Raw genomic sequence first — 60,948 nt, forward strand, 5'->3', positions numbered from 1 at the left:
GCCAGGCACAAAGGGACAAACACTGTGTGATCCCACTCAGATGAGGTCCCTGGAGGAGTCAGATCCACAGAGACAGGAAGTAGATGGTGGGAGCCAGGGGCTGGGGGAGGGGAAAGGGGAGTTAGTGTTTAATGGGGGCAGAGGTTTGGTTTGGTAAGAAATGAGTCCTAGAGACCTACTACATAGCATAATGCACATAGTTAATGAAACTGTATTGTATACTTAAACATTTTTTAAGAGGGCCAATCTTAGGCTAAATGTTCTTATTACACACAAAAAGGAAGGAAGAAGGAAAATTCTAGTGGTGATAGCCAAGCTCATAGCATTGATTATGATGACAGTTTTACAGGTCTTTGCTTATCTTCAAACTCATTGAGATATATACATTGAATATGTTCAGTTTTTTAAATTTACAATTACAGTTGACATTTCATTTTATTTTATATTAGTTTTATGTGTGCAGCACAGTTGTTAGACACTTAAATAATTTAAAAAGTGATCCCCCAATAATGCTAGTACCCACTTTGCACCACACATAATGATTACGATATTATTGACTGTATTCCCTATGCTGTTATGGATAGTTTTCTTGCCTGTCAAGCATACCTCAATAAAAACTAAATGTAGGATGTTTTAATCACTAAAAATAAAATGAATCCAATAAAATGAAAAGTTTGAACAAGTCCTTTCAAACTTTTTGCTTCTCACGATACTTCAGTTGTTTTTGTTCCTTTTGATTAGCAATTTTCATTTTTGAAAGAGTGTGAAAAGATATTTGATTCTAAAATTTCCTTTGGTCAAACAAATGTCTGTGTAAGATAATATATGCTCTTACATAAACGTAACAGGTTAAAAAAAATGTGTACCAAAATCTTGCTTTGACAACTGGTAGAACAGCCTGTAGGGGGCGAGAGTGGATACATGAAGACAGTTGGGGAGGCTTTGGAAACGGAAAAGATGTACAGCGTTGGACTTCGACAGATTAAGTTTATAAACTAAAGCATCTCCAGAAGTGTCCAAAAGGATTGGAATAAAGTGGGGTCATTTTGGAATTGAGTAGAAGACACTAGAATGAGAAAAAAATAATCCAAAACAAGGCAAAGAAGGAGAGACCAAGCAATGTGAAAAAGGAGAAACAGAAAGCACAAGAATAAATTCATACGGATCAGTAACTGAAATTAATGTAGATGGTCTAAACCCACGCTGTTCCATGCCGCGGCCACGGCCCTACATCTCCACGGAGTACCTGGAATGTGGATGCTCTGAACTGATATCTTACTAAAATTTTTATTTTGACTGAATTTTGAAGAGATAACATTTTGGGATATATTGTTAGATAAAATATATTGCAAATGTTACTTTTACCATTAAAAAAACTTGATTGTGGTGGCTAGAAAATTTCAGATTACAGAGCTGTCTCACACTGTAGACTGCGTTGGTCTGAATACTCAAATGAAAAGACAAATATTATTGGAGAGGATAAGAAAAAAATCCAGCAATATGTTTACATTTAAATGTAAACCATATAACAAGTTGCCCATTGAAGGATGTAAATAGCCACACACAAAAAAGTTGGCTTAACCTTGTTATTATCAGAACACATAGACTTTAATATAGAAAGCGTTACTAGAGATAACTCTTTGTCATAAGAATATAAAATTCTAAATGTGTATTTCAAACAGTCTCACAATCAATAAAGCAAAAAAAATGACAGAACTACTCAAACATGCAAATGGTAAGATACACTATTAGCATAAAATGCTGTGCAGAATTTGAAGAACTGGAATGGCAAAAAAAAAAGAATGTAAAATACCTTCCATTAGATAACTACGCTGCCAAAGATGGAGATTTATAAAGCACCTCTGCTCGAGCTTGGTATCTTAAGCAGACAAAAAGTAAAGATACAGATTTCAACAATACAATGAACAAGCCTGATCTCCTGGCCACACACACAGAGCACGTACAGAGCCACTGCAAAACACACAGTAAAAAAGGCTTGGGGGGTGGTTAGAAATGTAAAATGGTGTGGCGACAATGGAAAACAGCATGGTGAGTCCTCGAAAAATTAAAAAATAGAATTATTATATGATCCAGAAATTCCACCTCTGGGCCTATACCCAAGAGAATTAAAAGCAGGGACTCAAAGTGATATTTGTTCATCAATGTCCAGAGCAGAGTTATTCACAGCCGCCAAAAGCTAGAAGCAACTCAAGTGTCCATTGACAGATGAATGAATAAGTGAACTATGATATATAACTATGATGGACTATTACTCAGCCTTAAAAAGGAAGGAAATTTTCTGATACCAGTTACAACATGGAAAAACCTTAAAGACATTGTGCTTAGTGAAATAAGCCAGGCACAAAAGGACAGATGCTATGTGGTTCCACTCGTAGGAGGTCCCTAGAGGAGTCCCCAGATTTAAGGAGACAGAAAGTGAATGGTGGGAGCCTGGGGTTAAGTAGAGGTCCGGGATGGAAAACTGGTGTTTAATGGGGACAGAGTTTCAGTTTGGGAAGATGGAAAGTTCTGGAGGTGGATGGTGGGGATGGCTGTACAACAGTGTAACCATCCAACCAACAGTGTGAATGCACCTAGTGCCAGTGCTGTGCACTTAAAAACGGTTGAAATGGTAAACGTTGGTATGTATGATTAACCAAAATTTTAAAAAAGTAATATTAAAAATACTTGGAGAATCAATTTTCTTTTTTCCTTCCTTCCTTCCTTCCTTCCTTCCTCCTTCCTTCCTTTTCCTCTTTATTTTTATTGTTAACCTATCTTTTATTGATTATGCTATTATAGTTGTCCCACTTTTTCCCCCTTTGCCTCCCTCCACCCAGCACCCCCCACGCCCTCACCCAATTCCCCCACCATTGTTCATGTCCATGGGTCATGTGAATCAGTTCCTTGGCACTGCATTTCCTGGGGATGTACTTTACATCCCCATGGCTATTCTGTAACTACCTACTTGTACTTCTTAATCCCCTCACTTCTTCACCCATTCCCCACACCTCCTTTCCCATCTGGCAACCATCAAACACTCTCTGTATCCATGATCCTGTCTTTGTTCTGTTTGTTTACTTAGTTTATTTTTTAGATTCAATTGTTGATAGATATGTATTTATTGCCATTTTTAATATATTTTATTGATTATACCATTACAGTTGTTCTATTCCCCCCCTTCATTCCCCTCCACCCGCACACTCCCTCCCCCACCATTCTCCCCCCCTTAGTTTATAACCACGTGTCTCAAGTTCTTTAGATTCTATATTTCCCCCACTATTCTCGCCCTCCCCCTATCTGTTTTCTACCTACCATCTATGCTATTTTCTGTGCCTTCTCCCCCTCCCACCCCCCTGTTGCTAACCCTCCATGTGTTCTTCATTTCTATGGTTCCACTCCTGATCTAGCTGTCCTCTTGGTTTGCTTTTGTTTTAGGTGTGGTTGTCAATAACTGTGAGTTTGCTGTCCTTTCACTGTTCATATTTTTCATCTTCTTTTTCTTATATAAGTCCCTTTAGCATTTCATATAATAAGGGCTTGGTGATTATGAACTCCTTGAACTTGACCCTATCTGAGAAGCACTTTATCTGTCCTTCCATTCTAAATGAAAGTTTTGCTGGATAAAGCAATCTTGGATATAGGTCTTTGGATTTCATGCCTTGGAATACTTCTTTCCAGCCCCTTCTTGCCTGTAAGGTCTCTTTTGAAAAATCAGCTGACAATCTGATGGGAACTCCTTTGTAGGTGACTGTCCCCTTATCCCTTGATGCTTCTAGGATTCTCTCCTTCATTTTCTTCTTGGCTAATGTAATTATGATGTGCCTTGGTGTGTTCCTTCTTGGGTCCAACTTCTTTGGGACTCTCTGAGCTGCCTGGATTTCCTGGAAGTCTATTTCCTTTGCCAGACAGGGGAAGTTCTCCTTTATTATTTGTTCAAATACGTTTTCCACTCGTGGCTGTTTCTTTCCCCCTTCTGGTACCCCTATAATCCGGATGCTGGAACATTTAAAGATGTCCTGGATGTTCCTAAGCCCTCCTCATTTTTTTGGATTCTCATTTCTTCATTCCTTTCTGGTGGGATGTTTTGTTCTTCCTTCTGGTCCATTCCATTGATTTGAGTCCCAGTTTCCTTTCCATCACTATTGGTTTCCTGTGCATTTCCCTTCATTTCAATTAGTTTAGCCTTCATATGTTCCTCTAATTTGTGACTATGTTCCTCTAATTTGTGGCTATAATCTACCAGTTCTGTGAGCATCCTGATAAATAGTGTCTTGAATTGTGCTTCTGAGAGGCTGGCAATTTCTCGGTCGCTTAGAGTTATTGGCTCTGGGACTTTGAGTTCTTCTTGCACCATCTTTTGGGCTGTTCGTGCCTGTTACGTAGCAGAATCGGAGCCCCAGGTGTTCACCAGAGCAGGGCAACTCAGTCGCTGGGTTGTGATGTTGTATGTGGGGGCGGGGTCAAAGAGGGACAATGGCTTCCTGTCTGCCGCCTGCCCCCGCGGCCTGGCGCCGCAGCCACCACCGTCACCAGGCCCATGTGTTTCGTTCCACTGCACGCGAGTGTGCCACCGCCGTCAGCCCTCCACCACTGGGTTCGCCCCCTGGGGCCTGTGTGGTCCGTCTCACTATGCGTAAATGTGCGACCGCGGTCAGTCTGCCCCACACCCCGACTGGTTCCGGGCTGCCTGTGTGCCTGGGTTGGGGGATCTGCCCTGCCCAACCCAGCTCCGCTGCTGGCTCTGCCTCTCTTACCGTCCCCGTTGAACGGTTCGTAGTTGTCGGACTTCTGTATAATTCCGTTTTCTGGTCTTTGGGTGTGTCCTAGTTCTCTAAACCTTTGTTGTGTTCAAACTTGGTTGTGGGAGAAGGCACAGTGTTTCCACCTATGCCTCCATCTTGGCGGAAGTCTCTATTTATTGCCATTTTATTATTCATAGTTTTGATCTTTTTCTTAAATAAATTCCTTGAATATTTTATATAATAATGGTTTGGTGATGACGAACTTCTTTAGTTTTTTCTTTTCTGGGAAACTCTGTATCTGTCCTTCAATTCTAAATAATATCTTTGCTGAGTAGAGCAACTTGGCTGTAGGTCCCTGCTTTTCATGATATTGAGTATTTCTTACCAATCCCTTCTAGCTTACAGAGTTTCTTTTGAGAGATCAGCTGACATTCTTATTGGTACTCTTCTGTGGATAACTAACTGCCTTTTCCTATTTGCTTTTAAGATTCTCTCTTCATCTTTAACTTTTAGCATTTTAATTATGACGTGTCTTGGTGTGGGCCTCTTTGCATCCATCTTGTTTGGGACTCTCTATGCTTCCTGGACTTCCATGTCTATTTCCTTCACCAAACTAAGGAAGTGTTCTTTCATTATTTTTTCAAATAAATTTCCAATTTCTTGCTCTCTTTCTTCTTCTTCTGGCACCCCTATGATGCAAATGTTGAAATGCTTGAAGTTGTCCCAGAGGCTTCTTATACTATCCTTTTAGGGAGGGGTTCTTTTTTTTTTGGATTATTCTGATTTGCTTCCTTATGTTCCAAATTATTGATTTGATTCTCAGTTTCATTCACTCGACTGCTATTTCTCTGTAAATTGTTTTTTATTATTGAAATAAAGACCCTCCTTTATTCCTGACTGGATCTTTTTTTATGCTATCGAGGTCCTCATTAAGTTCCTTGAGCATTCTTATAGGCAGTGTTTTGAACTCTGCATCTGACAGATTGCTGATCTCCATTTTGTTTAGCTCCTTTTCTGGAGTTTTGATGTGTCCTTTCATTTTGGCCACGTTTCTTTGTCACTTCATTTAGCCTCCTGTGTTTGTTTCTATGTATTAGGTAGAATTGTCTTGGTATTGTGACCTAATGTAGTAGGTGTTCTGTAGGGTCCAGTAGCATAGCCTCCCCTGTCCCCGACCTGGGTACTTGAGGTGCACTCTCCATGTGGGCTGAGTATACCCTTCTCTTGTAGTTTAGCCTTGGTTGCTGTTGTCAGATCAATGGGAGGGATTTACCCAGGCAAGTCAGTTGCAAGGATTGGCTGTGCTCACTGACCACAAACCTCCACCCTCCATGGAGGACCACCTGTGCATGGGCAGGGTGGTGGTGCTCTGATGTGGTTTGTAGATGTCTTCTGGGTGCCCAGGCCCTGGGGTTTCCAGCCCTGGGTGGGGTTTCACAGGCTAAGGTCATCTCCCTCCTGTGGTTTATCCAGGCCCGCCCTTCTGAGCTACAAAGCAACCTGTGATGGCTGCTACTTGTGTTGGGTTTGGAGACTCCCAAGTGAAGTCAGGTTGTGCATGTAGGCTGGTTGCTGGTATGGGGGGACTGGAGGCAGGAGGCTCACTTAGGTCAGCTGTTACTTGTTCGAAAGAATTTAGGAAGTTATGAAGCATGAGCCAAGACAAGCATTCATATGGACAAGTTACTGTTAACAGCTGTAAGTTGAGTGGGATGGAGCCTTAGGGGATCTTCAGGGCAGCCAGTTAACCAGGTTGATGGAATCTCAAATATGGCATCCACCTGCTGGCTGTGTGGCTCTGCCCACCTTTCTGTCTGGGAGGAAGCCATCTCCCAGCTGTTGCCTTGATGGCCAGCCACTTCAGTTCCTCCCCATATGACACTGGTGCCTTTCACGCTGCCCCCCTGGTGCTGGAGTTCCTCACTCCCGAGATATTCCTCCCAACTTTTTATCCACCACATGTAGGTGTGGGACCAGTCCATTTCAAGTCTCTGCCCCTCCTACTAGTCCGGATGGATATGCTTTCATTAATTCTTTGATTTTGTAGTCATCAGACTTCAACTAGATTTCTGCCAGTTCTGAGTGATGATTGTTCTATAATTTAGTTGTAATTTTGATGTGGTTGTGTGAGGGGGTGAGCCGTGTTTACCTCTGCTGCCATCTTGACTGAAGTCCTCTTTTAAAAAAATTATTTATTTTTAGAGAACGAGGAAGGGAGGGAGAAAGAGAGGGAGAGAAACATTATTGTTTAGTTGTCTCTCACGTGGCCCCCACTGGGGACCTGGCCCACAACCCAGGCACGTGCCCTGACTGGGAATCGAACCAGTGACCCTTGGTTTGTAGCCTGCACTCAATCCACTGAAGCTTACACCAGCCATGCCTTCAAAAGTCCTCTTTAAAAAAATCATCCAAAATGGGAGGGAGGTGGGGAGCACTGGGGGGTGGGGTCGGGTGGGCTGGGATGGGAGTAAAAGACAGAAAACTGTACTTGAGCAACAATTAAATTTTAAAATGCTTAAAAAATCATCCATTAGGAAGCCTTGTCATTTGTAAAGGCAAGTGGGGTCATTTTGTTAACTCCCACCAATAGGTAATAAACAGGCATGTGAAGCTCAAAACTTATAATACAGAAAAAGGCAGATAGAATTCATTAACAAAACAGAACACAGGAATGCAATGTTTTCATCTCTAGAACTGAAAATCATTCCACATCAAACTTATGACCTCAAACCAGAGTAACACTCAGAGGAAAATTGAGACCCTTAAATGAAAATCAGTGAGCTAGGTATTGAATTCAGAGTTTTGGAAACAGAATAGTGCCATAGAAAATAGAGGGGAAAAATTGTCAAAATAAGGGTAGAAATTTTAGAAAACAAACATATAACAAGAAGGTTAAGTTTAGTTTTTTGAAGGAAGAAAATGATAAACTTCTGGTGACATTGATTAAAGAAAAACAAAGAAAAGGTGCAAATTAGAAATATTAACAATGAGAAAGAGGACATAATTATGGAGCCTGTGGAGGTTGAAATAAGAATACATGAAGAATTATTTTATTCACCAATGTGGCATCTATTCACCCATAATTGTGAAAATATAGAGAGAAATATCCAAATTCCTAAACAAATGTAGACTTAAAAATCCAAATCAAGGGAAAACACAAAGTCTGAAGAATTTAAAACTCATTAGAGAAATTGAATAATAACTTCAAAATCTTCCTCCACAAAAAACCCTGCCCCCAAATCAGACACCAGATCTAGATGTGTTTACTAGTGGTCAGCAGCAGTGTAGCCGATAGTGCTAATCATGTACAAACTGTTTCAGAATATAAGAAAAACACCCACGCCCAGTTCCTTTTATGAAGCCAGCATTGCCTTGATACCAAACCCAGAAATAAATAGTGTGAATCAGAAAAATCTTTCTCTGAAACATGCAAAAATCCTATATAAAAATTAAATTTGGTAATGTATTAAAACACACATCATGATCAAGTTGCATTTATTCCAGAAATAAATGTTGAATTAACATTAGAATAGTGACGAACATAATTCATCACATTATCAGTCCAAAGGAGGAAAAAAATCATGTGGTATTCTTAAGAAATACAGAGATAAAATTTAATAATACACAATACATAACACATTCATGACTTCCAAAAATATCAGCAAATTAGGACTGAGGGGATTTCCTTAATCTGACAAGAGCTACTTAAAAACCCCAGAGCAGATTCATCGTTAATGGTGAAACATTAAAGTCATTCGAAGGTCAGAAATAAGAGAAGGCTGTCTGTTTAGAGACATGTTTTCAGTGTCATTGTGAGGACTACCACTACCGATTGCATCGTATATACCAGCAGCAGGTGTTATGTATAGCATAGCAATAAATACAAAACACTTAGAAATAAATCTAAAATGGTTCAAATTATTTATGAAGAAAAATATGAAACATTGAGAAACATTGAAAAGAGAGTACTACCACTTTCATTGATTGGAAGACTCAATGTTATAAAGAATCTGTACTCTCCAATTTGATCTACAGATTCAATGCACTTCCAATAAAAATCTCTGCAGGGTGGGGTTTTCTTTTTCGGTGAAACTTGATGAGTTAAAGTAAAGGGTTCTACATAACTGAGATAATTCTGAAGAAGAAAGATAAGAAGGGCTTTGACTTCCTGAGTAGCAGTGTGGACTGGTACAGATATAGACACATTGGCCAATGGAATAGGATTTATGTGCCTGGATTCCTCTCAGGAAATGCAGGGTGCTCTCAGAGGACATTCCTTGTCATCACAGTGATGGTAACATGACTGTGGGGGAGACTTTTCCCGCAAGACCCCCATCCACCACGGATGAAAGTAAACACTATCAAGACGTAATCTGCCTCGGGAGGAAAGGTGGCTGATCCCTCAAAGGGGAAGGGCCTGGAGCCCCTTCCTCCAGGGCCTTTTATTGAGTTGTAATGCACAGGAATACAGGGTGGCAAGGATCAAAGAGTAGATAACATTTCAAAGAAATCTGAGGGCTTAGCCTGAGTCCAGATCTTTCAGGAAAGGGCGTTGCAGAAACTTTGGGAGACATACTCATTTCCTGCTGGGACCCTTATCATATGAATGAAAGCACTCTTAGCAAAGCAGGTTTCACAGGACTTTAGGAATTCTTTCTCCTGCGTGATCACCTGGGGAACCTGCCATTCCCAGTACAAAGCTACATGACCCTCCTTCATTGTTTTCAGGCTTAAGTCAGGCAGAGGAGGCAGATAGCCAAATAATTCTCAGAGACTTTTCTCAGACAGACTGAGGATTCAGGCTTCATCAAAGCCGGGGAGCGAGAGTCCATCACCCCCTTTCTCCATAACCCCCAGGTCCTTCCCTAGCACCTCCACGTGATCGTGCCTGTCTTAGGTGGTCCCCCCCTTGGGGAATCTTACCTGTCATTGGCTAACTGATCAAGCATTGGAGGCCAGTTATGGAAAAAGGAGCAGAAGAAGTGCTTCTGCCAGGGAGATAAGCTTTGTCTCTTTAGTGGCTTATGGTCTGAAGGTCTCTCACTCAGCCTTAGCCACGGGGGGTTTCAGCTCCTGAAACCAGGCAGGGCTGTCCCCAACACATGACAACATATTGCTTCCAGATATAAATCTGGAATACACAGTAGCCTTGGGTTTTTCTTTTCCTGCTTCTTAAATACACAAATTTTAGCCTAAAGCTGTGGGTAGTTCGTACAATAAATGCCTGTAGTATATGAGTTAGTGGTTATTTTATGCCAAAATAGGCTGTTAGTAAGTTTAGAGTTTGATTTAGAATATATGGGTGTATCCATTATCCATCACTCTTAATCTATGCAGCCATCCATCCATGCAATTGACCATCCAGCTATCCACCCATCTACCCACTTATCCACTGCCTGTCTATACTTCTATCTATCCTTTCATCTATCTACCCATCACCCAACCATGCACCTACATATGCACCCAGCAACCCATTCATCCATCCATCCATCCACCCACCCACCCATCCAACTATCCATCCACTCATCCACCTTCACCCGCCCACCCATGCACCCAGCCACACATCCGTTCACCCATGCACTCATCTACCCATTTATTCATTTGACCCAATCCATCTAACCACCCATCCAAACACCCATCTATCTGTTTATCTATTCATCTCTTTGTCTGTCTGTCTGCTTATCTGTATGATTATTGAAAAGGAATTTCAAGATCTATGGTTACCTACTGATGCATAATAAACCACCCCAAAACAGTGGTGTAAAACAGCAACTGTTCTATTTGCTCACAGCTCATGAGTTGGCCCAGAAGGGCTTGGTGGGGCTGGTTTGTTTCAGCTCCACAGGAAGGGGCAGCTCATCTGGGGCTGGTGGATCTGCTAACTTCCCTTTTATGTCTTTCATCCTCCAGAGTCTCTTCGTCCCCCCATTCTCTCTCACAAGATAGCTGTACTTCTTCACATGGCCTTTTAGTGCTCCAAGAAGGCAAAAGTGGAAGCTACTAGGCCTTCTCAGGCCTAGTTCCTAGAATTCATGTAGTGCCACTTCTGTAACATTCTATTGGTCAAAGTCACAGTCAACCATTTACTCAACCATTATTGTTTGAGAACCTACTGTGTATTAGGCACTGTTCTGGGTTCTAGTGATCAAAGGTGAACAAAACAGACAGATTCTCTGCCCCCATGGAACTTTACCTTTCTGTAAAGGTGAGTGTATGCACTTTACATACAGTGGTTCAGGAAAGTGGTTCTTGCACTTTCTGTAAAGTAGAGATTCCATATTCACTCTACTTAACACATGAAGGAGGTCTGAGGTCTTGGTTTCTTTGGGGTGCCTTTGCCCCCACCAGAATAGAGAGTGTTTTTCTAGACACTCTTGATTAGAATGGACTACAATTTCAAGCCTTAGGTTGTGGGTGGAGGCCTTAGTCCCCGTCCTCTGTGTCCCTCAGAGTGAGCTACGTTTCTGTCCCCAGGGGTTATCATCTCTTGCCACAGAGTGTCTACTCTTGGGACTAAGCCCCTGACCACAATAGCTCACCATTGTCACTCAGCTTTAACTTCTCTCTTCCTTCTGGCGTTGAAGAACTTTTCTTCTCTGCAAACCCGTCTGTATGTCACAGTATTCCATTGTACTTTACTCAGCGTGTCTCTGTATTTGTAGTAGGAATCAGGTCTGTCTGTGTCAGCTGAGGACCCTCTAAGTAGATTAGGTTTCAAGGAAACAGACTCTGAAATGGAGATTTGCATGCTGGGAGGTAACTTCAAAATGCTTCAACAACTTCAGGTTCAACCCCTGTAAGGGAGTGAGGGCAGCAGGACCAGGCAGAGGGGGCACTCGGATGTGAGGCAGGAACAACACTGGCTTCAGCAGATCTCATGGGTGCTCTGAACCTGGGTGCTTCTTCAGAATTATCCCTACTTATCCCCCCGGTTTTGGCCAAACCCCAAACCTCTTTATCACATTAGGCTTTTGGAGATTGATGCCAGGAAGACACTCATAGGTTATTCCTACTTTCCACCATCTCTCTTGGGAAGGAATGAACATGCAAAGTCCACTACTGCTTGAATGGGGGGAAAGGGCAAGAATAAATCATAAACCATCTGCAATGGCGGTCAATGTGATTGAGCACTGAGTCTATGCCAGGACCCACTCAACAAAGCACTTGGTGTGTCTTAACTACGCCCAGGCAGTGGGGGTGGTACTGTAGGGTATGAAGTATTGGGGACGTTATTATCTTCATTTTACAGAGGAGGAAAGTGAGGCACTGAGAGGTTAAGTCAGCTGCTTAATATCACTCAACCAGTAACCGAAAGACCGGAAATTTAGATCAGAAGGACAGGAGAAAGATCAATTATTTCAAATTTTTATTCATAAAAAAACCACACATACACACAAAGAAAAAAAATTTACCACTCCGTAGATGTATCTTTGAATCTTCCCATCTCCTCGGTAGGGGATGAGCTGTTTTCCTCCTGCAGTGTACGGCTGGGGAAACGGACTCAGTGAGCCGAAGGGGCCTGACCAGGGTGACAGGGGAGAGCCCCCAAGGGGAGCGGCAAGCTAGTCCTCAGGGCCAAGTTTTGGTGAGAGTGTCCAGAAGCGGGAGAAGGGGCAGAGCCCGGAGGAGAAAGGGTGGGGCATATAGGAACACTTATTGAAAATCATGGATTTTAAGTCCCTGAGGTCAATGCACAAGGCTCACCACCCTTCTCCCAACTCTTGTCTGAGGGCACCCAGGACCCATGAGAGGAGGACCCCTGGCCCCAAAAGACACACATGAGGATGAGACTATGAAACAAAGTATGTGTCCATTAGCACAGGAGGGATAATACGATGGGTCCACACAGAGGCTAGAGTGCTATATCATCAATCTAGGACTGTGGTTTAGGGCAAAGGCTCTCGGGACAGAAGCCTCCACCACTTCCTAGATGAAGGGCCTTTAGCTATTTACCCCCTCGTGCCTCCCTGTCCCTCTTCTGTGGTGAGGGCACAATGCTTGCATTGACATTGCAGGGTGGTTGTGAAGGTTTAGACATGATGCCGGATAAGCCCTTGGTACTTGAATATCACTGAGCAGGTCAGGTGTCAGTAAGCTTCCTCTGTGGCTAAGGACAGTGGGAGCCTCCAAAATTGCTCTGCTTCACACCTCTCACCCACCAAAGCCGTCTATAAAGTGCGATATGGCTTCACCGTGGAGTGACAGAAATTAGTGCCACTCTTGAGCGTCCGAAAGCACAGTGACCACAGTGCCAGACCCTCAGGGATGAGGCATTGGGTCGCCTCACTGGGTAGGCTGCACGGAACAGCAGACGCCCCCGCGGGGGGTGGAGGGAGTTTAGCCGGAGCGTGGGGGAGGAAGCTGATGAGCACTAGCTGAGGTTACCAGATGTGGCTGCAGCAGTGGCTTGTCCCACTCACTTTCATTTTCTGGTTGAAACAGAGAGAACAGGACGCCTGCAGTGGCTTCCCCCAAACGCAGCGGCCATCTTCACGGAGCACGTGGATCCAAGTGGCATGAGGGTGGACCGTCCTGGATGCTGGACGTTCTGTCCAGGCCCCAGCCGTAGGAGCCTGCTGCTGCTCCTGCAACAAGTTATCACAAACTTGGAGGCTTAACACCATGCAAACTTGTCGTCTTCCTGTCCTAGAGGTCAGAGTCCAAATCAGTTTCATTGAGCTAAAATCAAGGTATCAGCAGGGCTGTATTCTTTCTGAAAGTTCTGGAGATGAGTCTGCTTCCTTGTCTTTTCCAGCCTCCAGAGGCCACCTGCTTGCCTGGCTGGTGGACCCTCCTCCCCTGGCAACTGCATCCGTTACTCCGACCTGTGCCTGCACTGCGAGTCTCTCTCTGTCTCTGCTTCTCCCTTTCGAATACAACCATCCCGCCTCCAGGGTCTCTCCCTCCACTCCCAGTCAAGGACAAGATCACCTAGGACGGTGGAAAGAGGGGAAGGGTTGGATTAGTTTGCCTGGGCTGCTGCAGCCAAGCACCACAGCCTGGGGGACTTCAAGAACAGAAACGTGGCCTCTCCCAGTTCTGGAGGCTGGGAGCCTGAGATCAAGGTGTCAGCAAGGGCTGGTTGCTTTTGAAGCCTTGGCTGACGCTGTCCTTTCTCCATGTTCTCACATGGTCTTCCCTCTGTGGTGTCTGTGGCCTAATCTCTTTTTACACGGACATCAGTTGTGTTGGATTAGCGGTGGGCCCCTGCTACTGACCTCATTGTATCTTCATTTCCCCTTTGGAATGTGACTGTCTTTCCAAACACAGTCACATTCTGAGATGTTGGGACTTAGGGTTTCAACATGTGAATTTTAGGGGGGGTCCCAATGTGGCACCCATACCAGGGAGGAAGTTTCTGGGCGCTGCTTTGAACAAAGAACCCTGGAAAGTTCCCCCAGAGAAGTGCTCAGGGTGGGGGCTCCCTATTGCAGAGCCCAGAGGTGCTGCCGGTCCCCAGAGGAAATGACTCAATGGTGTCTCTGGGCAGTTGCCTCGGAGAGTTTCCTGGGCAAAAATTAGCCCCATCACCAAAAACCAGCCAGGCTCAGGAAGAGCAGAGACTGCACTGTTCTCGGCAGGTCCCGAGAACAAAACTGGAGGGCGGATGGCTCGGAAGCACGCTGATGCTCGGTACACCTGTGGACGTATGGCTGGGCCTCAGATCGACCCCTCCTCGCCCTCGATGCCTGGGCATTCCCTGAGCTCCAAGGAATTTTGACAGTCCTGGGGAAGGAACGGGTGGGGAGGGGTGGTTCCCCGTGGTTCCCCATACAGGTAGGCCTGTATCAACCTCAGCATCCTGATGCAGAGGGACCTCGGCCTAAATTAAATTGCATTGGGAACAAAAAAGAAGTTAAAAAAAGAAGTGAGTTCCCATTCATGTGGCCTCTACACCTGTCGGTTTGGGCTCCCCCAGAAGAAGACCCAGGAAAAGCATTTGGGGTTAAATCCTTCCTGCCACGACCTTGGTTTTAGTCTCGTCAGATTTCCGCATTCCAGAACCGCAGATACTGAAGTAGTACTGTTACTAAGTGCAGTTACTAAGTTGGTGGAAATTTGTTACAGCAGCAATGGGAAACTGAAACAACTACAAACTCTCATTTCTTCTGAAACTCGTAGTCATCAGACTGTCTCACCTTTGACGGAGAAGTGACTTAACCTCTCTGTGCCTGGACTTCCTCGTCCCTGACACGGGTGTCCTACAGGGCCATTATGAGAATGAAGAGTTACTGTGAATTAATGCACCTAGCACAGTGTCGGGCACACAGTGAGGACATGAGAAGCACGACCTACAATGAATGACCATTATCATTGTAAGAAGAACAACCGCATGGCATGGTGAGGAAAGGTGACTGGCATTCATGTGACAGGGTGCAGCCAGGAGGGGGCCCCAAATAGGGGTTCAAAATGGGGTCCAGAACTTGAGGTGTCCAGGAAATATTAGAAAGGTATATAGGATGTCCTCCCCCTTTCCCCCCACAGGTGTGAGTTGGGGGAAGGGACACATGGAGCAGGAACATGCAGAGCTGTTTTGTGCAGCAACGGCTTTTCAGCTAACCTCTGGCATGGCCATTTAACCTATCTATAACCTTTAACTGGTTGCATAGATACGTTAAATAGCTGTGGCCATGCTTTGAGCCAGGGGGATGGAAGTGACTTCCACCCAAGATGGAACGAGGGGGCAGCTCCCCCTGGTTACAGTGCCTGCGTTAGAGCTTGGAGAAGATTGGCTCCACGCCATGAAGCCACACCTGCCCAGACTCACGATGGCAGCCCAGTAAACTTGGAAGAATCAGGAGTGCTGGCAAGTGTAACTGATTGTAGGAGGAGTCAGAAATGGGGGTGCAGAGGGAGGTTGGCGCAGGGATTTAAACCCAGATTCCACAGCCACGTGAGGGGGGAGCCATGTGGCTTTGGCAGGGTGGGAACCCTGAAGCTTTGGTGAGAGTGAGGACCACGTGGCTTTGGGGTGCTCCCTTTGGCCACATGGCTTAGGAAGCAGGAGAGGCTTTGCTTGGAAGAAAAGGGGTGAAAAGGGGTGACTCTTGCTGGTGGGCCACGAGAAAGTGCCACATGGCTTTGGGTTAACTGGAGATCCTGGTGGTGACACAGCGGATGGTGCTGGGAGCCTGAATCACGACTTCTACTGCTTTTCCTGAGGTAAGGTATGCCAGGTTAGAGCAGAGGGAGAAGGGAGGACTGTGTGCATCGGTGGGTGTCCTAAAGGACTTCAATATTTTGATGAGGATGTTAGGTCACTACTCTAAGTCGATACAGCTTTAAATAAATATTCCTTTCCTTTTCACAAATCTCTGGCATGGAGGATGGCTTTCCTCTGGTGGCTGGCACAGCAAACCTAGTGGGGGGTCCTTTCGGTCATAGTATATCATACACTCCCCCCTTGGCCCTGTTCTGTGACATTGAGCCTCTGTGTGGGGGGCAGGGGTGGAGTGGTGGAGACTGCGGTGAGCTGGTGAGCTCATGCCCCCTCCAAAGGGGACAGCCACTGCCCACCCCAAACTGGGCTGTTGTCATAGCTTCCAACTTCCCAAGAAAACCCAGAAATCTGGGTTTGTCCCTGGGCAGAGTTTTGCGATGTCTATGTATTGGCTACTAATTACCATTTTAAAAACACACGCAGTGACTAGAAGTGTCCTAAGAATGGAAGGTCATCTTTGATGTCATAGCTAGAGAACCCAAAATTTAAACGTGCCTGCGATGACAGCTCCGCTTACGAAAGAAAGCCTTGTGGGCACTGGAGGGCCCCTCGTGGACCAGCCCCTGGAAGGGCACTTAAAGGCTCAAGTCCGCTCGTGTCACGGTAACTAGCGTGACGCAGAGGCCACTCTTCATCCTGTTTTACAAATGAGGAAACCGAGGCCCAGAGAAGCCCAGAAAGAATGCATTTTGAGATTACCCAGCTGGCAAAGGTGAATTGGGGGTGAGACCCCAGGTGGTTGGGCTCCGGCACCAGACCACTCTGTCTCTCTGACAGGGTGCATTGCAGTGTCTGAACGCAGTGCCCTGGGCAGGAGGGCATGGCATCATGGTAGGAAATTAATAAATGACTTTCTCACCATTTTTCCTTCCACCACCTCTAAGTCTTGACAAGACATGAAAAGAAGAGGGGGAGTGTTTCCTGCCCAGGGGCTGAAGGGAGGATGTAGGTGGCAAAATCCAGGGCTTGAGTTAACTGGAGTGGAGAAGGCTCAGCCTGTAAAGATGCTGGAGCCCTGGAGGTAAAAGCGGAAACCAAGTAGCTAAACTTCTGAGAAGCTGAAAAGTAGGTTAGTGGCCTGAGCTCCGGGCTTCCTGCCCCTGAGACACACACACGATCAGGCACCCTGCCCCGGTGTCCTGCAGCTGCAGCCTGTGGGCCTGCAGGGCGCTCTCTGCTTCTCCCCGCTTCGTCCTCTCCGTCCTTCGCTCCCCTCCCTCTTTTTCCATGCCCCTCCTACCCCTCCTTACCCACCCTCCCTCTTTCCCTCTTTCCTTCACTTAAAGCCTGAGAGGCCCCTCCCTGAAAGGATCCTTGGAGGCTAAACTTAGTGAGAGGTTCCAACCCCAGGCGGAAGTTCGTGGTTGCAATAAATACATTGGCCCTGCACCTTGGTCTGCTCATCAAAGCCACGGAAACAGAAAGACCATGATGAGAGTAAAGGAAACTCCAGCGGGGCTGGGGCCAGGCCTTTGGGGCTGTCCCACCTCCCACCAGCCCAGTAATGGCAGAGAGGCATGAAGCCCTGTGTCCCAGGTGGCGGGGGGTGGGGGGGGGCACGGTGTCCCTGCCCCTGTCTCCACATCAGGAGCATGGGGACAGAATAGCCCCTGCCCAGGTATGTATATAAAGATGCGACGTGAGTTGTCTGGGGTCGGGAAAGTGTCCAAGAAATGTTCTTGCTAACAGTTCTAAATCCCTTTCGGCACTCGCACACTTATGGAGCTCTGACTGGGTACCAGGCACTGCCCCAAATGGCTTTTCCCATGCCTGATCTGACTTAATCTCTACAACAGACCTAAGAGGCAAGGACTGTTGTGACTTCCCATTTTACAGGTGAGGAAACTGAGGCACGGAGAGGTAACTGGACTTGCTCACAGCCAGGATGTGGGGACGTGGAATTGGAACCTAGGACTGTCAGACTGAAAAGCCTGTTCCCTTCAGCCCTGTACAGGGCAGCAATGACAATAGCCATATCAACAATAACAGTAATAATTTATTCACCTCTGGGATCTGATCCCTCATCCTAGGGTCCTTGGAAGCAGGACTTCCTGAAGCCACACCACCGTATACCATCTGTGTGCATGTCCTGACTGCCTCTCCCCCACACTCTCCCCAGGCCTCCAGCTGCTCCACGCTTCCAGACTGCCTCTCTGTACCAGATGTCTGCAGTAAGGGTGCTGGGCAGGATGTAGGCTCCACTTCCTCAGGGACTGTGGATTTGAGGAAGGCAGACCCAGGCATGAGGTCTCTGCTCCTCCCCAAGCTCCCTGCATGGAGTTGAGCCGGCTGGGTTGAGGTTTCTTATTCGTAAAGTGACCTCTGGAGGTCATTCCGTCTATTTCTCCATCTCTGCCAGCCACCCTAGCTGTAAGGCTAGATGGACCCAGATGAATAAACAACATTTGCCATTTATTCCAAGGCTGGTGGTCAGGGGCCCAGGGTTACAGACAAAGCCTGTTCCTCACCCCAGGATGTGTTCTCTTGGCTGAGAGGAGCCTCGGGCTGTGTGTGTGATGCGTGCTTGTCATGGCGATGCTGTGTGTGTGTGATGAGTCCGACTGCGATGTGGCAGGCGGAAGTCTGATGCGATGATCATGTGTGTGACTGCATGGCCCACGTGAGTGCCTGGGGTTGGGATGGTGACTTGTGTGTTGCATCATGTGTGGTTACCAAGCAGTGTCAGTGACCAAGTGTTTGTGATGCTGTCTGTGACTTGTATGGGGTTGTGTGAGAAACCGATGCTCTGTGTGCTTGAGTCTGTCGTTGGGACAGGGCGAGACTGTGGAGCCGTGTGCCGCGCTGTGATGTGGCGGGTGCCCCCTCCCCATCTCTGCCTCTCTCTCCTCCCTCTGCCCCTTCCTTCTTCAAACCCCTCCTGAGCGCCCACAGCGCCACCCCCTGGCCAGGGGGTCCTAGCGGGGTGTGGCTGCTCAGCAGGGTGGGGATGCAGCCAGCAGCTGATGAGATGGCGGCAGCCAGCAACCAGCCCCAGTGGGAGCATTTACACCTCGGAACTGGGCAGATTCAGGAAGCCCCTTCCCTCTGGGAAGAGCTGGTTGTCAGACATTTACCAGCACACCCTGTGCCTGTGCCTCTGAGGGTCACTTTGTGTGACCAGGCTGAGGTGTGGCCACAGCCTGTGGCAGGAACTTGAGTGTGACTGTGACCATGGGTGGGGTTGGGCTCTCCACACGGATGAATCCAGGTGATAAATCCCATTCTTTCCACACACACTTGTGGGAGTGGGGAGGGGGATGTCTCCTGCTCTCAGCCAAGCCCCTGGACCCCCTGCCCAAGTTCCGCTTTCCTTGGAATCAGAAGCATAAATACCCTCCCACCCCTCCTTCCTGAATATCAGGCAGATCGGCTTTACCCTGTTTGGAGGCCTACAGACCTCGAGACTCTGGGTCTTTGCTTCCAGTGTTGTCCGTGGTGGGCTCTGCAATTTTTTTTGTCCTCTCCAGAGGTGCCCTCTGAGTCTCTGGTATCTTGGCATGGCTGGGTTCTCGGCCCCTGGTGGTGCCTGCGGATTCCCCAACGGCTGGGTTTTGGGGTCCCTGGGACCCCTCCATAGTCAGAGCCCATCCAGTCCGCTGTCACCCCTTCCTTCACACCATGAATGCCCCGAAGTAGCACCGGGTGCCATCACGGAGCCGGACCAGGCGCTCATCCGGCACCCGGACGACCACCTCCTCCCCGGCGTCCAGGTGCACCACGCCACCCAGGAAGCTGCTGTCCCACCAGCTGCGGGGGCTGGTCCCTGGCCAACAGGGCGACCGCCGGCTGACCAGCAGCTCCAGCTCCTCAGGATAGCGAGGCGTGCGCTTGTAGAGGCCGTGAGTAATGGGCAGGCCACCGTACAGCCCCTGGGGGCAGCCTACGCCGCCCAGCTGCACCTTGGAGTAGATGTAATAGTAGCCAGCTCGGGCAACCACCAGGGCGCCGTCCCGGTAGCGGAGGTTCCTCAGGAAGGCCAGGCCCAGCTTCGTCTCCCATAGCAGTGGGCCCCCACTGCCAGTCAGGCTGGAGTTGGCCCCTGGGGAGGGAGGCGAAGGGGATGGGTCAGCATGTGCCCTACATTTGCTGTGTGACCTTAGGTCGGTCGCCACCCCTCTCTGAGCCCCCACCTCTATGTATTAATTTACTTTATCCTCTCTCATAGGTTGGAAAACTGAGGTACAGAGCAGTGAAGTCATTTGCTTCTTATACACCCTACACTCATCTTGTTGTCCTCTTGCTGGTGGGGAAACTGAGGCATGAAGCAATTAAGTGACTTGACCGAAGCACCCCAATCTGTCAGGGACAGAGCTGAGGAGCGGAAGCAGCACCCATCCCATCTCTGTTTCCCTCTCAGTAAAACAGAGCTGTGGCTCGTGCCTGCTCAGGGGTTAATGAATTAATGTGTGTAAGGTATCTTCTGGTGTACAGCACCCATGAGCCAGGCTCACAGGTTTATTCAGTGAATCAAGTCAGAAACACACTGACCTGGGCCGTGCCTGTGCCCTGGGCAGCCCTGAATGAATACTGAACCAGCACATGAATGACTGCTCTGACAGGTTGTGCGCCTGTCTGGTCTCCCCAGGACACGCGGCCCCCGCCCTCGGCCAGGACCCGGGATCCTCCTCACCTGTGAGATGTGCTACCGGATTAGCCTGGTGGGACCTCCGCTCTGGAGAGAGAGTCAGAGTCAGTGGGGAGGACCGTGTGGAGGGTGAGGGCAAGCCTCCAGGAGATCACCACGTCCACCTCCTGCCACCAACCCCACCCTTTCCGGAGTGACCCAAACTTCTGCTTCTCGGGCTTGGGGGAGGGGCATCCGTGGGCTTTGGGTTTGTTGTGCAAATGCCACTAAGCAGTGGGGGTGGGGCAGCGTGGGAACCATCCCACGCCTCTCTCTGGGGACCTGACTCACCTGGGATCAGCTGCTCCCGGGACCACAGGTCTTTCTCCTGAAAATGCAGAGGAGCCCAGAGTGAGGACGCAAGGGGCTGGCCCTGGTGTCCCTCAGACTCACAGACAGACAGTGGGTTCAGCATGGCCCTCAGCTCCACACCCAGGGCCACGTGCACGTGCCCCCCAGCCCCAGGGACCTCAGCCCTGTGCTGCCTTAGTTTTCCCCTCTGTGAATGGACACACAAAGAATGCCTGCGTAGGACTCCAGGAGTTCGTTTGTGCAAAGTGTATCGCAGTGCCTGGCCCTGAGAGAGTAGTAAGAGCTCTGTAAGGGTTTATTCAATAAATGATATTCCAGGTCCCTAGACATATGGACATAAATGCCAGCATGTAAATATGGACAAGTGACACTGGATACTTAAGTGACAACAACAAGACACACGTGGATGCACGGTTTATGGGTCCAGGTGAGTCTGTGACACACAGAGACCCAGAAACAAAGACAGCACCAACCCATGGGCTGGGGACAGGCGCGTGTATGGGTATGTGGGCGAGAGTGTGCAGGACATCAGCACGCAGGCCATGTGGGCACGAAGACACGCACATGTGTCCACCAGATCCAGACACAAAGAGAAATGACCTGGAGACACAGGACAGAAAGTCTTGACGACACGGGCATGACCTGAGACGCACAGACCCAGAGATGTGGCCAGCAGACAGTCACATCCACGGCCAACCAAGAACAGATGCGGAGAGATTCTCAGAGACTTGGACAGAGTGGATGAGAGGCAATCCCAGAGATGGTGACCTGGGACAGCGAGTGGTAATGCCCAGTGCCAGAGGTGGGTTTCAGAAGCTACAGACAACAAAGCTGTGTCGTAGCATTAAACTGGCTGAGAGACTAGATTTCAGTTGTTCCCAAACTAGAGGAAACAATGATATGACACAGTAGAGACGCCAGCTGCCACTGCAAGGGTGATCTTATAGTGATAGGAAGGCACCTGATGGATGTACTGTGCGCCCTTCGCCTCCACAATGTTAATTTTGTATAAAAAAGCAACATTGGTTTCCACTGGGTGGACGCTTGCCACATGCCAGGCACCACGGGCACAATTCACCCAACATTGTATTCTATTCCCTCTGAGGTGAGCATTCTTATTTTCATGCCCATTTTACAGATGAATAAATTGAGGCCTCAGGAGGTGAATGAACTCACCCCGCACTGCTCTCTATCTGTCCCCCGCCTGGTGCACTCGTGCCTAGAGAGACACGCAGGGACACAGGAGACCGGCCCGCCGTGAGCCCCGGCCCCACTTACCGGCAGTGGGGTGACCATTTGCCCCAGGCGCTGGTGCAGCTGCAGCAGAAACCAGCCCTGCACCGCCATCCCGGCCACCAGCAGCAGCAGCAGGAGCCCCAGACCCAGCCGGGCAGCACTGCATGTTTTTCTCCGGCGGCCGGGCCCCAGCCTCATGAATGGGATGTCCGTCTGTCCGTCCACCACGAACACCGAAGGCCGCACCACTGTCTCCTCCATGCCTACACTGATGAGGCCCTGAACGCCCAGGCTAGGCCGGTATAGCTGGGTCTCGAGGGCTGAGAGGAAAACCACAATTGCCCAACACTCCTGGGCTTCACACGCAGCAGACAAGCACCCGTGGGTCCTGGGGCTGCCTTTAGAGCTGGGGTTCAGCCCCTCCCCTTTCCCCTCACCCTCCTCTTCTTCCTGTCCCCACACCCCCGCCGGCCCCATCTCACTCTCACTCATGCAGCTCTCATACTTTCCAGAGGCAGCTGGAGACGTGACTCAGGTGGAGGCTGGAGAGCAGAGGCCCTGGCTTTCCCTTCCGGCTGCTTCATCCACTTGGTTGCAAAGTATTAACTGAGCATCTCCTGTGTGCCAGGCGCTGTTCTAGGTGCCAGGGCACAATGATGAACAAGAGGGAAAAAAGTCCCTGGTCTTGCAGAGATCCTATTCCAGTCAGGAGAGGAAGACAGTGAGCTCAATAAATAAGAAAATAATCTATAGGGTTTTAGATAGTGATAAGGGTAAGAGAAAATACAAGAGTGGCTTGTGTGTGTACATGTGTGGCTGTGTGTGTATATGCTTGTGTGTATATGTATGCTCACATGCAGGTGTGTGTATTGTGCACGCATGTGCACACACAGCGTGCATGAGTGTGCATGGAGGCACGTGCAGGTGTGGGCACATGTGCTTGTTTACATGTCTGGGTGTGTACACATATGTGTATAGCATGTGTACACATGTGCATCCAGGCAGGTGCAGGCATGGGCATATGTGTGCATGTATATGTTCGTGTGTGTTAAGTTTTAAAATTTATTTATTTTTGGAGAGAGGGGAAGGGAGGGAGGAGAAGAAGAGAAACACTGATGTGAGAGAAACATCCATAGGTTGCCTCTCACTCCACCCAAGTCACGTCCCACCCAGGGATCTGGCCCACAAACCCAGCACATGCCCTGACCAGGAATTGAACCAGAGAACTTTTGGTTTGTCAGACGATGCTCAGCCCACTGAGCCACACCAAGCAGGTACATTTTAAGTTTTCATTGGAACTCAAAGTCATGGGGGGAAGCACTCTCCAACCAGGTAAATAAGCCTGGGGCCTGGGAGTCATTCTGAACCCTCCGTTTGTCCGGTCTCCCACAACCCACCCTTCAGCAAAGCCTGGCAATTCGGCCTCCAAACCAGGCCTCCAATTCAACCGTCTGTTTCCACACCCATCACTGCCGCCCTACTAAGTGTTAGAGACCGAATGTTTGTGTCCCTCGAAGTGCCGTGTGGAAGCCCTGATCTCCAGTGTGATGGTGTTTGAAAGTGGAACCTTCGGTAGATCACTGGGTCGTGGCAGTGGAGCCCTGGTGGCTGGCTTATTTGATGACACTGGAGAGAGGTACTGTCTCCCATGTGAGAACACAGCGATCTGGTGGCCATCTGCAAGCCGGGAAGAGAACTCTCTCCAGAACCTGACCAAACTGGTGCCCTGATCTTGGCTTCCGGCTCCCAGAACTGGGAGACATGCGTATCTATTGTTTAAACCGTTCACTTTGAGGCGCCCCGTGAGAGTAGCCCCAATGTTCTAACACATCAGGCGCCACCATTTCTTGCTTGGGCTGTTGCAGCCGCTTTCCGGCAGGACATCCTGCTTTACCTCTTGCCACCTTAGAATCCACTCTCTGTCCTCTAGCTGGTGTAACCTCACTTACGTGTGTATTGATTTGTGTGTGTTTTGTTTTATTGAGGTGAAATTCATAGATCATAAAACTAACCATTTCAAAGTGAGCTGCTCAGTGGCATTTAACGCCTTTACCATGTCGTGCAGCTCTATCTACTTCTAAAACATTTCCAATGTCCCCAAAGGAAATCCCATAGCCACTGAGCAGTCGCTTCCCACTCCCCAACCTTCCTGGCCCGTGGCAGCCACGAGTCTGTGTTCTCGCTCTGTTGAATTACCTGTTCTGGGTAGTTCTTGAAAGTGAAAGCATGCAACATGTGGTCTTCTGTGTCTGGCTCTTTTCACCGAGTCTCTTGTTCTCAAGGTTCTCCCACATGGTAGGAGTGTCATTGCTCTGCTCCTTTGTTATGGCTGAGTGACATCCCAGTGTGTGGACATTCGTCTGTGTCGTGTATCCATTCTCACCTGTTGGTGTGCATTTAAGCTGTTCCGACCTCTTGGCCACTGTAAGTCAATGTGCTGTGAGTCCGTGTGCATGTACATTTTCTGGGTACCAGGTTTCAATTTCTTTGGGTACATAACTAGGAGTGAAATAGCTTTTTAAACATTTAAGGCAGCTCTTATCTCACCCCTGTTTAAAATCTTGCAATGGCCTCCTAATGAGCTCATTAGCAAACTGTGGCCCGTGGGCCAAATCCAGCCGACCTCCTGTCCCCGTACAGCCACCGGAGTGGCTCCCAGGGGTGGGGCCTTGGTGAGATGTAGAAACACAGCTGGAGCACCCCCTCTGTGCCCTAGTCCCCAGGCCGCCTCCCCGCCCAGCGGCCAAAACCTTGCCGCAGTCTGTGTTCTGTGCTGGTCATGCTGGCCACCACCTACACATTGGATTGTCCGCTGCTGGTGACTGCCAGGCACGAAGTGGATGAATCTCATTCTGGGGGTGGGTGACTCAACATGTTGCCTTGCCTCAGGCCACCAATCCATAGGAGAAGGCTGGGCCTTGGGAGAGATCCAGATCCATGAGAGAAACTGGCCTGGGGGGTCACCCCTCCCCCTCCCCCTGCTTGGTTGGTCAAGCCTCAGATGGGTCACTCTTCATCCAGAGAATGTCCGTAGCAGTGAGGCACCATTCATGCCCACCACCCCGGGGACCTATCCCGAGCAAGCCGGGTATGCCAGGGTGAAAATACCTTCACAATATCTTCAATTTTATCTCACCCCTCCAAGCCTAAAATATTTACTACCTTGCCATTTAAAGAAAGAGCTTGCCATCCCCTGAGCTTAGAATGGACACTGCGTGGCTGTTACTATCTTGATGCCTTGTACCCTTGAACATGTTGAAACTGCTGTCTCAGGGCTGTTCCAGGCTGTCCCTCTGCCTGGAACAGTCTTTCCCAGATCCCCCTTGTCATCTACATCTTGACTCCAGAACCCCCTCTTCACGGAGGACTCCCTTGACCACCTACCTATATGAAGCAGGGTTTTCCAGAGAAAAAGAACCAGGAAGACATCTACATATAGATATCTGTATCAGTGCATCTTATCCATAGCTACCTCTATATCTCATCTGTGTCTAATTTGTTTCTGTATTCTCTAATGTGTATGGAAGAACAGAGACAGAGGTTTACTTGAAGGAACCGGCTCATGCGATGGTGTGGTCGGCACGTCTGAAACCCACAGGACGAGCCAGCAGGCTGGAGACTCGGCAGAGTTGATGCTGCAGTCTTTAATCGGAAGGCTAGAAACTCAGGCGGAATTTCTTCCCCACTGTCTTGAATTCTCTCTTCTGCGGGGAATCTGGTTTTTTTTCTTCGTCCTTTCAACTGACTGGCTAAGTCCCACCCACATTATTGAAGGTAAACTGCTTTTAAAGTCAGCTGACTCTAGGCATGAATCCCATTTTTAAAAAACACCTTCATAGCTACATTTAGCCAGTGTTTCACCAAGCGACTGGTCTCCATGGCCTAGCTAAGCCCGCACATGACAGGGATCATCGCTCTGTCTAAATGGCCTTTACTGGTGGCCCCATCACAGGCAGCGTCCTCGAGGTGCCCTGCTCTCCCTCCCTCGCCGTCCGAAACCAGCTCCGTGCTATCTTCAGAATGAAAGTTCCCTCGGATCTTGTCTGTGCTGTTCGCAGCCTAGAACCGCAGGTGAAATCCAACAAAACCCCTCACTTTAAAGAAATGAAGAAAATGAGTGGGAGAAAGGGGAAATAACAAGAAAATAAATGAGAAGATGGACATAAGCAGGGGGAAGGGGGGCCAGCAGATGTCAGCAGGGACATCCAGTGGGTGATGAGGGTCTTTGAGTCTCCCCTCCACCAAAGTCTCAGGCAACTGAGGGCGGGAAGAAGCAGGGGTGGACCGCGAATGTGTCCCCCATAGTCCTAGGAGTGGGAGGTAGAGGTTTCTAGGACCCGGAGTCTTAGGGTAAGGGGGCTGTGCTGGGGTGACTTCTAGGCTGAAGAGTTTTTCCCCTGCTGGCTGGACCCAGAGCCCTCAGCTCAGACCCCGCCCTCAACAGTCCTCGAGGACTGAGAGGTTAGAAGAGGCCTTTGGAGCCGGGTTTTGCTTTGCAACCAGTAGTTCCACTCAGCCTGGTGGTTGCCTTCACACCACCCCACGCAGTTCTGGGACTGCGGTGACCTAAATAGCTCCTGCACTCTCTTCAGCTGCTGACTCATGCCTTCCCCTCACTCACTCACTCAGGGCTCCAGCCGGAAATGCCACCCGACCTGCCCCTTACTGCCCCCTCCTGGGCACAGAAACCCCACTGGGTTCTGCAGAAGCACGGAGGAGTCTGCTCAGGCCCTCTAATGAGGATTGGGAGGGTAGGGTGAGCTTAGAGCAGGGGTGTCAAACTCGTTGTCACCGGGGGCCACATCAGCCTTGTGGTTGCCTTCAAAGGACTGAGTGTAATTTCAACTCCTTAACAGTTTAGGAGAAGTTACATCTATATGGTCCTAAACGTAACCATATTGACATTTATTTCAGCTCTTTGAAGGCAACCAGGAAGCTGATGTGGCCCCCGGTGAAAATGAGTTTGACACCCCTGGCTTAGAGGACAAAAAGGAATGCAGGTGATATGCGGGTGAGGATGCAGGTGAGGATGAAGAAGGAGAGGAGGGCTGTAGGGTTATGATCCTGATGAAGACACAGGTGAAGATGTAGCAGAAAGTGCAGGTGAGAAGGCAGGTAAGGATGCTAGTAAGAAAATAGGAAGAGATCCAGAGAAGGATGTAGGTAAAGGACTCAGATGAGGATACAGAGAAAATACAGGTGAGAATGCAGGTGGAAAGACAGGTGAACATATAAGATACAGGTAAGTTTACAGACAAAGATAAAAAAATGTAAAAGGATGCAAAAATGCAGGTGGATATAGTTGAGTATGCAGGTAAGAGAGGAGGGAAAGGTTCAGATGAGACTGTGGTAAGAATTCAGGTGAGGGCAGGGTAAGGAGGCAAGTGAACAAGTAGGTGAGAACTCAGGTGAGGGGGCAGTGAGCTGCAGGTCAGGATGGTGAGAGTGTAGGCACACAGGCAAGATGGCAAATGAGATTTCTCGGAGATTTCAGGTAAGAAAGGAGCTGAGATGTAGAAGAGGCAGGTAGGGACCACAGCTGCCTCTTTCCCGTCACAGAGACCTTCAGACTTTGGGAGATCCCAAAGAATACAACTGAAGTTTTATTGGGGGGACTGTGATGGGGATCAGTTGGGACAGCCGAAGACGACCATGTTCTCTCTGAAGCTGGCCAGGTCCCTGCACACATCCTGGTTCTCCTCGTCTTGGCATTCGTCGGCATCGGGCCACAGCTCCACCCAGGTGTCCTTCCCAATGATGTAGCTGATGCTGGGGAGGCGGGACAGATGGCAGGTCAGAAGAGGCCCAGGAAGGGTGGGAGGGGCAAGCACACACAGGCGTGGGGCCAGCACTCACTTGGGTTTCTCTCCCCACAGGTCCGAGGAGAGGCCCCATATGAGATAATGCTTTCCCTCCTGCAACTTCAGGGCTGCTCTGCACTTGATGTGACTGATGAACCTGCGCTCCTGTCCATCCTGCACCTCGTCAGTGCCTGGAGGACAGAGGAGGGAGCTGAGCTGGGGTGCAGGGGTGGGGGGAGCAGAAAGGCAGAAGGGAGCACAGGACTCACCTGATTTGATGACCTGGTCAATGACCATTATGTACTCGTCAAAATCGTCCGCCAGCTCCTTCTTCTGCAGCCTGGTCTTGTACACTGGGTAGGCAGGGTTGGGAAGACAGCCAGCGTGGGTCATGGGCAGGGTTTGGGGGGCACCCTACCTACAAGCACACCTGGGCATGTGGCTCCCCCGACACATGCAGGGTCACAGTCAGTCATGCTACAGCCCCTGCCTCCCCCAGGAACACAAGGAGCCCCATAGGGTTGTACAACCACCTTCTCACATCGTCACACCCAGCCAAATGCACCGTTACAGCTGCCCGTAACTCATCGCATACGCTGGAACAGCTGCTCCTTGTCTGCTGTCGCCTGCAATCACCGTCTCTCACACACAGCCACAGGCGATCAGTCACTCACAACCACCATCTCACACAGAGTCACATACAGCCATGCACAGTTACAGCCACTCACAGCTAATCGTAGACACGAGGACAGCTACTCCTGTCGGCTGTCACCATCTCACCTAATCACAGCTACTCACAACCGCAACTTCACAATACACACACAACCACATCTACTCACAACCACCTTTTTTTCACACTCTTGCACATACCCAGCCCAATCATAATCTTGGTTGCCCACACAATAGTGGCCCCCCCAACACACACAGATGCACACACCAGTCACCCACAGCCACAGCCTGAAACACAGCTACATGTAGCTTGCAGCCAGTCACACACACAACCACAACTACACCTGCTGCCACACAGTCTCTCATACACCCAACCACAGCCATACACTCTGTCACTCTCACACAACCACACATGCATGCCTCCTGCCCCTCCTTACCGTAGTCCACCCCTGGCTCACAGGCCTTGTCCAGCCGGTCTTCAGGGGAGACCTTTTCTTCGTCCTGGTGCATGAAGCAGTTCTCTGCGAGGTGCGTGGGCAGGGGACATAATCTAAGTCTCATTTCTCGCTGAGGGCCCACCACCCACAGATGTGGCCCGCCCCAGGCCTATCCCTCTTGGTGTCCACTGGGTGTGGGCTTTGGGGACTCCTTGTATCACCCTCATGCAAGTGGGGAATCTGGAGGGTGTAACCTGACCCTTCCTGGCTCCTGGGCACCCACCCTCAGCACAGCGGCACATTTCCTTGTGGCAGAGTTTGCTCAGCATTCCATCTTCCTTCTCCGGGTGGTAGAACTGGGTGCAAGTCTCATCTGTGGGCAGAGGGGGGCGGGAGGTGTCAGAAAGCTAGGGCCTCCACCTGAGACTATGCTTGTGGGGCTCAAATTCCCAAGTCCAGCCCCTCTGACCTGGAGATGCCAGGTCCTGAACCCTGGCACCCCTAGATCCTCAACCCACAGAACCCTGGGACCCCAGGCCCCCAACTTATAGATCCTTGGGACCCTCAGACCCCAGGCCCTAGGTTGGCTGCTCACCCAGGTTGTAATAGGAGTACACCTTGACCGCCCCAGGCTGGATAAGCCCCACATTGAAGAACTGGTGAATTCTGAAGGATATACAGTCCTCCATGTCGTGTGAGATCTGGGGGAAGGAGGTGGTGAGTCAGTGGGGTGACATAGGAGGGAATCCAGCAAAGGGTACTGGGGGCTGGAGCGGGGGTGGGGAAAGGGGGGGTCAAGGAAAGGAGGATCTGGGTGGTGAAGATGGGGAGCAGGATGTGGCAAAGATTCCCGAGCAGTTCAACAAATCTGCTTTCTTTTTCTTCAAGGCTCATGGCTGGATCACTCTTCTCAGCCTCCCTTTCTATTTGGTGTGACCATGAAATGGGACTTTGGCCAACAGGTTGCTATCTGTGCCCACAGAAACGTCCCATGGTTATAAATACCACACTGCCTATTTGAAAGTTGCTAAGACAGTAAATATTAAAAGCCCTCGCTACACACACACATACATTATAACTACAGGAGATGATGCATGTGTTAGCTGACTCACTGTGACCATAATTCCCCAGTATACAGCTACCTAATCATTCCATTGCATGCCTTAAACCTACACAGTGTTATATGCCAGTTGTAACTCAATAAATCTGCAAAAAATAAACAAATGAGGAGGAAAAACAAGGAAGAAAGGAAGGTAGACATGTATGTATATGTGATAGACATGTATATTTGGAGGAAAATAGTAATAACCAATGAATTTGAGTAAAGGGTATATGGAACTTTTATATACTTCCCTACAATTTTTGTGTAAGGTTGAAATCACAAATAAAAAATTAAGAGTACAAAAAGTAAAATACAAACATTTTTTTAACCCATCTCATGCACAATCCTCTTTTCTTCTGGAAAGCAGAATCAAGCAGAGAACTCTAAGACAAAGGCCAATAGGAAAGGCAAAGGCCAGGCACATGGGGGTCAAGACCCCAGAGGAAGCCCTACCTTGTCCAGGTAGATGATGAGGGTGTTCTTGTTGGAGAAGGCCTTGTCCATCTCATACTTGGAGATGTATCTGTCGGTGCCAGTGCTCAGCTGGAGAAGGGAAGGGCTTGTGAAGACCCCCCTGGATCTCCTTCTCTCCGTCAGCCTCTTCCAGACCCCAGGCCCCTGCCCACTAATCTCAGCCCCTGAGCTCAGGACTTTCATACCCTCTTGAGGTCAGCAGTGTCGGGAGAAAAGCCAGTCATCATGGATATATCCAGGATGGACATAGTGGCATCGTTGTTTCCCAGGTACCTGGATGGGGCAGAGAGAGAGGGGTTGAGTCCCAGGTGGGATCAGTCCAAGGGGGTCAGTGCCTGCTCGAGGTGTTCTGATCAAGGACTGAGGCTGCTGGCTCCCACAGAGCAGCACAGAGGGATGTTAGATTTTAGGAAAAACTCCTTGAAGGGGAATAAAGGAAAGGCACATCCTGAGTAGTCAAGGTGATTAATAGCTCAGCCTCTGAAGCCCAACCACATGGGTTCAAATCCCAGCTCTCTGTGACATTCGATGAGTCACGGGACATCTCCATGCCTCAGTTTTTCTAGAAAATGAAAACAAGAATACCGGCAGTTCTCACTTTGCATGATGCCATTATTGTGGTCTAGTTCAATAACACGAGTCCCTCCACAACACAGTTCTAGCTTCAGTGCCACAGTATATTAACCATGAGTGATTACCTGAAGGACAGACCTAGTTGCTAGATCTTCAGTCTACCACTCACTATGTAAATAAATGTGCATTCACAATCAATGACCAATCACATCACTTCTTTCAAAGTCTGTCAGTGACGGGTCATCACTTGGGTCACATGTGCAGTTGTGTTACTTCCTTCTCTCCCAGTGAAAAACCCACGTGTGATCTTCCCAAAATGGGTAATCAAATGGGAACCGGCCGACAGAGATGAAAGTGCAGCGAAGAAATGGAGAGCGGTGACCCTGAGAGTGGTAACAGCACACGCAGGGAGCCAGAGAAGAGACGGCAGATCACGGGCATGTGGACCTGCTGCCGGTGGAGAGACCTCTGTGCAGCCAGAGGAGCTCAAGGAAGGCAAGGGCACCACCATGAATGAACAAAGGGGTTGTGACCAAAAAAAAAAGAAGACGTCCCAGAGGAAGTGACACTGGCAAAAACTTCACAGTGAAGGAACTCTCAGACACCTCGCGACACTGAAAGCTCAAAGGGTTAAATGTTGGCAGGTGACCCAAACTTAGAAGGGGACCTGACACTTCAGGACATCAGAGAGATGTTTGCTCCATATCATAAGTTATAGAGGGAAGAAAGGAGGCACTGTTCAAACTACAGGACTTTGAGTAAGTGCTTTACAAAATAATCAAAACCAACCTTACTCTCAATGTCCTAACGTTTTGAATTACAGTGCACTAAACAAATACTTATCTGACTCTACTCTTCATTAGTTTATAGTTTTATAACTAGCAGTATGAGAGTTTTTGATGTTGTGATAAAAAATGTAAAATTCCTGGAACAATTGTAATCTCCCTCGTCAATTATTAACATCACTTTGCATGGTCTCAGTTTACATGGTCACGGCTAGTCTCACACTGCCAGGTAAAGCAGGACTGCTGTGCTGTCTGTCCCCTGGAGGGTACTCAGCACAGTACCAGACATACCGCATACCCCCAGAGAGGACCGGGTACCATTCGTACTATTTACAAGAAGTCTCACTAGAAACAGAGGGATGATCAAGATGAACCTCAGTGACACACCCTCACCTGACACAGATGTCAAGGATCATGGAGCGACTGGCATCCTGAGGCTTCTTGTCTGAAACACAGAAGACAGAAGGACAGATCTCTGGGTCATTTGGAAGGGCGACAGGCACTAGCATGGCAGTGGGGGCAGTGTGGCAAATAGGGTCTTTATTTCTTTTACCTTCTTTAGGGGCTGGTTGCATGTTAACCCTGAGGTCAAAATTCTTGCAGGTGACTTTGCCTTTGGCCTTGGCGTGGTACATTGTCACCACCTAGAGAGATAGGAGGGGAGACAAGGTGTCAGCCTCCTCGACTTGGGAAGGACAGGGTCCCTCTGGGGCAGAGGAAGAGAGGAGCTGGTGAGCCAAGCAGGTGTGGGTTTCGTTCCTTACCGACAAAGTGCCTTGTCCTTTCCCTTTAGCTGTCAGGGTGAAGTTCTCATTTTCCTTGGTCTGCAGGGAGTAAGGAGAGAGAGGAGAAGGTGTTGGCAACCAGGCCTTACCCTGGCTGCAATGGTCACCTGCCTTCCCTCCTGCCTCTTGGCAGACTTTGACTGGTGTGGAGGATGAGAGCCAGGGGCATTGCCGGGCAGGCGTACCTGGTCTGACCTCAGCAGGCTAGCGGAGTCCCAGGTGATGCGGTGCATGATCTTAGAGCTGCGGCTGGGGAGTTCAATGGTCACATCCAGATTCAGTTCATTGTGGTCAGGGACATCCCTGTGGTATTGGGCCAGGGCTTGGAACACCATGAAAGTGGCCTAGAACCCACGAGAGAGAAAGAGGGTGATGCGAGAGACCAAGAAAGCAGTAAGAAAATACTGGGGGACAAAGAGGCTCAGTTTAGAGCTGGGCCCTTGGGACTGTAGCCTAAGACCCACCAGAGGGGGTGAGGATAAGACTGAGGGTTGGTGGATATGGAGGACATGTTCTAGAACTCTCTGCATGAGAGAGGCTCAGACTAGGGTTTGGTGACACTAAGACTGAGAACTAGAACCCACCAGAGAACACAGGGGTAAGACTGGGAATCAGGAGGCCCAGAGGACACTAGAATTCTCTAAGGCCTACACCAGAGCTTGGAGACACTGAGCATTCTAGACTATACCAGGAAATGCAGGCTTAAGACTAAAGGTCTAGCAAGACTGAGAATGTGATCGGGACCCATCCAGACAAGAGAGACTAAGACAAGGCTTTGGAGACACTAAGAGTGTGTCTCCAAATTGTGAAGAAAAAATGAAGTAGGAGCCTGGGGACACTGAGCATATGACTTAGAATCCAAAAGTGACACTAAGAATGCCACCTGAGAGAAAGAGGATCAAACTAGAGCTTGAACTTGCTAGAACTTGAGGTTGCAGAAACCGTGGTCTAGAGCCCACCAGGGAGAGTGGCAGACTTCAATGATGCTCTAGAAAATTGAGGGTGTGGTCTAGAACCCACAGTAAGAAAAGGCAATGCTGGGAGCCTGATGGATCTGAGCATATGGTCTAGAACCCATCAGAGGGAGAGATGGACTTGATGATTCTCTACAATAATTGAGAACTTGGTCTAGAACCTGCCAGTGAGACAGGATAAGATGAGGAGCCCAGTGGAAGTGCGAACATGGTCTAGAACCCATCAGAGAGAGATTCATACCTGATCCTGGTCCCTGAGAACATGATCTAGACACCAAGAGGGAAAAGGAGGCTCGAAACAGCCCGAGGCATTCAGGATGTAGTCCAGAATCCACAGACAGATTTGAAACACACAAACAAAAAAACAAGACCTAATTTCTCAACTTCATTCCAACTAACTGCCTCTCTTGATGTCAGCATCTTATCTGAAAGGCCAGTGGGAAGCCAGAGGAGGTAAGGATGCAGTTGCCTGGGGGGATGAGGGACTACTTGCCTGGGTGGAGCCATAGCCACCTCCGTAGTATCTCTGCTCGTTGAGCCAGCGCACCACAGGAGGCACAGCCTCAAAGTCTTTGAGCAGCAGCAGGGCCAACAAGGCGTAGGATGTGGCCTCCACGTTGTAGAGGTTCTGGCCACGCTCCTCCCAGCGGTTCCTTTCTGCACAGAGAACACCAGACCCCATGCTCACAACTTTGTCCAGCCTCAAGATAGCTCAGAAAAAAAGACTTGTAGAAGACCTCTTGGTGTTTAGGTGTCCTGCACCACATTTGTGGCTCTCAGTCTGCCGGTTTCTACCTCACTCTCTTCCTTTATCACAGCTCTCACTCTTCCATTTGCATTCTGAACTGCAGCCCCATTGATCTATGGGAGGCGATTACCTAAACTCACCATGCTTACTCTTACCTCTGGGCCTTTGCATACTCTGTTCTCCCTACGTGGAGCACCCTTTTCTCCATCTACCCCTGCACAATTCAGCTTCAATGGCATCTCTAGACAGAGTGAGGCCCTTCCTTCTGCCTCTCGGAACATCATGTGCTTCTCCTGTCCCAGCACCATGATGCTCCACAGAAATCTATTGACTCGCTTCTTTCCTCGACTGCAGTGCAAGACCCCGACGGCAGGGGCTGGGCCACATTCACTGTGAGGTCCCAAGTACTCAAGAAAGTACTTATGTCAGGGACTGTCACCAAGAACCATTCCCTTCTCTTCCTGGGCACAAAGTTGGCCTTTATCTCCCAGATGCCTTTGCAGGTTGGTATGGCCAGGTGATTGAACTCTGGCCAATAGAATATGCACAAACAACTGATGGGGCTCCTTTCATGCCTAGTGTACCTCCCTCGCACAGTCCTCCTGACCGTTTCCCCTTTTGCTTGGAGAGAATGGATTCTGAGACACCGGGTGGTAGGGCCATGAAAAGACAGAGCCTGGATCCCTGCATCTCTGTGTTGAGGAGAGCTGTCCATCAACTCGGGACACCCACACTGTGCTATTACGCAGCAAGAAGCAACTTCTCTCTGTTAAACCACTTCAGTATACATTCAGATATATTACATAAGTGAGCACAAACCTGACAAAGTCTCATCACTGGAACCAATGATTAAGTGCTCACTGTGTGCTGCTCATTGTGCTACAATTCCTATGCCATTATCTTATCCAATCCCTTGAAGTAAAGATAACGTTACTAACAATACTAAAGGCAATAACATTATCAGTGATAGATCTCTTACTACGAGCTAGATCTTCTTCTACCTGCATCACTCACTTAATATTCTCAGCCATCCTATGATGTAGATATCATTTTATATACGATGTCCAGAGAGGTTCAATGACCTGTACAAGGTCACACAGAAAGAATGTGGCAGAGTGGGATTTGAACTTGAATTGGTCTGATGTCAGAGCCCATGCCCTTGCTTCTGTGTCATGGCAATTACTCGACAAATACTTGTTAAATGGTGTAGTGAACCTTCTCGTGCCACTTTCAAAGAGGACTGTTCACACTTAGAGCCACACATTCCAGCTCAGCTGAGCATTATCCATCCCAGCTCCGCCGAGAGCCATGCAGCCCAGTTTAAGGTGGCCACCCTCAAACCCCAGCCATGGATCTCTGCTTACCCCACCAGGCTGCCTCTCACCTGTGGCCGTTCCCATAAATTTCTCCAAGGAGGAGCCTTCCAGCTTGCCCAACAGGGCCAGGGCGTAGCCAGCAATGGCCACAGTGTATGGTCTCTGCAGTCTCTTGTACTGGGCTTCAAGGAAGTCTCCAGCCTTATTGATGCTGCCCTCCAGACTCTGTGAGAAGGAAGATGGGGAGCTCTGCTCAGGCGGGCACTGCTGCCACAGAGAGCTGGCAAGGACCACATAATCACCACTTCTGGTCACAGGTTTTTGTCCTTGGGCCATATCTGTCTTGGATCTACTTTTAAGGGGTTCCCAGACATTTTGGCCACCATGAACTGCTTTGTTGCTGAGTACCTATCATGTGCCTGGTGCAGTCTGTACATTCAGTGGTGTGCTGGTAAATGTTTAATAACAAGCTCTCTCGTCAGGTGGGGGAGGGGCTGATTTATAGATGGCCAATCACTGGGGTGTAAATACTGCTATCATGGCCAGTTTCAAGCTACCAATGTGACATTTCTTAACATGGAGTAAGAAAGAGGTGCCTCCAATAGACGCTCACGAGTTAGAGCGAGCCGGGGTTAGCACACTACTGAGTCCACCTATTACCTAGTCATCACCATAGCTAACACCATGTGCCACTCACATATCCACTCGTTTAACCTTACAGTCCTATGAGGTCAGTTTTATTTGCATCCTCTTCCATACTGCACCGATGAGAATACTGAGACTCAGAGAGACAAAGGGCCAAGGTAGACACGATTTGTGGTGTTTGCTGATCTCCATAGTGCAAATACTGCTACGGCCGACTTCAGCCCACTAACACGAAGTCACTGACTGTAGAGTTGGGAAGAAATTATATGGTATGTCCACAGTAGAGGTATGACAGGCATAAGTAATCTGAAGAGCATGGATGATAATAAAAAGTAGTAAAATAATTAAGAAATGGCCCTGGCTGGAGTAGCTCAGTGGACTGAGTACGGGCCTATGAACCAAAGGGTCACCAGTTTGACTTCTGGTCATAGCACATTCCTGGGTTGTGGGCCAGGTCTCCAGTAACGGGTGTGCGAGAGGCAACCACACATTGATGTTTCTCTCCCTCCCTTCCCCCCTCTCTAAAAATAAATAAATACAATCTTTTAAAAAATGATGAGCTTTGGGTGTTTACAACCTTTGTTTTTATGTGTAGTTTAATTTATTTAAATGTAAGTGTATATAATTTAATTTTTAATAATGATTGCATTCAATAATCAACTTGCAATACTCCTGGAATATTCACAGTTGGTTTTCTCAAGCTAATCCCAGCAAGCTCTTTATTTCATTCCCAGTAGTCTGGTTCCATAGCCTGTGCTATACTCCATTGTAGGTTCGCTATGTTGTAGTAGGAAATGTCACTATGTTGTGGAAGAAACTAATCCTTTTGCCTGCCCTCTGTCTCTCCTATATCCATCCTTGACTTTTGCAGGAACTTCTCCTCCTTCCTTTCAATCACATGGCCACAGTGTTAACAATAGTGATCACCTGACTCAGGCTGAGCTAATCAGAATCCTTCCCTGGGAATCTGGAAGCTCTAGTCTTGGTCTGGCTATTTCCCCAAGGGATGCGGTTATGTTCTGCCAGGCAGGTTGGGTGGCAGGGGAACTGAATTACTGGGCGAAGGGAATGAAGGAGAAAGGAACAAAACATCCTGGTAGAGTCCCCAAGGCCACTTTCATTTTTGAACTTGAAAAATTCTTGGATGGATTCTTAAAATAATTCTCCCATCTATAAGGTGGGGCAAAAGTAGGTTTACAGTTGTTTGTATAGAAAAATAATATAAGTATTAATAACAGAACAAGAATAAACTCTGTTTTGTGTACTCACAACTGTAAACCTACTTGTACCACTCCCTATATTCTTACATGATGTAGGTCATGCATTTGTTACATCTACAACAACTTATAAAGTCCTAAAAAATAACAAAGATCATTATACCCATTTTATAGATACACACACTGAGGCCCAGTGAGGGGAAGGACCTGACAGTTATGATCTAACTTCAGATCTGTCTGACCCACAGCCTTTGTCTCTTTTCTACCATAATTTTTTTCAAATCGGCAAGATTTGAACAAGGGCCTGTGTTCCTCTTGGTCATTAAGGTAATGGCCTTCTCCCTTCCACCACTTTTCTGAGGTCTTGAGGAGGAAGAAGCAATTTGTGAAGCTGGGATCCTGGGGTTCCCCACTTGGGAAACTAAAGGCCAAACAACCCACACTCAAAACCCCAGGACGAAGCAGATGCAGCGATTATAGAACCTCCAAGGTGGCTGTGCCTGAGGAGGGGAGGGGGCAGAGGAGGATGGGGCACACTTACGTTGACCTGTCCCTCGCAAATATCTTTAGCTTCCTGCAGTGCGATGAGAACGAAGGCTGTGAGGGACACATCTTTCTCTTCAGCGTTCCTGAGGCCACCCTAGGATGTGGAGCAGGGAGAAAGGATGGAGTCACCAGTGTGTCCCCACATGCCAGCCAACACCCCGGTAGGATCAGCGAGTCAGGGCATGGCTGAGTGTCTCCCCAGTGTCTCCCAGGACCATATTCTAGTATTCATTTGTCCATTCGCTCACTCTACAAATGTTGCTGCTGCTGTGGACAAGGTGGTAGACAAAAACCAGACACTGGCCCCAGCCCCCATGGAGCTCCCCGCCTAGTAGGGGAGACAGACATGAACCAACCAGTTCATCAACAGACATATCTTTACAAATTGACAAGCGCTGTGCATAAGTGGATGTGGCAGTGAGAATGGATACTGGGAGGGTGACTTGATGGGGGAGGTTGGGAAAGATGTCCCTAAGGGATGACAGGTGGAGCCACAACCTGAAGAGTGAGTAGGACTGAACTCTCAAAGAAGATAGGGGTAGCATGTCAGGCACTGGGAACAGCATGTGCAAAGGCCCTGCATCTACACACTGCATGGTTCCAAGCAGTAGAGATGGAGGGGAAGCCTGTGAGGCTGGAAGCCCGATAGGTCAGGCTGAAAGGTCAGGCTGAAAGGTCAGACTGAAGCAGTGGTTCTCCAACTGCAGCACACATCAGCATCACCTGGAGTTGGGGGCTTATTAAAACTCTAATTCTTAGGCCCCACCCCTAAAGCTTCTGCTTTGGTGCATCTGGGCTCCAGCCAGAGAATGTGCATTTCTAACGAGCTTGCAGCTGATGCTGATGCTGTTGGCCTGGGGACCACACTTGGAAAAACACAACTCAGAGGAGTTTTTGTTTATATTCTTTTTTTTGTCTTTTAAAAAAATTCTTAAATATATTATATTGATTATACCATTACAGTTGTTCTATTCCCCCCCTTTATTCCCCTCCACCCTGCACACCCCTCCCCCACCATTCCCCCCTTTTTAGTTTATGACCACGTGTCTCAAGTTCTTTAGATTCTATATTTCCCCCACTATTCTTGCCCTCCCCCCTATCTATTTTCTAACTACTGTCTGCGCTATTTTCTGTGCCTTCTCCTCCCTTCTCCTCCTCCCACTCCCCTGTTGCTAACCCTCCATGTGTTCTTCATTTCTATGGTTCCACTCCTGATCTAGCTGTCCTCTTGGTTTGCTTTTGTTTTAGGTGTGGTTGTCAATAACTGTGAGTTTGCTGTCCTTTCACTGTTCATATTTTTCATCTTCTTCTTCTTAGATAAATCCCTTTAACATTTCATATAATTAGGGCTTGGTGATGATGAACTCCTTAAATTTGATCTTATCTGAGAAGCACTTCATCTGTCTTTCCATTCTAAATGAAAGCTTTGATGGATAAAGCAATCTTGGATGTAGGTCTTCGGATTTCATGCCTTGGAATACTTCTTTCCAGCCCCTTCTTGCCTGTAAGGTCTCTTTTGAGAAATCAGCTGACAGTCTGATGGGAACTCCTTTGTAGGTGACTGTCCCCTTATCTCTTGCTGCTTCTAGGATTCTCTCCTTCGTTTGAATCTTGGCTAATGTAATTATGATGTGCCTTAGTGTGTTCCTTCTCGGGTCCAACTTCATTTGCCCAGACTGTCTGGGCAAATGGCAGACAGTCTCCCTCCTTTGCACACTGGGACACTCGGACACTGCTCTAGCCCCACCCACCCTGGGCCCCCGCCTCTCACAATCATTTCCTGGTGTATCACGGGCCCATCCTCCTGGAAGACTCCGTCAGGCTTCTGCTTCTCCATGATCAGCCACTTGACAGCCCCACAGAGGACTTCAGAGTCGATGGCGATGAGGTTGGCAGCCAGAGAGAAGACCTTGACCACGTAGGCTGTCAGCCTGGGTGTGGAGGCAGAGCAGGCATCAGCTGGCTCTGGGATCCAGAGACTGCAGTCCCAGCCAAACAATGAGCAGAGGTGGGGGGGGCATACCCGAGGACCCAATGCTGCTCACAGGCAGTGCTTAATGACGTAGGCCACTTAGCTAGTGGGCCCCGTGACTCTGCAGATGGAGGGGTCCAGTGGCACAGGGCTGTGTCGGGGAGGCCAGCCTAGACTACCCCAGGCCAGCATCCAGGACCTCCTCAGAAGGGTGCAAAGCCATGGGCCGGCTTACCAGGTGCTGGGCGGCTTGGTCAGGAAGGCGGCAAAGGCACTGTTGGGTTGTCTGAAGGCCAGCTGCTGGGTGTACCCTGCAGGGAAGAGGGAAGTGTCACAGGAGGAGCAAGGGCTGAGTGGAGGCAGTGGCTGGGTTGGGTGTATGCCAGGGAGGAGAGTGACTTAGAGAGGCCACTAGGGTTCTGTGAAGAGTGGGACGGGGGTTCAGAGAGGAAGGAGGGTGCTCAGAACTTGGAGGGTTGTGTGGAGGAGAAGGGATTCAGAGAGTGGAGTGGAGGGTTTTCGAGGGGGTTCAGGGTCAAGGGGACCTCCATCAGGGCGGGAGCTCAGGGAGGGCCTCAGAGTGGCGGTCTCCCAAGAGGGGTGGGGGACACACCCTTCTTGATCATGTCCAGGGCATCCTGCCGCTTCTGAAGGCCGAACTTGTCCCACTGCTCCGTGTGGTCCAGGTAGTGCACCGCAATGACAGTGGGCGTCACCCCGATCATATTCTGCTCTCCGCAGCCGGAGGGCGTCACGATGAGGTGCTTCAGCCGCTCCGCGTCGATGGCGTCTTCGGCCATCTGGGCCACTGGGGTCCCTGAAGCCAGGAGGAAGGATGGCATTAGCTAACCCCAGCCTTCCCGGGCTCCAACCAGCAGGGCCAAAGAGTCAGGGACAGCTGGGGGCTGGGGCATGTGACTGAAGGGGGAGCTGTCCCTGGGTTCTCTTGTTCCACCAGTGGTAAAATGATTCCAGAAACAATTGTCACGAATACTTATGCAATGCTTAATGCTATTTGCCAAGCTCTCTTCTAAGAGGACACTCTATAGTATCTCATTTCGTCCTTCCGACAACCTTCAGATGCAGACACCACTATTCTTCTCATCCCAAAGGAGGAGACCAAGCGTCTCTCCCCCAAACCTAACAGCTCACAGGCTGCAAAACGCCTTTCTAGCAGCTCCGTCCTGTGTCTTCCTGTCCCAGTCCTCTGTCCGAGGCGATCAGTTCCAGAATGTCTGTCCTTGAATTCTTCCACTCCTTACTGAAACTTATTTATCAGCAGACGCTATCTGCTGAACTAAATACCACCTTCTATGAACAGATCAAGGAGAGGCTGTTCCAGCTGAAGTGGGGGAGAGAGGCACCACAGTCAAATATTCCCCAAAGTAGATGGGACTAGACTCCCTCTGAGGGAGTCACGGCCCCCACACCTTCCTGGGCCCCCTGGGGTTGGACCAAAAGTGTCTCACCCTGCAGGAGGATACTGGTTTCCGACTCTGTGTCTGGGACCTGGTCGCTGAGGTCTGCAGCCGGGATCTCCTCGCGCTGCACCCCCTCTGTGGGTCGAAGGGGAGACAGCCATGGCACCAGCCTCCTTTCGCCACCCCCTGCGTCGCCACCCAGGACTTGCCCCCTCTCCTGCAGCTGACTCACGTTGGCCGTATTTTGTTGGTTCCAGTGTGCGAACGACCACGGTTTTGTTCACTCGGATTCCTTCCGGCTGGACAGTGTTGACGGAAGGGGGAGCCCAGAGAATAAAAGGACAGACAGACCGACAGCTGGTCAGCAGGGCACTGTTCTGGGGATGACTGTGGCACCCACATGACAGCATCTGCCAGTCTTAGCTGTGTGGCTGGGAGCCAGCGACGTAACCTCTCAGGGCCTCAGCTTCCTTCTCTACACGGAGGAGGCAATTACGCGTACTATTGTATGATTTAATAATGAAATTATAAATTAATCATGACAAAATAATAAAGCCTTTAGAAATGTTTCTATATGCTTAGAAGCTTTTTCTATTTAGGTTAACTCATTTAATCTTAACAACAACGCACTGGGCTGAGTACTATTGTCACTCCCATTTTAAAGATGGGGAAACTGGAGAACAGAGAGGGGAGGTAACTTGCCCAGAGTCACACAGCTAATAGAACAGAATTGGGGTCTGAACTTGGTAGTCTGGCTCCAGAGTCTGTTTTTAACCCAGTGCCTCTCAGTGGGTTAAAAAAAGATAAAAATAAAATTTAAAAAGTGAAATTAAATTTAAAAATAAAATACAATAGTTAATGAAATAATAGAAAAGAAAAAGTACATACATAAAAATTAAATTAAATGTTAAAATTAATTTTTAAAACAAATGATTAAAATAAATAAAAATAATAAAATAAAATAAATGATTATGCATAAGTATTTAGCACAGTGTTAGGGGTTATCTCAATTAGTATCACAGGCCCACTCAAATGTTCATTATGTCTTCAGGCAAACCTTTATTGTGGATAGTGGATGTTTTTTCTTTCTTAGGATCCCTTCTCCTTTAACCTGGTAATAATGCCCAGATTTCCCTTTGCAGACAAAATATCCTCCCACGGCGTGCAGGTAAATATTTAACACTCACCTCTCCAGGAAGATAAAAATCCTGATTTGTAGCGCTGCCAATTTCCCTGGTGTAACTATACCCACTGTGATGGATTTCAAACTACGAGGGTCAGTGAGCACAGAAGTGGAAAGAGCTGGCCGCCCAGGTTCTGGCACTGTTGGGTTTTCTCTCCCACCAGAGCCCACATGGGGCCGTACTGGGGCCCACGGCAAAAGAAAAAATTGTAGGCCTCTAAATATATACTTGAATTTTTCTATGGTAATATTATTCCAGAACATCAACGTAACTGAAAAAAAAAATGTGAGTTCCTTTCCTTCCAGAACATCACTGTAACTGAAAAAAAATGTGAGTTCCTTTCCTTCCTTCAAGCCAGGAGAGAAAAATGATAACAAATTCTGGTTTAGGTAAAAATAAAACATTTCAACATAAAATCACACTGTCAGTGTTCACTCATTTACTTTTCAATGATTTGAGATTTTCTTCAGCGAGTGTAACAATTTGGGAAAAAATTGGCCATAGAAACCCCCCAGGCACGTGCGGGAGGGGCGCTCGCTTTTCCTCTCCAGGCACCAGGGTGACCTGGCTGGACACTGGCGGATGCTGCCTCCATTTAGACACGTTGCTCTTTTGTTCGTCACAGATATGTTTGGCATTAATTTTAATTTGTTAAGCGATTGCATTAAAATACTAGTGACCGTGTTTGTGATCTCATTTTGTTTTAAAATATCAATAAAAGGTGAGAGAAGCCTTTTACTGATGATTCGATCTCTTATTATATTTGAAAGTGTGGGAAAGAGTAGAAACAGAACTGTTAATGTATATTTTAAGGCTAAAAATCACAGGTAAAAATAGAACTTTCCTGTGCTCTCGTATCATATATTACTGGTTTATAAATCTTGGTCGGTGAAATGTGTTTCCCCCAAAATTTAAAAGTCAAAACCAAACTCCAGTACTGAAATGTGTTACAAAATATTCTATTTGATATGAAAACATATTTTAACGAAAAAATATATTGTTTTAAAAATATTTTTAATATATTAAAAAATATGTATCTTTGTTGCTGAGGTTTGGGACACCCCTTTAAAATGCCATGCCAGAGAGGAAAGTGTCCCGTGCCTCCCCCAATGGTGGCCCTGCTTTCAGACTTCTAGGGTCCTGACCTCCCTGAGGTGGACTTTGGACATTATTAGTGTCTCAGAGTCTGGGGCTCCAAACTGAGCTGATAGCGAGCGTGAGGAGAGCAAGAGTCTTTTCTGAAGGACAAGAGGCAGCAGGTACCCCAAGGACTCACCACGACCTTCAGGGTCTTCTTGACACCGTCACTGATGAACAACCCATAGACAGTCGCCTTGACCTCCACCTCCTGCAGGCCGATCTTCAGGGGCACGATGACGTAAGGCACAGCCAGTGAGGACTTGGGAGGGATCTTCAGAGTCTGCTGGTGACGCTTCTTGGCAGTGGCCATGCTGCAGAAGGCTGGGTTGTAGAGCAGTTCGACTCTCACCTGCCGGGCAGACAGCGTCGGGTCAGGGGCACGTGCCTTGGCCTCCCCCCTCCACCGACCCCCCCCCCAAGCCTTCCTTCATGCCTCAGCTGCTCCAAGGACCCACCTGGAGTGTGTCCGTCTCCCGGTAGTTGTAGAGGACAGCCCGGATCTCCACCTGCTCGTTCCGCACCACAGAGTAGGGCAGCCGCAGGTCGATGAAGAAATCTTGTACCACTGTCACCTCGTAGGGGTCAGCCACGCAGATCCCTGTCCAGGGGGACAGAACCTGAGTGTCAGGGGCAGGGGGTGGGCCAGGTGGACAGGGTCCAGATTCAGCTCCCCGTTCCTACTGCTCCCAGGGTCTCAGGGCCTACCCCTGACCACGAGCCCAGCCTGTCTTTGCAGAAACTCATAGACTAAACAGAGTTAATGATGATGAATTACAGGTGGTGATGGCTGCTGGGAGTTGCCATGATCTAGTGATGTCTCTGTCGTTTTACTCACAGACAGATGTGGAGGAGGAAAGCAACCCAGCCTAACTGAAGGGTCTGTATCTGTGCCCCTCCAAACAGTAACCCCAAGCCCACGTGGTCACTGGGCACTTGACATGTGGCTAGCTCGAGTGGGAACTGGACTTCTGCTTTTATTTCATTTTAGTTAACTCAGATTTAAACTTCAAAGCCAGTGCTTATGAATATACTAAAAACCACTGAAATCACACCCTTTTCAAGGGTGACTTTTGTGGTATGTAAATTATATCTCAATTTAAAAAATCACATTTGACTCAGTGATGGGAAAACTTTTTAAAGTATGTTTGGAATAATCGGTTATGCCAATCTGCTTTTCAACTGCAAATTTTATGAACCCTAAAATACAGATCATATTTCCAATGAAAAGCTTGTATCCTAGTTGAGATGCACTGTAAACACCAAGTGTCGTCCAGATTTCGAAGGTGTCATGCCAACAGAAGTAAAATAAGACATTAAAAATTCTGATATCTTAATAGGTCATTCTTAAACATCGATGGATTTGTACCTGTAACATTATTAGTAGTATAATAGGTATTTTGCAAACTTTTACAAAATGTGGAAACAGTGATACTTTGGATATATTGGGGTAAAATAAAATATATTCCTGAAATCAATTTCACCTACTCCTTTCCCATGGGGCCACCAGAAAATGTAGACCGGCACCCACTGCCCACACTCTGTCTTCGACGGGCAGCACAAATCTGCACTGAGTGAAAGGAATGCCCAGCACAGGGGTTACTTGTGACCAGATCAAAGCCCAGCAGAGTGTTCATAAGAGCAAAATTTCCAAAAACACTATCACATGAAAAATACTGGTACACTACTAAATTCATTAAAATGCAATACATTTTTTTGCTCATTTTTCAATCGCAAAAAAAAAATCAGAAGCTTGAACAAAATCCTTGTTTCCCAACCTATAGCCATTCAGTCACTGCCCTCAGGGCATCTTCTATGGTCACCTACTATTTGTTCTGGCATGACTAAACTCCAGTTTCCTTTGGTGTCACTACGGTATTTGAGAAGGCAGTTTCTCGGGCCATAAGGAGGAGGTTACCTCCAGGAAAACACAACGTTTCGTTAGAAGCTGGCCGTCCGAATCGCCTGAAGAATACCAGACCACTCGCTCTCTCTTGTTAACCAAATAAAAAGGAGTTGAACAAGAATTGGAGAGGAGGTGAAGGCACCCTGGCACTGGACTGAGCTTTTCTCCTTTCATGAGATGAAAGGATGAAAAGAGAACTGAAAAAAGAGTGACTTCTGGCACACAATTTATGTCATTTGTAAGGCAGTGAAACAATTATTGTGTGTGATACTGTAATGGTGAATACATGTCACTATACATCTGTCCAAAGTCACAGAATGCGCAGTTCCAAGCACTAATCCTAACGTCAATATGGACTTCAGTTAATGAGACTGTATCGATATTGGCCCATGGATTGTAACAAATGTACCACTCAAAATGCAAGATGTTGAGAAACCGGAGCCGAGGAAATGAGGCAACTCTATACTTACCGCTCAATTGTTTCTATAAACCTAAAACTGTTTTAAAAATCTGTTCAGGACCTGGCCGTTGTGGCTCAGTTGGTTGGACACACTGCAGACCTAAAGGTCACCTGTGCTTGATTCCCCAGGAGGGCACATGACAGGATGGTGGGTTTGGTCCCCAGACAGGGTGTGTGCAAGAGGCAGCCGGCTGATGCTTCTCTCTTGCACTGATAATTCTCTCCCTTTCTTTCTCCCTCCCGTCCTCTCTCTCTAGAATTAATAAAAGAAAAAAATTTTTTAAATCTGTTAAGGCCCTGACTGGGCCTCAGTGAGTTAGAGCATTGCCCGGAAGTGCCAAGGTTGCGAGGTCGACCCCTGGTCAGGGCGCTGTACAAGAAGCCACTGGTGAATGCACACAGAGGTGGAGCAACAAATCCAACAAATCTCTGTTTCTCTCTCTCTCCCTCCTTCTTTCCCTCTCTCAAAAAAAAAAATGAAATAAAATAAAGTAACAACCTGTTAATAAAAAAGAAATAACTTCTGATGCATGATTTGTGCTACTTAAGGAAGTATCTGTGCATTGTGGAAAGACATTTGCCATTTCATAGATAAAACACGTTCAGCTCCAACAAGGGTGGCTCGGGCTCCCTGAACACTTACAATGTGCCAGGCACTAAGGTAAGGGCTTCACATGAATTAGCTGCTAACAGTGCTCCCTACAATGCTTGAGGCGGTGCTGTTTCTGTCAGGTCCATTTTAGGGGCAGCCCAGAGAGGCCGAGGGACTGGATTAAGGCCGCCCAGCGGCCTGTGCCGAGTGTGTGGTCTCAGGCCAAAGGAAAGCCGTGTGCCCGTGTGTGTGAATGGTTTCATTTGAGATCATCACTTGTTCAAGTAAAATTGCGGGAAAATTTCAATCCCTTCAATTAAAAACAAAGAAGCAGATTTTGAAAATCTTGAAACCAGGAAATAAAATGAGAGTAAAGTATAATTCATTATATATTCCAACTAAACAGAATGCTAACACAGAAAATTTTGTCTCTGGTATAAATAAAATATTGACACTTAATATAGTGAGTTTTAATACACCTACTTTTTAATGTTTCAACATTTGTTGACAAATTTAATAATCTAGGAAAAAATGAACCTTTGAACTATGCACAGAACATGCATGCGGATCCCACATTTTTCCTCTTACCTCTCATTTCAGCATGGCTTGGCCTGCTCTGGTCTCCACTTCAAATTCAGATATTTTGCAGTGAAATAGTATTTATTTTGATGACTAAGTTTTTTGGCCCCCACCTACATTTTACACTAAAAGGCAGCGCCTTGCCTTCCTCACCCAACTCCCGGCCCTGCCAGAAACCATCTGCATTGAGCCAGAGCCCCTCAGGGCCTGACTCCAGCTGTGGGTGGCCAGGGACAGGTACACCTGTTTCTCATGTTTCACAACCTGACCACCGATGTTTCAATCCCCCTTTTCATCCTGCTTCCTCCTTTTTCTTAATCACTTTGCCTGCTGTCATGTCCACATCACGTCCTTATAAGCTGTTGGGCCTGCGAATCATTCTGTGCAGTAAATACGGAGACGGCAGGCTCCTGCCACGGCACACTCAACCAGGCCCGAGAGTGTGCCGCCCCAAGAATGAACCCAATGTCAACTGTGAACTGGGGTGATGATCATGGTCGATGACAACAAATGCATCGACCATGGGGGTGTTGATGGGAGGAGGCTGTGTGTGGGGTAGGGGGAAGGGAGAATGTAGGAAATCTCTATACTTTCTGCTCAATTTTGCTGTGAAATTAAAACTGCTCTAAAAATAAAATCAATTTAAAAAATGAAAAGCACTGACACCCACAGTCTAGACTCTGAGGTACTCCTCCCCGACCTGGTAACCAGCAGGGAGACAGAGGGCCAGCCACCAAGAAGCAAAGGGTCTTTGGGATGGATGAGAAAAAGAAAAGGCCCAGGGCCCTAGGCTCTAGGCCCTAGGCCCTGGCTTCTAAGAAGCCACCATCTCTCACCTTTCTTCTCAGACAAGCTCACAGCCTGAATCTCCCAGGTGGTGATGGAGTCTTTCAAAAACACCTTCATGATCTTTGTGGAGACCCTAGATTGGGGAGCAATGGGGGCATTAGGAGATGGGGTGAGGGGGCGAGCAGGTACGGAGGGGCCCTAGGGGACAGGTTCGGGGGAGCAGGGGTGGGCACATGGAGGTGGTCCAACAGTTGGCTTTTCTAGGTTGGGTCGTGGGGTTCCACTGTGATCCCAGAACAGAGAGGGAGTCAGGATGCACGCAAATGAAAGAGTCTGGTCTTGGGTGTTGGTAGGGACTGGTCTGGGGTGGGTTGAAATGGGAGGTTTCCCAGACTTACCCATTTTTCTCTGGCTCCTTTAATTCCTCGATGGTCCACAGCCAGCTCTCAGGGAACTGGCTTCGGGAAATGATGTCTTCTTCTGGAATGATATCCTCATCCAAATCACCTGCAAGGGTAGGGGACGATCTGGGTTTAGGACAGATCACGCTCCCTGCTCTGCCCTTAGATACTCATCTCTACAGCCCTGGTGGGGAACCCTGGTGGGGTTCCTAGCAGTGAAATACACCCATGGCCACATGATCACCTGGGGCGGGAGCCCAGGCGCATTTGACTTTGAGGGCTTCTGCCTCCATAAAAATATTAAAAGTCAGCCTCCAGGACATCTTTAAACATTCCCACATCCGAATTATAGGGGTACCAGAAGGGGAAGAGGAATAGCAACGAGTGGAAAATTTATTTGAACAAATAATAAAGGAGAACTTCCCCAGTCTGGTAAAGGAAATAGACTTCCAGGAAATCCAGGAAGTTTGGAGAGTCCCAAAGAAGTTGGACCCAAGGAGAAACACACCAAGGCACATCATAATTACATTAGCCAAGATTAAAATGAAGGAGAGAATCCTAGAAGCAGCAAGAGATAAGGGGACAGTCACCTACAAAGGAGTGCCCATCAGACTGTCAGTGGATTTCTCAAAAGAGACCTTATAGGCAAGTAGGAGCTGGAAAGAAGTATTCCAAGTCATGAAATCCAAAGACCTACATCCAAGATTGCTCTATCCAGCAAAGCTTTCATTTAGAATGGAAGGGCAGATAAAGTGCTTCTCAGATAAGGTCAAATTCAAGAGTTCATCATCACCAAGCCCTTATTATATAAAATGTTAAAGGGACTTATCTAAGAAAAAGAAGATAAAAAATATGAACAGTGAAAGGACAGCAAACTCACAGTTATTAACAACCACACCTAAAACAAAAGCAAACCAAGAGGACAGCTAGATCAGGAGCAGAACCACAGAAATGGAGATCACGTGGAGGGTTAGCAATAGGGGAGTGGGAGGAGGAGAAGGGGGGAGAAGGTACAGAGAATAAGTAGCATAGATGGTAGGTAGAAAATAGACAGGGGGAGGGCAAGAATAGTAGGGGAAATACAGAATCTAAAGAACTTGTGACACATGGACATAAACTAAAAAGGGGGGAATGGTGGGGGAGGGGTATGCAGGGTGGAGGGGAATGAAGGGGGGAAATGGGACAACTGTAATGGTATAATCAATAAAATATATTAAAAAGCAAAAATATTAAAAGTCAGCCCTGGCTGGTGTGGCTCAGTGGATTGAGTGCCAGCCTTTGAACTAAAGGGTCACAAGTTTGATTCCCAGTCAGGGCACATGTCTGGGTTGCAGGCCAGTTCCCCAGTAGGGGGTATGTGAGAGGCAACCACACATTGATGTGTCTTTGTCTCTCTTTCTCCTTCGCTTCCCCTCTCTCTAAAAATAAATAAATAAAATCTTTAAAATATATACTAAAAGTCGTATCTTACAACTGTGTTGGTATAAAAGGCAAAAATAATACAAGCTGGTTATGTTCCTCTCCCAGGGCTCCCAAAGAAATGAAAGCACTCGTGGAAGCTTCTGAAGGCATCTTGACCACAGGTGCTGTGCCTGCTGCATCTGAAGTCACATGTGTCCTGAGAACAGCCACGCGAGCGGGGAGATTCCTGACTTGATGGAGACCCTGAGGAGGTGGTGGTCTCTCTAGCCAGTTGGACACCATCAGCCAGCAAACAAAGCTGGGCTGGAAAAGGGTCCATCCCTGGCTGGGCTCTCCTCAAAACGGATGGACAGATTTTAATTTGCCCATGGGTCTGTCTAAGCACAGAGCAGATGGAATTCCAGATAGGCCTAAATTCACTTGTGCTCTGGAATAACCCGTCCAAATGCCTTTGACTTGGGGTTACTAATGTTTAAGCAATCCTGCTTCACCGGCAATGGACTAAAAATAAATCCCTGCATGCATGTAAACCTTATCCCAGCTGATCAGAGTTTTGTCTAATTCCTCAGTAGCTTTACCTCCTCTCTGCAAAAGAAAGTCTCTGTGTCACCGGAGTAAGGAGCAGCATGCCTGGTTGTTATAATTTGCAAAGAAATTGAAGGTAAAGGCCTTTGCTCCCGTGTGTTGGGAATCTTTGTGTCTTTCAGGGGTGGAGGGATGAAGGGGGTGCTGGCTTTCCAGCTAAAAGAATTTAGAAATATTTGTTCACACTGGCAACAGCTGCATTTGAGAGATGGCTGCTAATTTCTAAGTCCTACAGATGTATACAAAAATCATGTGTTAGCATATAAGACATCCACCCATATCCATTCTCTCAAAAGCTAAGATCTTCAAGGCTAAGTGAAAATCTATCTTTGGGAAAATCTCTCTTGACTTCAATTTTAAAAGTAAAAAAAAAACCTTTTAGCTAAAAAGGAATGAAGAGGCACTTTGTAATGGAGACACGTGGCAGACACCACCTGCATCCGGTGCTCAGGGTTCGCGCCACCGCCAATGGGGTGAATCGGTGTCCCGCGCCTCTGAGAGGAGGCTCCCAGGACGACACCACATCTCTTCTATGACAAATGTGCAACCTGAATGTGTTCACGAAGAAACACGTCACGTGTGTCAAGGACGGGAAAGTCTCAGAAAGGCCGAAGAGCTGCTGGGGGCGGGGCGGAGCCAGCTGCGTGCTCTCCCCGGAGAGGACTAAGACATGGGGGCAAACCTTCACTGGCTCGGGGAGTCGCATGCTGGCGACAGACAGCATTGCTGCCCGAATTCTGACTGTGGTGCTGTGGGTTTTAGGGGAAGGGCTTTGCTTCCAGAGAACCCACACGGAATTGTTCCGAACTAGCAAACGGGGGGGGGGGGGCGGTTTCCAGCCTGCACAACGGACTGTCTAAAGAGGGATAATGATTTTTGCCTTAGTCCGCCTTTCCTGCCCCGGGAGAGGTTTCCCAATCTTCCTCGGGGTTTAAGCAAAGGCTTTGTTTTCTGTTCCCTTTCATCCTGTAACTGGCAACATAATTTCCCTCAGTTTCACAAGCCACTCACACTTGCTCTTGCTCTTGGAACCCAGCGTGATGGACACAATTTCCAGTCCCCCAGTGACAGGTGCCCCCACCCCCTTCAGACAGGGCTCCCCGCCCCGCTCCGAGGACTCACTCCTGGCCAGCACCAGGAGGCTTTGCCGCCTGAGCTGGTTCCGCAGCTGGGTGATGTAGTTGCAGCAGTCCACGAAGGCGTCCACGCAGGCCTTGCCCTGGAGGATGAAGCGCGCCCGGCGCTGGCACGAGTACTTCATGGGGTTCTCGCGCATGCCGTCCTCGCAGCACTTGCGCAGCTCCTTGCTCTGGTACGTGCCCGCTGTGAGAGCACACACCGGGTCGCGCCCGCCGCGCCGCGCCGCTGCGGGGAGGCCCTCCCCACACCCCTCTCCCGCTTTGCTGGGGTCTCAATGGACAAGGCGTAAGGGCGAGGGAGGTGTACGAGGGAGGAGGATGAGGGCTCCCACCTTTGCCCATCTTCTTCTCCACGAGCTGCACGGAGCGGCGGCGCCGGGCGGCTGGCTTGGGGCAGTGTACATCTAAGGGGCAGGGGGAGGCAGGGGACAGGATGGACTAAGTGCTGACTGCCTGTCCTTGGTTTACTCTTCCCATAGCCAAGAGGTAGGAGTGTTATTGCTCCCATTTCAGATGAAGAAACTGAGGCTCAGAGAAGAAAGTGATTTGCTAGTTGGCGGAGGCAGCACTTGAACTCAGGGTCCTCCAACCCCATCTGGAGGCAGAAGCACTGCCCCTCTCTGGGTGTCCATTGGCCCAAGACTCACCTGACCTCTGCTCTGTCTCCAGGCCTTTGTTGGTCATGAAGGCCAGCCCCGCATCCGTGAAGACACCCGCATAGTTCTTTCCACTGCCTGGTGTACAGCCAATGTCTGCCTTCTCCACAGTGTCCCAGATCTGTGGAATGGGGATCCATCAAGGGCAGGTTGAGGTCAGGCAAGCAGTGCCCGCGCCAGCTCGCCAACGCACCCACCCAACCTCACCTGCGTCCACATCCCAGTCCCCAGACACTCCACAGCGGATGACCCAGAGTGCACTGCTGCTGGACGACCCAGTGCACAGTGCATGACCCAGAGTGCACAGAGCTGGGCCCACTGCCATGACCATCCCCACTTTGACCCACGTCCACCCACGTTCCTATCTGCAACTTCAACTTCAACCCATCCCCATGCCTGTGTCCTTTTGGACCTCTACACTCAATCCACACCCAGCCCCACATCGTCGGTTCTCCTCAGAGTCGTTCCACCTCCACCCACAGCCGGCTCTTCGCCTCTGCCACCTTTCACCCAACCTCAGCGACGTGGGGGCCTACCTTGCTCTGAGTCAGCCTGTTCTTCTTATTCAGCACAAACACGCCCTTGTCCACAGCAACCAGCCCTACTCGATCCCCCTGGTTACCCTCGATCTTGAGTGATATCTGTTGTCCAGGTAGATGCTGCTGCCGTCCATCCTTCAGAGCATTTTTCACCACCAGCTACGAGGAGGTTGGAGAGGCAGGAGGGAGAAGTCAGTCCAGCAAGACCCCACCCAGCCTTGGTTGGTCAAGGCCAGAGGGCGTCCTAGTCTGGTCTGGAAAGAGAGAAAGGTAGAGAAGGAGAGAGAAGAAGGGAAATGTGCAGAACCAATGTCAGGCAGAGTGTCAAGGAAAGAGAAAACTCCCTGGATGGTGTGGCTCAGTGGATTCGCACAGGCCTGTGAACCAAAGGGCCATTGGTTCAATTCCCAGTCAGGGCACATGCCTGGGTTGTGGGCCAGGTCCCCAGTAGGGGATTTCTAGGAGGCAACCACACACTGATGTTTCTCTCCCTCTCTTTCTCCTTCTCTTCCTCTCTTGCTAAAAACAAATAAATAAAAATCTAAGGAAAACAGAAAACTGGAAGCAAGAGAGCTACTGAGGCTAAAACATGGAAGAAAAAAAGATGGAAAAAAGAAGGAACTCTACAAACAGGGGACAGAAATGGATTCCGAAGGATGGAGAGAGGCAGAGACAAAGAAAGCAATGGCCAGGCAGAGTCCTAAGATGGGCACAGAGGGACTCAGTGACACTTACATTGCCCACACACGAGTCCTTGACATCCACCCACACAGAGTCGGCTACCACTTCCCTCTGGCCGTTGTTGCCAATCAGCGTGTAATAGGCCACCAGGCGGAAGGAAGGAATAAAGTCTGGCGTGATAGTCAGAGGCAGCACTACCAGGTCCTGGCCGGCCTCTCGCGCCTGGCGTCCCACCTTCAACAGTCTCCCCTTGTTCATGATCTGGGGAGACAGGTTGGCATGAGGATTGGGAAGGCAGGAGGGTGGAGGGGAGGGCAGCATCTGGGGTGCCAGAAAAGTGAGGAGGAAGGGGACCTGGGGGTTCTACGAAGCCACGGACCAGGTAGGTATAGTATCTGATCTTGGCATCCAGGCCAGGGTCCATTCGCAGGTGAAAGTTGACATTGAGTGTGTCCCCTGGCTTGAGCTCCACACGAGGCACTGAGAGGTGCAGGTAGTTGTTGGAGTTGCCCATGGTACTGTAGGGTAGGGCCTGCATTTTATTAGTGGCCTGTCGCTCCTCCGGGAGGTCCTTCTTCACTGTGCGCACCTGAGCAGGGAGAGAGGGAGCATGTTGGCAGACTGGAGATGCCCGTGTCCTGATGCCTAGGAGCTAGGAATATGGTACTTTACATGACAAGAGGATTTTTACAGATGGGATTGAGTTAAGGACCTGGACATGGGGAGACTATTTGAGGTTATCCAGGTGGGTCCAATGTCATCATTAGGGTCCTTATAAGACATCTATACAGACGGCAAGACGCCACTCTGCACACAAGAACCCCTCTATGCAAATGAAACATCTCTATGTGAATGGCGAGACCCATTTATGCAAATGAAAGGACCCCACTGTGAACACGGCAGGATCCTTTTGTACAAACATTAGGACCCTACCACACAGTTAAGTCCTCTGTTTCCCCGGCACGGGGTCCGGAGGTTGGTGCAGACTCACGGTGATAGTCAGGGGCTGTGGGTTCTTCTGTGTGTTGATGATCAGCTTGGCTACACCATCATCCTGGGTCAGAGCTTGCCCCTGGGCGGAGTTCTGAGTTGCCACGGGGATGCGGCGGGCAGGGGAGCCATCGGGGTTCGTCACAAACACCTGTGGGTGCAGGGATAGTGGAGGGGGTTCAGCAAACCCAGCAGTGTGGCCAGTGCTCAGGAGGGGGGGAGGGTAACCCTGCCCAGGGTCTCACCATGAGGTCGAAGGGCATGGCAGGTTTGAAGAACCTAGGCGTCTTGGTGAAGTGGATCTGGTAGGGGGAGATCACGATGGGGATCCCGCTGCGCTCTGCCTCCACCATGTCGCTGCCTGAGGGGGCCAGATGTGAGAGTGGGCTCCTGGGCTACCCCTCGGGACCAGGCCTTCCCGCCTCAGATTGGACCCTGCCTTCATTCTGGACCTCCCTCCTCGGACTGGGCTTCCCCATCAGACTGACCCCACCTCCATTCTGGGCCACCTCCCTCAGACAGGGTCTTACACCTTCACTGAGGGCCTCCTCCTGGGAGTCAGCCTGGGTTTTGTACCTCACACCGGACCCCACCTTCACCCTGGGCCTCCTCCCTCAGTTGGGCCTTGCCCCTCAGACTGGACTGTGGGGTGGCACTGAGCCTGCATGGTCAGCCCAGGCCTCACCTGATTGCAGGATGACGGTGACAGACACGTACAATGACTTTCCAACTAAGGCGTCCTCTTGGGATGGCTGCACCCCACCCAGTAGGACCTCTCGCTTCAGCTTAGCCTCTCCAGTGCCATCTTCGATCTGGGATAAGAAATGAAGGCTTAGAGAGGGGAAGGGCCCCGCGGGGAGGGGATCAGGAGGGGGAGAGGGAAGGGGTCAGAATGGAGGAAGCTCAGGGGCCTTTTGAAGGTACCACAACACGGGTGAGCGACTCGGACAGTGAAATCCTCTGGTCACCATCCTGGATCCCAAAGATGACAAAGGCTGTTCCACCCACATTCTTCCCGTACAAGAACCTGCGCAGCGAGGAGAGTGTCAGATAGATCCTCCCGCCCTGAAAACCTGAGTCTCCCTCAAAATTCCACTGGCTGTGATGAGGACTCAGAGTCTCCAGCCACTCACCTCACCTTCTCCTGGCCCTTCCTCAGTCCTTCACCTGGTCTCTCACCTGACCCCTAACCGGGTCCCCATCCAGCCTCTCACCTGGCTGTAATGGTGACTTCCAGGCCATTGGGGTCATCGATGTAGTAGAATTTCTCTGCAGGCTCCACTTGGACCTCGAAACTGGGCAACACTAGCAGGGAGAGAGGGCGCTGGTAGGGGACCCAGTGCTGAGCCCAGGGTCACGGGGGCCCGCACTCTGGCCTCCTCCTCCTCTTACCGTACTCCTTCACTTCAAACTCCGTGGAGAAGACCTGCTGAGGGGAGTCTTCGTAGTGGGCCAGGATCTTCCACTGGCCCATGCTGTGGGGAAGGCAGGTGAGTGATCTGGCCACAACTGGTAGCCCCCCTACTCATTATTCGGGGATAGGGGAGCCCCAACCCCCCTCCAGGATGGCCTTGCGTACTTGACCAGCTCTGGGATGTTCCAAGTCAAGGACAAGATGCCTTTTCCTTGGTTTTGAGAAGAGAAGGGGTCCCGCTTGACAGGAATGCCATCGGGGGTCTGTAGATAGAAAGTGGGGGAGGGGTGGCTTTTCAGAGACCAGGCTTCGCCCCTTGGCTCTCCTGTCCCTCTCTGTCTGACACTGTCTGTGTCACATCTGCAGAAGCACTGGTTAAGAACGTGGACCTTAGTTTGCCAGCCTGGGCTCAAATCCCACTATGTCACCTACAAGCTGTGTGGCCTTGAGCAGGTTACTTAGCCTCGCGGAGATAAATATAGCCACTACATCACTGGCTTGGGACATGGTTCATGTAATCAGGAACCCATTATGATGAGTGTCCCCTGATTATTTAGAGTCACTGGAGTTTTTTGTGCAGGACACTGGGCTAAGCATTTGATTTGTACTAAGCCATACATAATCACCTACATTCAACTTTTTGATCTACAAAAATAGTAAATTTCATGCACACATATTATTTCTTTTTTTTTTAAACATCGGGAGACATTACACAAAAATCTGGGTTTCTGGCTTCTCTTGGCAATTGGGAAAATTGGCTAATGCGCTCCTGTTGGCACAGGTAGAGTTTCACCTCCTCAGTCCTTCCCTCCCCTGCCTCCTCCCTTCCCGCCCGTTTTTATTAAAGCCCCAGCACGGGCCAAGTACTTTGTGGGACTCAGGGAATAAGGCCCTGAAAAAACGCATTAAAAACTCCTTCCCCTAGGGAATTCAGGTCCCACAGAGGCTGGTGGAGGGGACAATTAATAAACGAATAAATCCAATGTATGCAATGCTGAAAGAACGGCAGGACCGGAGGAGAATGGAGTGCATGTGGGAGTCGGGGGCAGGTTTCACAGGGTGCTCAGAGCGGCCTCACTGTAAAACTGGGACATTGCTGACACTTAAGCAAAATTTTGAAAGAGATGAGGGGCACGTGGTGGGCTATTTTGAGAAACAGAGTATTTCGGGCAGAGGGAACAGCCAGTACAAAGGCCCTGGGGCAGGGCCCTGTCTCCAGTGTCAGAGGAATGGCCAGGAGGGCCACGTGGCTGGAGCAGCCGAGTGAGTGAGGGGGAGAGAGGAAGAAGGTGAGGGGAGGGAGGGGATGGTGGCAGGTCATGCAGGGCCTTGTGGGCCACAGGAGGACTTGGGCTTTTACCTGGAGGGAAGTGGAAGCCCTGGAAGGCTGTGGCAATGGACCTGACCCAGGAGCTCACAGGTGCCTCCCGGCTGCAGTAGGCGGAACAGACTACTGCATAGAATTATGTCATTATCCCACACTTCTGATGAGAAAACTGAGCCTCCGAAAGGTGAGTGGCCTGGTCGGAGTCACAGGGACCAGGGGTCTATCTGGAGCTGGAAGCCAGGGTACAAGCTTTGCTCCGCTCCATCTCCCCGGGTCCTTGCCCTTCTATGGACCTCTGTGCTTGTGCCTCTCTATATTTTTTTGCTTTTGGATTTCTGCTGCTGTGACTTTTCCAGCGTCTCTTTCTCTCTCTCAGATTCTCTCTTTGTCTCTCCCTGAGTCTCGGGCCCAAGTGTGTCTGGGGCCCTGGCTGGCTCGTACCTCGATGCTGACAATCACCGTCCGGCCCACGGGCAGCAGCTTGTGGTCAACAGTGAAGATTCGATAGAGGACTAGGAGGTGGTGGGAGAGAAAGAGACAGCTCAGTGAGGCTCTTCCCCCCACCCCCACCAGTGACCCAGGCCTGGCCATTAAGCCACCCACCAGCCCCTTACCAGTGGAGCCTGGGGTGTAGATGGTCTTGTCTGTCTGGATAAAGAGGTACCCGCTCTGCAGGCTGACTAGCACCACCTTTTCCACTGGAACTTTACCGTTACCGAAGAGCGCCTGAACAATCACAAAACTTTTCCCCTTCTGTGCTCTTAACTCCTTGTTGGCTGGGATCTAGGCATGGACCAGGGCGTCAGGCATCAGCAGAGGTCTGTTCCAGGGCCCCTTGCCCACTGTCCAGTCTCTAGGCCTTTGGCTGGGTCCACATCTACCCCTCCTCACCACAGAGCCTGCCCATCACTCCTGGCCTCTCAGGGTCACCCAGGTTTGGGGATTGGGGATACTCAGAGAGGGGGCAAGAGCAGGAGAGAGGCTAGGGTTCAGGGAGGGGAGGAGACTCAAAGAGGAGAGGGCCTCTGAAGGAAGAGAAGGCTTAAAGAGGAAAGGACTCAGGAAGGAGAGACGGTCAGGCTTGGAAGGGAAGGGGCTGAGTGGGGGGAGGGCTCAGAAGGGGCAGGGCCAATAAAAGATGAGGCCCAAATGGGGCGGAGGCCCAAAGAGGGGAACGAGCTGAGGAAGAGAAGGGGCTCAGGGCTCCAATGGGGAGGAGATCCTGAGAGGGGCAGGGTGTCAGTAGGGCGGGGCTCCAGTGTACACCCACCTTGATGGTGACGGTGCTCAGATAACTGTTGGCACCGTTCAGCAGGGTGTTGTCACTGAACAGCACCTGCTTCTTGGCTGGGAAGTCATATATGGTGACTGTTACTGGAACGTCACCTAGCAGATCGTGTGCCTCCAGCACCACGGTCTCCTCATTCTCCAACTGGAGGACGTTGGGGGTAATCAAGGAGTACCTGCCGGGGAAGTGCAGGGGGTTATCCCAGGCACCTCACCGGGGTCAGAGTTCTGCCCCAGTCCCTGGTCCTGGAGGGGATCCAGGGACTGGCAATGGCTCAGGGGCTGCAGGGCCTATCAGCCCCTGAACCTCAAAACCAGAGCCAGCAAGTCCCCCAGTTCTCTAGAATTCCAAAAACTCAGTTGGGGAACCCACAAATATACTCCTGAAGCCCTTCTCTCTAAACGAAACCCCAAGTCTCTAAACGCCCAGAACCTCAGGCACCGCAGAGGATACAGGCCCAAATTCACATAAACCAAACCTTTAAACCCCGAATCTTGAACACCCAAGCCTCTGCCTAAACCTCTAGCACCTCAAGCCTGTAAGTACAACCAATCCACCCTTCACCCGACTGCCAGCCAGCAGAAACCCACACCACATCTCTACAAATGCCGAAACTGCAAGCTTCCAAATCCTGTGAAGTCCAAACCGCCCCATCCACAGAATCTCCAAACACCACATGCACCATGAGCCTACAGACCCCCAGTGTCGTTGTAAACATTCAGCCCACTTAGCAATGTCTGAATTCCACAAATGGCCAATCTTACACTCTCAAAGTCACAGGCAGTAACTTTTATTGACATTTATTAACATCCTGACCCACTGACTCCTCCCCCACAGACACACGAATGCACCTGAATTTTGCAGGGACATGAACCCACCACGAATGCCCACCTGGGAAATCCCTTTGTTTGGGGTGCGGTCGTGACTACTCACATGGGGTCCCCCAGGGCCAGGGGGAGACTGGTCAGCAGCAGGAGCAGCAGGCTGGGACCTGAAGCAGGCCCCATGGTACGGGGGTAGTGGAGGGACAGAGGGACTGAGGGAGAGAAGGAGAGGCGGGGAGGAGTGAGCAAAGGCCTCTGGAGGCCTCCTTTTAACGGGCTCCCGCCTCTCCTACACTCAGCCCAGCCCTCTGCTCCCCGCGGCCTCTCCCCTGCCTGGGGCTGCCCCTGATTTCCCAACACCATTTCCCAAGTTTTTCAGTTCCCTGGGCCAGCATTTCCTGGGGTAAGTAACCCAAGGACATGCTCTCCTTCAATAAGAACACAACTGCCCGCTGCCCTGAGGGCCTCCCTCGGGGCAGGGCCAGCCAGTGAACGGGGGCCCTTTCCCTGCTACACCCTGTTTGTAGCGAAGGGACACTGAGGGACAGAAACCCCCACCCCCCAACCTCAGATATCTGAGCCTGGCCCCCAGGCCAGTTTTGTCCCTGAATCTACTAACCACCCCCATCTATGAATCCATCTGTATGCTGGCAGTTAGAATCCCGCTTCCAGAGTCTTCCATGCGGGGGTAGGGATCGGGGACAGAGTTCAGCACAGACATTCCTAGCCCCTTGGAGTGTTAGCTCAGATGGAGAACTCTGCTTCTTGACAGATCAGACAAGGCTTCTTGGAGGAGGGGGCATTTCACGTGGGCTTTGAAGTAAGCACAGGAGTTCACTGTCCAGGTGAGCATATTTTCTAGGGCTCTAGGGAGCCCGGAGCTCCCTTCGCCTGTCCTCGTTGGGATGCCTGAGGGCTATGATGGTTTAAAAAGTCACCATTGAGGAAAGTCCCCATTGTTAGCTTTTGTATCTGTCTTACATCAACATCCCTTTAGGATTTTATTATTAAAAATCACATTTAATTTTTTATGTACATAGGTATTATAGTCATGTGATTTAACATCTAAAAGGTACAAATAGACATATAGGGAAAAGGTGACTTTCCTCCTGGGCCTGTTGCCGGCCATCCAGGTCCCAAAGACGACCCTGTAATGAAGCACCATGTTTTTATTGCCACAGATACTGCGCTCACAGACGCTCACACGCTCTGCACACAATTCTTCCTGGGCTCCCCGAGTCACTCCCTGCCTCTTCAGAACGATTAAGGACTGTGGACCACCGGTGCCCCGAGAACGCCCTTGTTTTTCAAAGGACTTTCTCCTATGACATTGTGTGACCGTCCCTGGCTCCAACAGATGGACGGACTTCCATGCTTACAAACCAAGCTTTTCCCTGCGAGTTAGGAGCCCGCCCCACTTCCCAGTTCGGAC

At 49.2% G+C, this 60,948-nt stretch overlaps 2 protein-coding genes across 2 annotated transcripts; both read right to left on the reverse strand.

Annotated features, from left to right (window-relative positions):
* Positions 1-19,430: 19,430 nt before the first annotated feature.
* On the reverse strand, positions 19,431-22,855 carry TNFSF14 (TNF superfamily member 14). The gene is made up of 5 exons (XM_037042713.1): positions 22,644-22,855; positions 22,181-22,458; positions 20,882-20,918; positions 20,597-20,638; positions 19,431-20,005 (listed from the first exon to the last, which is right to left on the reverse strand). The coding sequence occupies exons 1-5, from the start codon at positions 22,720-22,722 to the stop codon at positions 19,578-19,580; spliced, it is 864 nt and encodes a 287-aa protein (XP_036898608.1). The 5' UTR covers positions 22,723-22,855; the 3' UTR covers positions 19,431-19,577.
* Positions 22,856-27,724: 4,869 nt separating this feature from the next.
* Positions 27,725-59,776, reverse strand: C3 (complement C3). The gene is made up of 41 exons (XM_037042714.1): positions 59,626-59,776; positions 58,675-58,867; positions 58,019-58,187; positions 57,846-57,916; positions 56,243-56,340; positions 56,056-56,138; positions 55,878-55,968; positions 55,588-55,690; positions 55,349-55,475; positions 54,909-55,024; positions 54,665-54,814; positions 54,053-54,262; positions 53,728-53,934; positions 52,990-53,151; positions 52,445-52,574; positions 52,130-52,201; positions 51,781-51,981; positions 48,649-48,757; positions 48,298-48,383; positions 44,383-44,525; positions 44,064-44,276; positions 41,836-41,902; positions 41,652-41,738; positions 40,796-40,999; positions 40,418-40,493; positions 39,982-40,141; positions 38,206-38,304; positions 35,871-36,027; positions 34,232-34,395; positions 32,950-33,108; positions 32,744-32,803; positions 32,533-32,623; positions 32,373-32,424; positions 30,807-30,894; positions 30,601-30,690; positions 29,641-29,746; positions 29,329-29,418; positions 29,046-29,129; positions 28,209-28,292; positions 27,995-28,130; positions 27,725-27,907 (listed from the first exon to the last, which is right to left on the reverse strand). Exons 1-41 carry the CDS (start codon positions 59,697-59,699, stop codon positions 27,766-27,768), a joined length of 5,004 nt encoding a protein of 1,667 aa, XP_036898609.1. The 5' UTR covers positions 59,700-59,776; the 3' UTR covers positions 27,725-27,765.
* Between the last annotated feature and the right edge of the window lie 1,172 nt (positions 59,777-60,948).

The sequence above is a fragment of the Sturnira hondurensis genome, unplaced genomic scaffold (genome assembly GCF_014824575.4).
Source record: "Sturnira hondurensis isolate 20B ecotype Veracruz unplaced genomic scaffold, ASM1482457v3 Scaffold0003693, whole genome shotgun sequence".
NCBI lineage: Eukaryota > Metazoa > Chordata > Mammalia > Chiroptera > Phyllostomidae > Sturnira > Sturnira hondurensis.

Excerpts from the sequence above, each read along its gene's own strand:
- TNFSF14 (XM_037042713.1), bottom strand. The coding sequence starts at position 22,722 with ATGAAGCAGCCGGAAGGGAAAGCCAGGGCCTCTGCTCTCCAGCCTCCA. Across the intron at positions 22,459-22,643 it reads TCTCCAGCTGCCTCTGGAAA|CCCTCGAGACCCAGCTATAC; the intron begins GTATGAGAGCTG and ends TTTTCCTCTCAG. Across the intron at positions 20,639-20,881 it reads CCGGGAGCAGCTGATCCCAG|AGCGGAGGTCCCACCAGGCT; the intron begins GTGAGTCAGGTC and ends CTCTCTCTCCAG.
- C3 (XM_037042714.1), bottom strand. The coding sequence starts at position 59,699 with ATGGGGCCTGCTTCAGGTCCCAGCCTGCTGCTCCTGCTGCTGACCAGT. Across the intron at positions 56,139-56,242 it reads AACATCCCAGAGCTGGTCAA|CATGGGCCAGTGGAAGATCC; the intron begins GTACGCAAGGCC and ends CCTTCCCCACAG. Across the intron at positions 40,494-40,795 it reads CCTGGACATGATCAAGAAGG|GGTACACCCAGCAGCTGGCC; the intron begins GTGTGTCCCCCA and ends TCTTCCCTGCAG.